Genomic DNA, 72,089 nt, shown 5'->3' with positions numbered 1-72,089 from the left:
TGAAGAGCAGTTGGCCCCAGATGACTCAAACAATTGAGCCAAGTTGGGCACTGCAGAGGGGAGTTACAAAAACTAAAGCAAAAGAAAAAGGGTGGGAAAGAAACTAAAACAGGAATACGCAGGATGTCTTTCCTTCAGATCAGACTGACCAATAAAAATAAATATACACACACACCCAGGATCACTGGTCACTTTGATCTTGAGGAACTTCCTGATTCCAATCAGTCTGATTCTGCTGGTGTCCAGAACTAGACACAGCACTCAAGATAAGGCCTAACCAGTGCCGAATAGAGAGGAACTAGTACTTCACGCAATTTGGAAACTATACTTCAGGGAATGCAGCCTAAAATAGCATTTGCCTTTTTTTGCAGCCACGTTGCACTTTTGGCTCATATTCCACTTGTGTAGTAATCACTGCATTGTTTTCAAGATTCTTACAGATTGATTGCTTCATAATGTGCTCCAGAATTTTCCCAGGAATTGATGTTAAATTGACTGGTCTGTCGTTCCCAGGTTCCTTCTTTTTGCCTTTTTGAAGATAGAGACTACATTAGCCCTTCTCCAGTCATCTGGTGCTTCACCCATCCTCCACGATTTCACAAAGATAACAGACAGTGGTTTTGAGAGTTCTTCAGCCAGTTCCTTCAATACTCTAGAATGCACTTCATTGGGCCGTGGAGATTTGAACTCATTCAATGTTATTAGGTGTTCCTTGACTATTTGTCTATCAATCTCAGGCTGCAGTCCTGCCCCTTCAACTTCACCTTTCTCAGGAGGGTCATAGACCCTCTTTTGGGAGAAGACTGAGCCGAATTAGGAATGGAGCACTTCTGCCTTTTCTTTGTCATCTGTTATCATTTTGCCATCCTCACATTCTCTTTTCTCTATCTTTCACTATGGAGAAAGACCTATACAGGTCTTTCACCTGAAGAAATATTTTTTGTTGTTTTTGGCATCTCTCGCTAACCTCAGCTCATTCTCAGCTTTAGCCTTCCTAACACCATCCTTGCAATTCTGTGCTACCTGTCTGTACTCTTCTTTTGTGATCTGGCCTTTCTTCCACTTCCTGAATGTGCCCTTCTTTGTTTTCAGGTCATCTCTTAAGCTTTTTGTGAAGCCACATTGGCTTCTTCTGCTGTCTTCCCCCTTTTTTCATTTGATGGAATTGTTTGCCACTGTGCCTTTAGAATTTCCTTTTTTACAAACTCCCACTCATCTTGGACTCCTTTTCTCATTAGGGTTGCTTCCAATGGGCAACTTACCATTGTTCTGAGTTTATTAACATCAGCTTTCCTGAAGTCCAGGGTACACATGGAGCTACTCTCAGCTTTTCTTTAGTTAAAATCAAGAACTCAGGTATATAACATGGCACAGGTTTCCCCTCCCTCTTTTAAATCCAAACCTGTCCAAATCCAACAATCTGTCCTCTATTCCCCACCAACTGTAAATAGGGAATCCAGATGCTTATTCCAGATGTCCAGAATCTACCAAACGTGATGCAAAACACATGTTGCAAACCTTAGTAACCAAATGCATGTAGAGTTTTAACACTGAAAAGCAAACTTTTTTCCATTCATGAACTGGCAAAAAAAGCGTTTGAAGTCCCACCACTCTCTCTCCCTCCTCTATGTTCCAGTGTCCTACTTTTCTCCAAGCACTAATTTAAAATGCATTCTACTGTTGCAGAGGACCTGGTTAACTGCTAAGGAGTGGTTTTTACTGCTCTAAAACTGTAATGTATTTGCATTTATTACAATGGATCCTAAAATCTATTGCAGATATAAAACGGAGGATAACAGCATGATGGGTTTGAAGGGCAGTAGAAAAGCGAGCAAGGAGATCTCAGCCATGCCTGAAGTATCCTGTATAAGAATGGAAGATGCTCATCATTTGCTAGTGATGGTTAAGCTGGAGGGAAATCTATATATTACTTTTTGTTTTAACATGGAAGATGCTAGGGGACCTTCAGGTATCAAGTGACTAAAAAAATCTAATAAATAATACTTTTTTTAAAAAATTCATTGTATAAAAACATTTTCCAATTGCAGGCTGGATACAGATTGATGTGGTTTGCTTTTATACCAAATGTGAGCTGGAATCCTGCAAATCTGATTGACTTCAGTGGGATTTTAGCGGCTTAACTGTGTGCAACACTGCAGCAATTAGGATCTAATGAACTTTATAGGACCTTGCTAAGATGCATTCACCTGAGAGCTTAATGCAGTCTTTGCCAACCTGGTGCCCTCCAGATGTTTTGCACTACAACTCCCATCAGCCTGATGGGCAGTCTGGTCCAATACAACCGGACAGCACCAGGTTGAGGAAGGCTGGCTTAATGGAACACAGGCTTCTGAGGGCAGAACTAGGCAAGAGAGTTGATATGGGATACATCCTTGGCCACCACTGGCAGGGGTAGGGGTGGCCAGCATGGCAGCCTCCAGCTGTCTTGGCCTCCAGCTCACATCGCCCCCACCCAGCATGGCCAATAGTCAGGGATTATGGAAGTTGTAGCCCACCACATCTGAAGGGCACCATGTTAGCCTCGACATGAGGCAAGTCATCATTTCTTCTTTTCCTCCTGTAACTGCAGGAGGGTGTTTTTGGTCACGTGGTACCCATGCCATTGGATCAAAGCCTTTTCCTGTGGTATACCAATCTCCCCACATAAAACAAATTCACACACAGGCGTCTTCCATAACAAAAGTCCCATGGCGATCGGCAAAGGGCGACGGGGGCAGGACTGTGAAATCCAGAAGCCCCTAGTCATGGACTGGTACATCAGTGGTGGATACAGATTCAGACGGATCCATTGTTAAAGACTTTATTTTGGAAGACAATCTTACTTGGTCACGAATTATCACCAAGAAAAGAAGAACCCCACCCTATTTTCCCATTATTTACAATTGATTCAGTAGCAAGTCTCTCCCCCCCCCCACAATTTCATTCTTCCATATATGCAGTGGGGCCTAGTACTGATTAGCAGTCCTGGTGCCAGCGGATGGCCAGGTGGGGCATGGGCCGAAGGCCGTGGCTGCTCCCAAGGGGTCCTTGCCTAGATCTACAGGCTGAGGCTAGGAAAGTGGAGCTCCCTATCTGCAATGTCATCAGGTTTCAGAGTGTAATTTGGGCCACAAATCACACACCACAATCTGACACTGATTGCAGAGCGGGTGCTCCACTACCCTCCCAACACCTCCTCCCCCAGTGTGGACTTCCGCATCGTCACATCAGTGTGCTCGCACCCAGTACAAGAAGCGGTGTGGCCACGGACAGGTGTGTTGGTGCCGGAGGGTCCACCACAACCCTGACGATTAGGGTTGGTAGGGTGGAAGAGAGGGAGACCAATAGGAGGTGGAGCCAAAGCCAATGATAGGCAGAGTCAGAACCAATGAGAGATTGAGCCAACTAGTTCTAGTTCTGTCTTCATTTATCTTCCATGCTGAGTTGTACAAGAGGCGATACTGAAACTGAGGAGGAGGAAGCAGGCAGCTCCACCCCCTGCACTGGTTGTAAGTAAGAAGACAGGCAGGTGGGGGCTGGCTGAGGGCAGACTGAAACTTGTGGGGCAGTGCCCCAGTTGCCCTAATAGACCAGCCTCCATTGCTCAAGTGGCCTCAGCTAGCCAGGTATCATACACTGAACATGGTGACATCACAACAGTATTAACAAATCAGATTTAGCTACATGTTGATGTCACGAAGGGCAAGCAAAGCCCATGAGAGTGAGGGCAATGCTTCCTGCACTGGTCACATGGACTAGACGAGCCAATCAAGTATCAACTCTTTTGCAACAATGCCTGAGAAAATTGCCCACAGGGACTGCTGAATGTGTGTGTGTGTATGTGTGTGTGTGACAGAGAAAATGCCTTCCACCTTTTCAGCTCAGCACTGAATTACTCTTGACAATCTCTATCACCCAGCCTTGTTTGGCATGCCTGGCATATGTTCAGCAATTTAGTTTTCAAAGTTCCCCCATCCTCGCAAATAGAGAGCAATTAGCACTGCCAAGAATCTACAAAAATAACCTTTTTATTTCCTGGAGACATTCATCCTTTTAAATGGCATCCTCCTCTCTGAGAGACACTAAAGCCTTGAATATAAACAATATCCCCAAAATGAAGGGAAGATAGGGAGGGGTAGGGAGGAGAATTGGGGGGGGGGAACACCACGCTCTCCATAGCTCGAAAACTGCTATCAGTTCCATTCACAGTGGCAGAATGACTCTAATAGCAGAGCTGCTTATGAGTCATAAATTACCCTTTTATAAATGTGGTGCTTAGCTCTGGCTTTCAATGGGCAGCATATGGCAGCAACATTTCTAAATAGTGCGAACTGATAAATAGGCCAGTTGAAGTGTCTCAGTTTGTTAAAATGCTAACGCGTTTAACTACTGCATGTGGAGGCTCCTGGGTTTGCATCGCAAATGCGGCCTGGCTGCCTCCAGAGCTGACGCTACCCTTGGATTTATGAACTGGGGCGTTTAGTCCATTTCTCATCGTGATTTATGAGAAACCGCCATTAATGGACCAGATCATCCATCAGTGGGCACTCATTGTTTCCTACCTTCCAGTTCCAGGCTATGGTTGTGGCCTGGAGTTTCCTGATAGACCTTTGAAAGCGAGAGGCATGCAGCCATTGGCCCTCAGGAAGACAGAGCTGCAGACAAGAAAGTATTTTTCCCATAGTGATGTGGAGGTAGAGTAGAGTAGAGGGTTGTGTTGAAAAATGGGAGCTTGCAAAGCAACTTAGCCTCTTTTTTGTTTCATTGTTTTCTATTTATAGCCTGCTTACTATCTGAAAGATCTCAAAGTGCTTTACAATAGAGTGCATACATATAAATACAATTAGTACAATAAAAACCACATCAAATTTACATAACAAAATGTACTAACAATACCCATATACTATAAATGAAATCAGAGAGCATTACGAGGCAGTATATAAATGGCAACCCACATAAGATATTGGTGTGCGCCACCCCAATCTCCGAGCGGTGAGATTTCCAGGGGTCCCTGCGCTCACCCTGGGTTTGGTTTCCTTGGGAAGAAGGTCAGCAGAGACTGTGGTGTCTTTATAAAATATGATTTATTTATTTACACACATTCTAACCTGAGCTTAGAATGGAGGGGTTCAAAGCATCAGCAGTCGAATATCCAGCTTTTCCATCCGGGTTACAGGAGGCATCCTAAAGCCATGGTGCAGGGAGCCAGTCTCTCTGCCTGCCTCCACTTCCCAGCCATTCTCCAACACAACTGAAAACACAAGCCTCTCCTAGGCCCCAGGAAGGGGGGGAGGCTCTCCTGAAGAGTTTCAATGTCAAAAGGATCTCTCCATTCACCAGTTGATGGGCACCTGATAAGACACCTGGCCACTCTATTAGCTTAGCAAAGAAACTCATCTGACCACCCCAAGGCACAGGATTCCAAATCAGAGGCTGGAAGGGGACTCATAGGAATTATCCATCACAACCCCCCAAACTCACAACAATATTCATACAACCACTCACCCAATTTCACTCACCATCCATTCCATTCAACCACCACTATAATTCACTACCTCAAACATCTCTGTCAACCACTCACTCATACATAAGCCATTTGCACTCAATAAAGTTACAAATCACTGCTGTGTATAAACATGTTAAACTCTCTCCCCATTTCTGAAGTGCTAATAGGCTCATGCTCCACACCCACAGAACTAATACCCCCCTCCCATCTCTCACCTGAGAGGGGCCCAGTTCTACACCAGAGCAGGCTCTCCTCCAGGGGTGTGTGTGTATGAAACTACTTCCATCCACTCCCAGCTAAATAATCATAACATGAATGAGACTGCACAACCTTAGCACCTGAAAAATAACCAATCAGCCCTGGAAGTAGGCAAGGTTCCTGGGCAAGGTTCTGGAACGGGTGGTTGCCGGCCAGTGTGATGTTCCTATATTACTGTATATATGGTAAGTGTTGGTTGTTTAGAAAATACATGGTAAGTAGTGAAAGAGGAGGGGGAGTGAATGGGCAGTAGAATGCTAGATGATTGGCTGAATGTTTAAAATGGCTGACAGTATAAAAGGAAGTATGACAGGTAAATCTGGGTGGATGGGTGGTGAACGTTGGAGTGGATGTGTGCACTACTACACTGTTTGTTCATGGTAAGCCATAGGTTATGACTTATTATTAAGGTACTGGAACGGGTGGTTGCCGGCCAGCTCCAGGGGCTCTTGGATGACACTGATTATTTTGATCCGTTTCAATCCTGTTTTAGGCCCGGTTTTGGCACCGAAACAGCCTTGGTCGCCCTGTATGATGACCTTTGTCGGGAGTGAGACAGGGGGAGTGTGACTCTGTTGATTCTCCTTGATCTCTCAGCTGCTTTTGATACCATCGACCATGGTATCCTTCTGGGGAGACTCACGGAGTTGGGAGTCGGGGGTACTGCTTGGCAGTGGCTCCGCTCCTACTTGGTGGGTCGTCACCAGAAGGTAGTGCTTGGGGAACACTGCTCGACACCCTGGACTCTCCGTTGTGGAGTCCCGCAGGGATCGGTACTGTCCCCCAAGCTTTTCAACATCTACATGCAGCCGCTGGGTGCGGTCATCAGGAGTTTTGGGGTGCGTTGTCATCAGTATGCTGATGACACGCAACTCTATTTCTCCTTTTCATCCTCTTCAGGTGAGGCTGTTAACGTGCTAAACCGTTGCCTGACCATGATCATGGACTGGATGGGGGCTAACAAACTGAAGCTCAATCCAGACAAGACCGAGACCCTGTTGGTGAGTGCCTTCACTGCCCAGATGGAGGATGTTCATCCTGTTCTTGATGGGGTTACACTCCCCTTGAAGGAACAGGTTCGTAGCTTGGGAGTCCTTTTCGATTCTTCCTTGTCTCTCGAGGCCCAGGTGGCGTCGGTGGCACGGAACGCTTTTTACCATCTTCGACTGGTAGCCCAGCTACGTCCCTATCTGGACAGTGATGACCTTGCCTCAGTTGTTCACGGGCTGGTAACTTCTAGGTTGGACTACTGCAATGCGCTCTACGTTGGGCTGCCCTTGAAGATAGTTTGGAAACTACAGCTAGTCCAGAATGCAGCGGCCAGACTACTGATGCGGACCAGAAGGTCCGCTCATATAACACCCATTCTGGCCCGTCTGCACTGGCTTCCTATTTGTTTCCGGGCTAAATTCAAAGTTCTGGTTTTGACCTATAAAGCCCTACACGGCATGGGACCGCAATACCTGGTGGAACGCCTCTCCCAATACGAACCTACCCGTACACTGCGCTCGCCATCTAAGGCCCTCCTCCGAGTGCCATCCCATCGAGAAGCTCGGAGGGTGGTGACCAGAACTAGGGCCTTCTCGGTGGTGGCCCCCGAATTGTGGAATAGTCTCCCCGATGAGGTACGCCTGGCGCCGACGCTGCTATCTTTTCGACGCCAGGTGAATACCTTTTTATACTCCCAGGCATTTTAAAATGTATCTTAATAATTGTTTTTATCGTGTATTTTAAACAGTATCTTATTATTGTTATATTTTGATGTTGCTTGGTTGTTGTTGTTTGTTGTTTTGACTTTTGATTCTGTTATATTTACTGTATTTATATATTTTGCTTGTTTTATCTTTTATGTACACCGCCCAGAGAGCCTTTTTGGCTTAGGGCGGTATATAAATTAAATTAAATTAATAAATAAATTAAATAAATAAGTGAACACCAACATCCACCTTACACTCAAGGTGGCCATGAAGGTCACCATAAACTCAACATGTTGCAGCCGATCAGTGGCTACGCTCTACTTCTGCACCCATCTTTATTTATCTCTCTCATGCTTTTCCCCCAAAGAATCCTGGGAAGTGTCATTTGCAGAGCTTGGAAAAGTTACTTTTCTGAACTACAACTCCCTTCAGCCCCAGCCAGCATGGCCACTGGATTGGGCTGATGGGAGTTGTAGTTCAAAAAAGTAAGTTTTCCAAGCTCTGGTCATTTGTGAATGGGGCTGAGAGTTGTTAGGAGTCCCCTGTTCCCCTCAAAGAGCTACAATTACCAGAGTGGTTTAACAATCAACCTCTCTTCCCAGCCTTTCTAGACAGAAGTTTTTTTAGGACAACCCAGCAGAAGGCCATTAAAGCGGGGGCAAAGTGACCCTCCCTTAAGAAGGAGTTCTAGAGCCTGGATACAGCCACTAAGAAGGTCTTCACTTCGTCCCAACTAAATGTGTTTCTGGGATGCAGGGACAAAGGAAAGTTGCCATCAAAGATCTCACTAGGCAGGAAGGCTTGCACAGAATCAGAATGGGAGAGAAATCGAGTTTGGTTCCTATTTAAATGCAAACTTCTCCAGTTCACACTGCTTGAAACAATACGCGAACTGAAATGCAGCTCTCTAAATTTCTTGATGCAATTCTCAAATCACAATAAAGGTGCATGGAAATGCATGTATTATGGGGAAGTCTGCAGACAGATCCATACATTAATGAGAATAATATACAAAAATTCATTAAACTAGGGGAAATTGCTGCACAAAAGTGTACATAAGGAAGAATTGCATACAAAATGTGTATCTTAGGAGAAATGTGCACTCAAATGCTGACAGATTTTTATTTTTTTTTAAATCCACAAACTGATGTGGAAATGTGGCAAATGGAATTTAAGACTGAAAAAAAACACCCTGAGAACATAAAATGGACAGATTTGTTTGAGACTCCTACTGATTAAAAGACAGAGCTTGGAAGATTACTTTTAAAAAGGAATAAATTACAATTACTGTTACTTGGCCCCAAAAAGGAATAAATTACCATTACAATTACAATTGTTCTGACAGGAATTGATTACTTTACCATTCCTCAAAAGTAATCACTACAGTTACACTTAAGCTACTTAAGAAAACCCTAGAGTGCCTACAAGGCGCTGGGCTTGGCTGCTGCACAATAAGTCGCCTACAACAACATTAAAAATAAACACACACACACAAACAGAGGCAGTAGAATAATCCTTTTTATCCATAAGATAGCAGTGGTGGTCTCTCCGCTGGTAACGAAGGTGGGGAGGGAGGCAGATCATTGCACATCAAACCAAGTTCACCCCCCCCATACACACACACTCAGCCAGCAAGCATCATCTCTCTCACTCAACCACCTCCTGGACCCTGCCCTGCCAACAACTAAGGGACACCCACCCAAGCAAACATTTTCCCCTGCGATGCAAAAAAGTTAAAATACTGCAAATGCAGCAAAGTAACCAGGGAGGGTGGCAGAGGCTGCTTTGTGTGCCAAGTGCAAACACAGTATTCACACACACATATGTTGTCATCTTTCACCTCCACCGTTCATTATTTCCATTCTGCTGCTGCCTCCTTCTCATCCTTAATCCATGTTCTTGCCCTCCGGCTCCTTTCTCCCTCCACTCCATTCTTCACCACTGTCCATTTTTTATTTTTTTTCAATTAATTTTTATTCAGATTTTCAAAACCAAAACAATACAAAAAGAAAAAAACACAAATCAATAACTGATACAATAAAAAAATAAAAATAAAAATAAAAATATTGACTTCCGATTTGTCGTAGTTCAGCTATAAATCTATAATATATAACAAGCCTGTCTCTTAATAGATTATCAAATCACCTTCCTCCAGCGGTTATCTTAATTGGTTTCAAATCTCATTAACATCATATCATTTTATTCTTCCACAAAAAGTCAAAGAGAAGTTTCCAATCTTTGAGATATATGTCCATCAATTTTTTTTTCTAGATAAACATGTCAATTAATCCAACTCATCAACTCTACTAAGTCCAGTAATTTCAAATCGCTCTTCTTCCATTATCCATATTGGTTCCATCTTCCATCTTCCATCTTTACGCACCCAATAATCTTGCTGTCATAGTCATATAATAAGAGTCTGAGAGGAATTTCCTTTATCACAGATATTTTCTTGCCGTCAATTCTGAACGTATCACTGAAGTATTGTTGCAAAGCCGCATCTCTGTTCCTCTTTTTTACATGATACACTAATACATCTCTTGAAGATTTTTCCATTAACACAAAACAGGGATTAATTCTGTTAACTTTCTCCATTTCAAGTTCCATCAAATCCTTCCAATCCAGGAATTTTTTTGAACCGATAATATCTTTATCTCCAATCTCTTCAATTCCTTCAGGGACAGCGCTGATTTCCAAACCATAATATTTGTCTCCAGGATCCATCACAGCCAGGAAATCCAAATCTTTTTCCATGTCCATATTTAATCCAATCTCCATAGTTTGAACCTTGCCTTTAATTTCTCTTTCATCCTTTTTTGGTTTTCCAGATCTATCTTTATTCTCCTTTCTCATAGAATCCTGAATTTCTTTCAGCTCCTGTCTCATTTCGTCAAATTCAATTCTCCACGCTTGTCTATTATTTCTCAATTCTTGTTTTATTGACTTAATCCCATTCATTATTTTCTGAAACATGTCTAAAGATAAAGTCCCTTCTTGTACATCCATGATCTTCTTAATTGTCATTCTTAAAGCCAAAGGAACTAAACTCCTTCAATTTTCAATGTCCCAAGCAAAAAGCAGTTTATTTCTTTATCCAGTTATAAAGGAGTTAATCTTTCAAACCAACTGGCGTCACACTCTAGACAGCCCTTATCTCTTATATGCCCAGAAGTGCAAAAACAACTTTAGTTCACAACGTCCTAATGACTAGTAGCAAAGAGAATGAGCAGATTCGTCAAAAAAAAAGAAAAAGAAAAAGTAGATCAGAAAAAATAGTCCCAGACATATATTACACAAAAGTCTTATAAATCAAAAAGATTTTTCTTTTCTCTTCCAATCAGAAACCCCTCATCCGTTGTAATCTTTGCAATGCCATTTTCCATGTAAGCTTTTTGCAATAGGAAAAAGATAGGCTATTTTTATTTTCCTCCCCCTTAGTTCCGTGAGTAAAAAAGAAGGAAAGTTTTGGCTCACCCAGGTTTTCTTAATTGCTGATCCTTTGACAAATCTCTTTAGCTGTATAGATAAGAAAGTGATAAGCATAGACAGGAGGATGCTTGCCTGTTAGTCCGTTCTTTTTAAAAAGGAAAAATAAAATGGGTCACTTAATCAGCTGAGCTAGCTAAACATCCTCGCTCCGTCCGAGCTGCTGGAAGACCTTCTTTCACAGATGATTCTGACGAATTCCAGTCTCCCACAACCACAACAAAGCTGTGTGGGAAATCTAACGTTTCTTCCATATCCGGAAGAAATTATCCCCAGTCAAAAAAGACCCTTCTGACTGGATTTAAGGCTGAAAAAGTTTCATCCAAGACGGGAGCCCGTCTCAGAGCCGTCACATACCCCTGTTTTCAAAAGAGAGAGCCGTATGTGACGGCTAGTCAAACCCCACCCCCTTTTACTGTAAAACCTGGTAGGAGCAGCTTGAGTGAGGTTTTTTTTTTTAAAAAAAATTAAGCTTCAAAGAGATTTCACAACTGATCGGCAGATCAATCTGTTCTCCCTCCAGTGTGGCTAATGGAAACGCTTTGCTATGGCGACTAGTGTGTTTTCAGCCTACGTCTTGTCCTTCAAATCAACTGTTTTCATGTGTATCTACAAACAATCAGAATTACATGATTTGTAATGCAAAAGGTCCCAGGTTCAATCCTAGGCGAGGGACATTTCCACCAAGTAGGGCTGGGAATGTCCCCTGCCTTAAACCCTGGAGAGTCGCTAATAGGCCATGCAGATAACATTGAGCTAAATGGGCCAATGGTTTGACCACTGGCAGCTTCCTGTGCACCTGTAGATGGAGGGTACAGGTTGTTATAAGAAGCAGAACATATCACTGCTCCATCCTATCTCCTTTCTAGACAGTGTTTTTTTCATGCTGCTATTGCTCATTGTTATGCTACATTTTGTTGAAAGCAGAATTAAAATGGTGCTTCCACCCAATATCCTTAATATTAGGAACATAGCCCATGGGTTGACATCATCTGAGGCGCTCCTGCTCATAGGCCTGCCACAGGGGGTGGTTTGTGAAACAATTACAAAAAGGCAGGGCCCTCTCAGTTGTGGACCCCAGACTCTGGGAAAGGTCATAGCTCAGTGGTAATGCACATGATTTGCACGCAGAAGGTCCACGTTCTGTCTCCAGCATCTCCAGGTAGGGCCGGTAGAGACTCCTGCCAGTTGCCAGTCAGTGTGGACAGGACTGAGCTAGATGGGACAATGGCCTGACTCAGTATATTTAGGAGAAAGGCCATAGCTGAGTGGTAGAGGATCTGCTTTGCGTGCAGAAGGTCCCAGGTTCAAACCCAAACCTCTTCAGGAAGGGCTGGGAGAGACCCTTGTCTGGAACCCCCAAGAACCACTTCCAGTCATTACAGATCAAGGTTGGGGAACTGGATCTTGTTGGCAAGCTGGAACCAGAACTGGCCCACCCTTTACAGACTACTCTTACAGGGGGGAGGTGGCTCAAGTGATTCAAATGTAAAGCCACAGCTGCAAAGGAAGAAGGCACACTCTAGGCATGCTCCCCATTCTTTGCAGCCTCAGCTTTAATTCAAGCCAGGATGGCTGCTTCAGGTGAAGAATCCAGCCCACACTCTAATCACATGCCTGATTTTTTCTTTCTAGCTTGAATTTTTGCCCCTTCTGTCACCATGCAGGGCAATAGAAAAAGGTGCCAAATTCAAGCAGTGATTGGAAAGGAAGAATTAGGAGCATCTGATCCTTCGTTTGGAAGATTTTTTTTAGGTCTCCGTGAAAATTCACTGGCATTTTAGTGCAAATTCCTCCTAATACAACCCATTTTGCAAAGCAATTTCCCTCTATATAAGGCATTTTTGCATGTTATTTTCATGAATATATGGACTTCTACGCACACTTTGTCCTAGCGTGTGCATTGTTGTACACATACCTTGGCTGGAAAACTGCATTGCACAATTTGGAGAAGTGTGAATTTCAAAGGATGGTTGTGTTTCAGTATGTCTATTGTTGTGCAAAGTGCGAGTTAGGTGGTTTGCCTGTAAATGCAAACTGGATTGAATATCTCCCCAATCTCCTAATTTTCTCCAGGGAAAGCTGGAGGGGATGTACAGGCAGCTAAAGAGATACTTCAAGACTTGTTCTGTATTTCCACTCTGGCATGCTCCGAAACCAACCACCAGCAGTGCTTGATTTAAGCCCAGTTCCCTGATCTGCCTCCAGCCTGGCTTTCCATGTTCTCTACTTGTGACATGGGTATAAATTTGTCAGCACAAGGGAAGGATGCAGACACGCGGCTTCCATTAATGTCAACAGGAGTTGTGAGTCTAAAGCAAATCTGCCCTCCCTGTAGAGGCCTCACTTCGCCAGTTTTTTGCAGTAGCCTACATATAGCCATCTATCAGCAAGCCACTGATAAACTGCAACAGCAAACTTGGCTTGATGGCATTTCCTGGCATTGACACAGGATCAGAAGTATGAAATAAGCTACCTTACCACATCCCTCACCGCCCTCCCTTCATGTACACAACACAGATGAAACAAGCAGAGCTAAACATATAGGGCTGGATGTCATATTTCATTCATGCTCATTCACACATGTGATGGAGTCTTTGCACATTGTGTCAATGGAGCGTTTGGGGTAAAAAGGTATTTAATTCAAAGATGTGACATGAAGTACGTATCCCTGGAGTTGTCATTGCTCAGTATGTTGTTAATGAAAACTTTATGATGCTGAGGGATGGGTGAATCTGTCAGTTTTGGGTTTTTTTCTCAGTTTCTTATCTTCCCAATCTTAAATTCAGTTCTCCAAATTTTCCACATCAGCTTGCATATTTTATAAAATTGTTATGAAAATTCATCAGCATTTTAGTGTCAAGTTCTACTAATATGCAAGTTTGAATGCGATGTTGTACTTATGTATATATCTTTGCAAAGGAATTTCCTGTAATATAATGCATTTTCCTACATATTTTCATAAATATGTTTTATTTATTTATATCCCGCCCTTCCTCCCCAGCAGGAGCCCAGGGCGGCAATATGTGCACTTTTATGAACACTTAACTGTAGTATATGCATTTGTGGACACATTACTTGGCTGACGTGGCTGGAGAACTGCATTGCAAAATTCTGAGAAGTGCAGATTTCAGTTTGCATATTGTTGTGGAGAGTGTGGGTTCACCTTTAAATGAGAACTGAATCAAATTTCTCCCCCACACCTACCGAGAGGTCAAATAAATGATGTGATCCACATATCCGGCTCATGGGTGGATATAACCTCTCTATTAATGCAAAGTGAATCCCACCAGTAGCCATGATACAACAACAGTTGTTGGGTGGGGGAGTGGAAATTGCTTCATATGATTCATTTCAATGAACAACAAGCTAGTTAAGAACCATCTGTTCAACAAAGCAATGAAATGGTGGGATTTCCTCTTCACATAATCCTCTCCCCCCCCCCAATTATTCCCCTCCCTCCAGTGCGACCATCATGTTGCTATATCAACACTTTGGTTGGCTTTGAACTTTGCTTGGAACACAGCCCCCACCCCCCACCGTTTCCTTCTGATACAATTTGGGTTATGCTTCATTTTCCCCTCCTGTGGATTTGACTCAGGTCATTGTTATTGTTGTCAGGAATGCTTTGACATGTGATTTAAAAAATCATTCCAATCCAATCAGGAAGGGAAATTCAAATGAAACAAAATAGCTTCTGGAATGCAGCAGCTGCTCTCGCTTGACCTGGAAACACAGGTTCAGTCCATTGTGTTTGTCATGGACGGAACTCAAAGACAGGCACAAAGCTCCTTAATTAGGTCCACAGACCATCAGAGGCTGTGTGTGGAAACTTTCTGGGCTTTGCTGGGGTTTGAGGGGTGGTGTTGGTGTTGTGAGGCCAAGATGGAGGCAGTGTCTGCAGGAATAATTCTGTAGATTGGACAAGAAGCCCGTCACATTTGGATATCTTAACAGAAAGACAAGCAGTAGCTGATGATCTGGTCAATGGATTGTAGAATTAGCAGGTCACAAGACAAATCACAGTGGTCAGAGCAAGAGCCTGTACAGGGCAGGGTAAACACATGAAGAGTTATCCAGGAATTTCAGAAAGTCATGGTCAGAGGTTCTGAAGCTCTACAGCAGGGGTAACCAACATGATGCCTTTAAGATGTCGCAGACTACAACTCCCATCATTTCTAACGCTGGCCATGCTGGCTAGGGCTGTTGGGAGTTGGAGTCCATACCACCTGGAGAGCAATGCACGGACTGCCCTTTCTCTACAGAATGGCTCAAGTTCAAGTTACATCTTCTCCTTTTGCAACTTGTTCACATTGAGGGCTGGTTCACACTTTATTTCTGGTCATCTCTTGATGACTGTAATATATAATGAAAGCTGTATTCAAGCATTCAAGCAATACATGGTGCCGACATAAGCTTGTGGAGGAGGTAGGGCCGGACATCTCACCTGCTACCCATAATGGGTTGCATTCAACATAGAGCTAAGGCAATAGTTCTCTCAGTGCAAGTATTTCTCCTTGTGCAATGGAACAATCTCCCCCTCTAGTGCCCCCATGCCCCTGCTAAATCTGTTCTGGGAGTGCCCCCAACCCTCCAGAGCAGATTTGGGGGTGGTGCAGAGGGGAGGGGAGGATGGGGAATATTCTTGTGCTAGTGCTAACTAGTGCTAATGCAAAAAGTTAGTTGAATACCACCCAAAGCCTCCGTAGTTCATGCACCACTCTGACCTTTCCACATTGAGCAGGGAGATCTGAAGGGGGCTTTTAAGGTGTGTTTGGAATCTTCGGTGTAACTGGAAACCCTGATAATGTAACGTTCCTGACCATGTAGAGGCTTTTAACGCCATTCAGCTGAACACAGGTAGAAGCCCCCTTCAGAGCTCTGAGCTCCAAGGTCTTCTGTGGGGACACGGGCAATGGGAGTGGGTTTTACACATGTAGCCCAGGACCTTTCTTCAGTCATTCACTCTGAAAGTGATGGGTTTGCCTACGGATACTGCTAAGGGTGGGGTGGAGGGATTAGGTCCAGTTTGCATCATAAGGTGAACTTACCTAATTCACACTTTCCGAAACACCATGCAAGCTGAAAAATAGCTATCCATCTAAATTTGCAGTTCTCCCAGTTTAAAAAGTAGAAAAATTCATATACTAGGGGAAAGTAATATAAAATGCATATATCAGTGAAAATGACATACAAATATGCATTATAACTAGGGGCTCTGCCGTGCTTGCTTCGCTCGCCAACTTCACCTACTGTCGCCAAATCCCCCTCCTCCCAGATCACCAAAAAACCCTCCTGCCATGGGTTATTATTATTATTATTATTTATTTATTAAACTTATATACGGCCCGACTAGTAATAGCTCTCTGGGCAGTGAACAACAAAAAATACAATAAAATTAAACAGTAATACAACAGAGCATATAAAAAGTACAAAATCTAAAATCAGATTACAACACATTTAAATTTAAAATTAAATTAACTTAAATTAAAATGCCTCGGAGAAGAGGAAGGTTTTAACTTGGCGCCGGAAAGATAATAATGTCGGCGCCAAACGCACCTCCTCGGGGAGACTATTCCACAGTTCGGGGGCCACCACTGAGAAGGCCCTAGATCTTGTCGCCACCCTCCGGGCCTCCCTATGAGTCGGAACCCGGAGGAGGGCCTTCGTAGTAGACCGTAGTGTACGGGCGGGTTCATATCGGGAGAGGCGATCCAACAGGTATCGTGGTCCTGTGCCGTATAAGGCTTTATAGGTTAATACCAACACTTTGAATCTGGCCCGGAAGCATATTGGAAGCCAGTGCAGGCGAGCCAGAACAGGTGTTATATGCTCGTACCACTTGGTCCTTGTTAGCAATCTGGCCGCCGCATTTTGCACTAGCTGAAGCTTCCGAATTGTCTTCAAAGGTAGCCCTACATAGAGCGCATTGCAGTAGTCCAAACGTGAGGTTACCAGAGCATGTACCACTGATGTGAGGTGCTCCTTACTCAAATAGGGACGTAGTTGGGCTACCAACCGAAGTTGGTAGAATGCATTCCGTGCCACCGAGGTTGCTGAAGCTCTCCCTTGCCCAAGCTGCCCCCACCCCCTCGAAGGGTCACCTATGCTCCTTCACCCCCTCCACATGTCACCATACCTCCCCCCACACCCCAGGAATCTCCCTAAACAGCCCCAGCACTCACCACAGCCCTGCCTCCACCGCTTATCTTCGCGTTGCTGCTGCTGCTTCCACGCTTGCCTGTCCACCCGTGCACCCACCCCTCTTGCTGCCAGCACCGCTCTCATAACTGTGGTTTGCCTCGCCTGCCTCGCCTGTAAGCATGATGCTTACAAAAATATAACACAGGAATATAGGGGAAATCTTTTTGATAAAGGTGTAATCACAGAAAAGTGTATGAACAAATGTGTATCTTACGAGAAATGTAATGGTGATGAATTTTTGTGAGGTCTCTTTTAAAAAGGCAAACTGTGCTAAAATGAACTTAAGATGGGGGGGGGAATGAGAACCTGAGAGAAACCGGAATGGACAGATCCATCCATTCTGTAGGTGCCGCTTACTGCAGCGCAAGTAGAAACATAGAATCCTAGAGTTGGAAGGGGCCTTGTAGGCCATCGTGTCCAACCCCCTGCTCACAGCAGGAAATCCACAGCTAGAGCATCTCCCGCAGATAGCTGTCCAGCCTCTGCTTGAAGACATCCAGCGAAAGGGATCCCACCACCTCCCTAGGCAGTCGGTTCCATTGACGACCGCAAGTGGTGGTGTATGTGAATTCTGAGGTTTCTGGGGAAGCTGGGGAGGTGCTTCATGCGATCAGATCTCCCCATCGGAGGCCAGTCCCCCCCTCCCCTCAGAGGGGGAGATATGAAACCTCTTTCCTCCCAGAGACCATAGGATCGCAGCATAGGTGTGACTAATTGCGTGTGGCTCCAACCCAAAGCCTGATGTTTCAAATTCATAAGAATTTAATTCAAATTTATTTTATTTTAATTTTGAATTTAATTCAAATTTAAAAGAATATCCCAGTCTGAGTCTGTGATGGAATTGCTGTTTAATATGTTATTAAACCACTTTAAAATTAACCTTTTTTAAAAAAATGTTTTGAAAGCTTTTTTTTTAAAGAAAATGTTTTTAACGAAGTTTTGTTTTAATGTGTTTTAAAGTCTGTTTTTATGATGCTTTAAAGTGTTTTTAGTGCTTTTGTTTGCCACCCTGGGCTCCTGCTGGGAGGAAGTGCGGGATAAAATTAAACACACAAACGAACAAACAATAAGAACCTCAAAACGGCCCTTTAGCTGGATCAGGACAAAGGCTCATCCAGTCCATCATCCTGTTCTCACAGTGGCCAACCAGATGCCTTAAAGTGACCCACAAGCAATTCAAGCATCAGATTAATTTGAGATTAGGTAAGCGCAGAACCCACCATGTATAGCAGGGGTGGGAAACCTTTGACCCACCAGATGTTGCTGTACTCCAACTCTCATCAGTGCTAGCAAGCGCAGCTGGTGGCTCAGGATGATGGAAGTTGTACTTCAGCAGCATCGAGAGGGTGGCAGTTTCCCCACACCTAAACCAAAGGACCCCGCTACCAAAAGATGCCATTTGAAAATAGACTGTGTATCTGTGACCAAGCTCAGGTGGAGGACATTGTTCATTACGTGCTAATGTGCCCACTTTATGGACACCCGAGAGAGATTCCTGAAACCTCTGTTGTCTCAGGGGCATAGGAACACCTTAGTAGAATTAGTGCAATATCTCCTGAGTGATACTAACAGCCATGTGAGTCACAAAGTGGCTCTTTTTGCTCTTGCTGCAAAAAAGATTAGAAAGAAAGAACTAGATAAAATAGCAATAAACTGCTGGGGAGATTCTGATCTTTAAATTGTGCTAGCCAACCCTAAGTCTGAAATGTTTATAATATAGGTCACAACAATTTGTTCTTTGTATATTTTATATATCTCTGTATGTTTTATATTTCACGTTTTTACATTTTAATGTATTTTAAGGTATTTGTCATGGCCTTTGGCTAGTACAATAAATATTTTTGGACTTTGGACAAAGGATCTGATGTGAAATGTCATCAGTGGAAGAATCTTGGAATTCATTGGTCATTTTGCTCTAGCGGAACATGGTGAACACAGGAACATAGGCAGTGGCCTCATATCGGGTCAAGCCATTGATCCCTCTAGCCCTGTGTTGGCTGCATGGACTGGCAGCCACTCTCCAGGCCTAGTGCAGGTGCCAGGAATTTAGTCTGGGATCTTCTGCATGCCAAGCATGGAGCCAAGTTGAAACTGTCTTAATTTTCTTTTATTTTTGCCATATTGCCAAGAGGTGTAATGTGACCTGCTAAAGAATGTAATGTTAAATGTATAGTATTGAAATGGTTTTTGTGTTGCTGTGACATTTGTTATTGTTTTATTACTGTTGTTGTATTATTTTATTATGAAATTGTTTTTGTAATTGTTGTTTGCTTTTGTTGTGGGCTACTTCAAACACAGTTTTGTTTTGTTTTGTAAGTCGCTTTGAGTTCCATTTTGGAAAAAAAGCAACTAATAAATATCATTAATAAATAAATAAAATAAATAAGCAAGTACTCTGCCACTCGGCTATGACTCTTCCCCAAATTTCAGCGGCAGCTGCAATTTGAAATATCTGAAATTGAAATATCCTTGTGATATTTGTTTCCACACTGTTGACATAATAATTTTTTTCCGCTCAGTTTAGTCTGGGTAATCACATTTCTTCAATTTCTCCCATTTCCTGAAAGTGCAATTTATCTAATAAAATAGATGTTATTAATGCTATGATTATTATTATTTTATATCACTGCTCATTTTCTTGCTGCTGGGTAATATTCTTAGTCGCATTAATTTTCATTACAAATGCTAATTAGTGAGCAGTTATAAGGTTTTAATAATTTTGTAATGGCATGCATCCTTTATTGGGGTACTTCATTAATTCTTATCAGCATATAATCAGCTAAGTAACTAAATTCTTCTGCTGGAAATTTCCCATTTCCATGACAAGTGTGTTAAATAGCTGTTTATATGTGCATGAAAAAGAGACTTGAAATAAACCCATATACTCAGATCCATAGACAATCCCTTTGCAGATACTTCAGTGAAAGGCAGTGTGTCTCTGAACACCAGTTGCTGGAAACCCTGGGAGGAATGTTGTGCCCAGGTCCTGCTTGTGGGCTTCCCATGGGCACCTGGTTGGCCACTGTGAGAACACGATGGCAGACTAGATGGGCCACTGACCTGATCGAGCAGGGCTCTTGTTATGTTCTTATGTTCAGGAAACAATGCCTAGGCTATACTCCTCCCCACACACACCCCTAGAGGAAGAAGAAGAAATGGGTCAAAGTGTAATCCTTTAATTTGTTAAATTATGGGCAGTCCAGCCATCTGACAGTGGGGCAAATGAGCAGAACATCACGACTTTAATAGTAAATTAGGGATTGGTGCCAATGGGGGAATTTCCTTGCCATGTAAATCGCACATTTGAAGGACGGATTGTCCTCAGGACCACTGCGGAATCAGGGAAGAGGTTAAATTCCCCCCTCCACACCTGCTGCAATCCCAATAATTATCACCCTCCAGTTGATACAATCGGCACTTTTGCAAGGTTCTCCACTGATCCATAACTGGCTTTCATTGAGGGCAAAATCATAGGCGAACTGGCTGTGGTTTATGGAGGGAAATCTGCCCCCCTCCCCATCATCAGCTGGCTGCTGTAAGAACATTTTTTTCTGCTGTTGGCTCCTCACATGAGAATTTATTTTTGTGAGTCTTCAAAGCAAGGTTGGGCAAGCTATTTGCGAAGGTTTAGGCAGCCCCATGACAGCACTGGGCCTCATCTGCACACTATATCATGCTATTTTAAATACTCATGCCTTCCCCCAAAGAATTCTGGGAACCGTAGCTTGTTATGGATACAGAGAGTCATTAGGAAACCCCCCCACTCCCCTCACAGAGCTACAATTCCCAGAGTGGTTTGACAATCAATTCCTCTTCTCGGGGAACTCTGGGAATTGTAACTCTATGAAGGGAGTAGGTCTCCTAATAACTCTCTGCACCCTTAACAAACTACAATTTCCAGGATTCTTTGGGGGAAGCCATGATTCTGTAAAGTGGTATGACAGTGCTTTAAATGTATACCGGGGATGTGTCCATAGTGTGTATGTCTCCAGACCAGTTCATATACATGTGCGCATCAGAGTTTTTTCTGATCACTTCAGGAGTCATAGAAACATAGGAAATTTGTCCATCTAGTCCAGCATTATCTATTCCAGCTTTCCCCAACCATCTGGTGTCCTCCGGATGCTGCTAGACTACAGCTCCCATCATCTCTGATCATTGGGCCATTCTGGCTGGGGCTGATGGGAGCTGGAGTTCAAAACCATCTCAGGAGGGCACCAGGCCTGTTCTGATGAGCAGTGGTTGTCCATATGCCAGACTGAGAAAGGTCCTTCACATCACATAGAACTTGACCTTTTTTTTAAGACTTCCATGTCATTAAGGGGAAAAACAAGGAAGAGGAAAAATAAAGAAAAAACACCCCATCAGCTCACATTAACAGAGCATTTAAACATGTATGCATTAATTTAGTTTACCCCTATAGATCAATACATGCCATCCAAATGTCCAAATATGTCTCCAGACGTAGTTGGTGTTTATTGAGGATATGCTCAAAAGTAACAAGGGCATTTAACTATTGCATAACAGTTGGAGGGTATTTGTCCTTCCAGGCTCAAAGTATGAGTCTCTTAGTGACCATTAAGGCACATAAAGTTCATCCTTGTTGCCCTGTTCTTAATCCCCATTGCCCGGTCCTTTTTAACTGGAGTTGCCAGTGACAGATCCTGAGACCTGGTGCATGCAATGCAAACAGCTCTGCCACTAAACTGTAATTCCTCCTCACTTGACTCAACCCTTGATGTTTTGAAGTGGAATGGGTGAACTTATTCCACTGAAAAGCATCAAGTCTGAGGTGACCTGGATAGTCTATCGGTGGTTTTGGAACTGCAATAATGAATTCACCCATCCACGTAATGCTGGAGTGATTAAATAATAATAATAATGATAATGATAATGATAATGATAATAATAATAATAATAAACAACGTTATTTCTACCCCGCCCTTTTTCCAATAGGACTCAGAGCGGCTTACAGCTAAAAACAACACCATTAAAACATACAGAAATATACAATTAAAATAGAATTAAACTATGAGAAAAATTAAAAACCATAAAACATACATTAAAAACAGCGGACAATTTAAAATAATAAAATCATATACTGTAATCACCAATCCTATGACATTTAATCTTGGTCGTTCTCTATCCCAAATGCCCGTTGAAATAAAACAGTCTTTACTTGTTGCTGGAAAGACGGCAAGGAGGGAGCTAATCGCACCTCACTCAGAAGGGAGTTCCATAGCTTAGGGGCGGCCACCGAAAAGACCCTATTAAATGAACATATGTGTGTAAATCAACATGTATGTGTGGCCATGCTGCAATATAATCTGCTGCTGCTGCTAATAAAACTGGAACAGGTTCAGAGGAGGACAACAAAGATGATCAGGGGACTGGAAACAAAGCCCTATGAGGAGAGACTGAAAGAACTGGGCATGTTTAGCCTGGAGAAGAGAAGACTGAGGGGATATATGATAGCACTCTTCAAGTACATAAAAGGTTGTCACACAGAGGAGGGCTGGGATCTCTTCTCGATCATCCCAGAGTGCAGGACACGGAATAATGGGCTCAAGTTGCAGGATGCCAGATTTCGACTGAACATCAGGAAAAACTTCCTAACTGTTAGGAGCCATATGACAATGGAATCAATTACCTAGAGAGGTAGTGGGCTCTCCGACACTGGATGCATTCAAGAGGCAGCTGGACAGCCATCTGTCAGGAATGCTTTGATTTGGATTCGTGCATTGATCAGGGGGTTGGACTTGATGACCTTATAGGCCCCTTCCAACTCTACTATTCTATGATTCTACCCATTGCAACCTCTTTCTAGGCATCCACACAGATGTTTCTTGACTCCATCCCATCTCTCTACTATCACTAGCTCTCGCTTTCCAGATGTCAGGGACATTAGAATGAAGAGAGAAGTATAATCATCAGGGTCTTGTACCTAATCTCTTGTCAACCCCACAAATGTCTCCTGTCATATCTAGCTGAAAGACTGGGAACAGACTACAGCTCAAAGCTATAGTGGTCTTCTCCTACCATCGCCAAGGAAAAACCTAATATTTTGTCAGAAGGAAAAAAAACCCTCTCCCACGCCTGCCACAGCAGTGTCAGTGTGATGCTCCAGTGGTGTCCCCCCCGCCTGCTAACACGGGGGGGGGAATACTGTGTGCATTTAAAATGCAAATTGAGATAATTAAATTTGACGTTCCACATTATCAGATGTGATGGGAAGTCCCTTTCCTGATCTTATAATTCCCCCCTTTCTTTAAATGGAAAAGGAAACGGATCAGACAAGAGAAGCATGTCAAAGTCAAAACCAATAAAATCCCCAATGATACCCTCTCCAACTGCGGAGATCTGGAGGTGATGAGGGCTGATATACAGATTTTAACTGCAAGCTGTCCAAGGTCCTTAAAAATGTACATGCTCAACTGGTGAAGGTTGTTCGTCTTTGTTTTTTCTGTTAAGAGGGAAAAAGAAATCAAAGTCATTCATGTGTGATTCTCCCCTTCCTTCATTTAATAATGGTTACTTTCCGTTGCCTCCTAAGGTCCTCATTCCCCTGTCATGTTTAAAGAGGTTTATTGTTTCCCGAATAGCTTTTGCCTGTCCCTCTGGAGACAGAGAGGATCCAAGGTAATATTAATTCTGTGCTTCCCTCTTGTCGAAACTCAACTTCAAACAGAATAAATGAGATGAGAGCCGAAAGAGAGGTTATGCAAGCTGTCAGCCTCCATTGTGTCAGAGGCATCGACGATGTTTGGAACAAATTATATGTCACTCTCCCAAATCACAGTCAGAAAGGCAAATCAGTTTATGGAAGTCTTATTTGGACTCCCAAAAGGTCTCTCTCCCAGAGCTCTGTTAATCTTTCTTTTCTTTCTATATATTTTTTTTCAAAATCCTTGGCTGCTTTCTTCTTCTGCCTCTCATCCTTAAACACACACACACACACACACGCAGGCAGGCATGGCCAAATTTACAACAGATGAGTCATACCCCTTCTCCGTTCAATTCATGCTGATTAGTTCAGTCTAGATTCACTGAAGAAAAAAAACTGTCAGAGGCCTGGCTCCTTCCTCAAACGCGAAAAACAACAACAAAAGGGGGGTACATCTGTGTTATTTGAGTTCTTAATTTGCAATCATGGATCAGAGAAATGGAGGCTGATGAAGAAAAGGGAGGAGGAAAACACCCGCATACACACAAATTGAAAAGACTGCTGCATGAGAAGAGAGTGGGTCCCTGTGATCTCCTAAATCCTTATTGATTTTGTTATTTCCTCACACAACAAATTTCAAAGAAAAGGCCGGGAGCCACCATGCATTCAGTCAACCCTTTCAGCCATCATCTTTGATTTTCAACCGTTCTTAAAACAAAAACAAAAAAAAGAGAGATGTGGATGGGCTTTAGTTACTGGAGAACTGGTATAACTAAGGCCCCATCTGCACTCTACATATTATTATTATTATTATTATTATTGATTTATATCCTGCCCTTCCTCCCAGCAGGAGCCCAGGGCAGCAAACAAAAGCACTAAAAACACTTTAAAACAACTTTAAAAACATTTTTTAAAAAGCTTTGAAGACATCTTAAAAAAAGGTTAAAAAACATTGTTTTAAAAAAAGGTTTAAAAACATATTAAAAAGCAATTCCAACACAGACGCAGACTGGGATAAGATTTCAACTTAAAAGGCTTGCTGAAAGAGGAAAGTCTATACTAATGCAGTATACTGTGCCCCTTTAATCTGTCATGGCTTTTCCCCCAAGGAGTCTTGGGAACTATAGTTTGCTAAGGGTCCTAAGAGGTGATAAGAGACACCTATTCCCCTCCCAGAGCTCCAATTCCTATAGTGGCTTAACAGTTAATCCCTCTTCTCAGGGGACTCTCGGAATCGTAGCTGTGAGGGGAGTAGGGATCTCCTAACAACTCTCAGTACACCCCTCTCTGTCCTCCATCCAGGCAACCCGGAGGCATGAGGAGAGTTCAAGGACACAAGAGGTACAGGTAAACCATCTCCTGTCAAACTGCTAAGCCCTGCCCCTTTTGAGTTTGACTGATGACATCACCGGATATCCCGCCCTGGAAATCCCGCCCCGGAAAAACATATTCCAGCCAGGCAGTAACACTCAAAGAAACTAGGAAGCATGGCTGGTGAGCGGGATGGTCTGGGCAGAGAGGCTTTGGCCTGGGGAGAGTCCACATTTGGAACTGAGGTTCCCTGCCTCCGCTCTTGGCAACACTGCTGTCAGCCTCCGTCACAACTCCCTTGGCTACTGTTTCCCCACACAAAATATCTGCCAGGTGGTTAGAATGAGCAGGGGAGGGGGGATTCACTCTTCAGTCCGCACCTTCCAGATGCCCCTCTCTCCCCCTCCCTCTCCTTCACTATACACACACACACACACACACCTCGCTGAGAGAGAGAAACACGTTTCCAGTCCTATCGTTGTGAAGAACGAATACTTGAGCCATCGATAATGGTCTGCTCTTTAGCCTTGCTGGATGAAAACCTTCTTTGTGTGTGGAAAAACAAAATGATAACACAGTTAAGGTGAATGGAAGGCACTTGAATCTATTTATTACAGCAAACGCTCTCCATTATGACGGCCTGTTTCCAGTAGATCAAAGACACACTGTACTTAAGTGTTGAGATCCCCCTCTCCCATTGTGAGCGGCACAAACATCCTTTAAATGGCACCGTCCTCAATGTGAGAGCACATTCCAAAAATTATATAGAGAGACTGAAGCTTCGATGATGGTTGAAGATTGGCTATGAGCCAACGTTGTTATGTTCCGGCCATATCGTGACTGCATGAACCAGCGAAGATAATGCAGAAAGCAAAGGGGGACTGGCAAGCTTGCAGGGGGGTGGAGGGGGGCAATTGCTTGAACCTTATTATTAATAGATGTTGCTGAAGACAGTTCCTGTCTGCAGAGGGATTCACTGTTAAATTTCACCACATGAAATCTCTCAAGGGGCTGGTGTTTGGGATGATTTGGGATCCATGCCACTTTTGCAGGTGCTCTGTCCTAAGTTGGTTCTGTCTTGCATCCATTTGTGATTTGGTTTTTTTGGGGAAAAGAAAATCTGCACTAAAATTTGCTTTTGCATACATAATACACTGTGCTACAAGATAGTCTGAAGCCTGCCTTGAAAGTTTTTCATTCTCTCTTTTTGTGCGTGCATAATTTTTATGTAGAATTTTATGCAAACAACAACAATAAATTAAATAAACAGGACAATGGTACAAAAAGTCTGTGGGTTCGTCTACTGTGATTTCCACTGGGTAGAACCAGATAGACAAGACCAGACCTGCCCCTGTTCCTCCAGGATATCCTTAAGAAATGAAATCCTTCCAAAATACTCTCTCTGAATCGGGGTGTGTGTGTGTGTCTTTGACAGTCCTGGTGCATTTAAACTATCCAAGTGGGGACTATCAGAGCAGGCCAGTCCCCCACCCTCCAAACAGAACTCAATCCATCTTATAGTGGAGTCTGGCCCATGCAAGCTTTTGCCAGAATAAGTTGATTGAACTTTCAAGTTCAAAAGGGCTAATTATTTTCACATATATTATCTCAATAATCTACTGAGTCAGACAGACCATTGGCCCATCTGGCTCAGTGTTGTCTGCGCTGGCTAGCAGGATCTATCCAGAATTTTAGACAAGGGTCTCTTCCAAACTTTCTCAACCTAATCACCAACACAGGATGGTAATTGAACCTGGAACTGTCTGCATTCAAATAAATGCTTTAACACTGCTTTAACCTTCCTAAAATTATATGAGTTTTATTGTTAAGCCACATTGGTGTGTGTGTGTTATGGGGCTGTTGGAACAGGGGATTTCTGAACTCACAGGCCAGCTTCTTAACTATGGTTAGGGACATGCAAGAAATTTGATCAGTTTGCATTTAAAGTCCAATCTTTCAAATTCGCACTTATCCAAATTTTGCAATGCAGTTATCCAACCAAATGGTGTTTACAAAAATGCAGATTTTAAGGGAAGGTGTGCATAAAAATGAATATATTAGTGAAAATAACTTACAAAAATGCATGACATTAGGAGAAAATTATTGCAAGAATAGGTACATTATTCAAACCTACATACACAATTGTGTTTATTAGGAGAAATTTGCATTAAATGCTGATGAATTTTCATGAGCATTTTTTTGAAAAAAATTTGTAAATTGCTGCAGAAAAGTGGAGAACTGAACTTAAGACTGGAAAAATGAGAAACTAAGAGAACGCTGACATATCCTTGAAAATTGACATATACTTCCATCCTTAGCTATAGTATTACACCAGCTATCCTTGCCTAGCAGAAGGGGCCCACTGGATCAGACTATTGGTCATCTTATCTTATCCAGTGCCTGTTCCCCACAGTGGTGAAATATAGATGCCTCTGGCAAACTACACAAGCCACTTCTCAAAGCAATATCCCATTGCTGTCCCCCTGCAACTGGTTTTCAGAGGCATGATGCTGCCTCTGCTGCTGTAGATAGTGCACAGCTATCTTGACTAGTAGCCATAGATAAACCCACCCTCTTTTCATCAGTTTGTCTGGTCCCCCTGTTAAAGCCATCAAAGGTACTGGCCATCATCGTATCTTGCAGCTGCAGATTCCAAAAATTAAATAGGCGACACATGAAGAAGCACTTTCTTTTGTCCATCCTGAATCTCCTGCCAATCAACTTTATTGCAAGATCCTGCACTCTAGTTTTATTAAAGAGGGAGAAGAACTGTGGGAGGGGATCTTACCTGTTCTCTCCAAACCACACATGCCTTTGTGGAGGTTGCAATGTCTCCCCCCCTCCTCTCCCATGGGGCAGTCCACATGTGCAGGAGCTCCATGCATGCCTAAAAAGACACTCGGGGCTCCAAATTGCCTGGAGCATACCCATTACAGAATACTGCCCAGGATTCAGCAGCCACCTCCTCTCCCAGTATTCAGACTTGGCTGCCAACAATTAAAGGCAGGTGATCAGATACTGCTGTTGCTATTAGATCTGCCTGAAGGGAGGCCCTGCTTGACTGATCACTAGCTATCAGACGTTAGGATTTAAATTGGATTTGCAACCACAAATTTGGGTGCTTCCTATGGCTTTGGCATAGAGATGGAAGCCCTTGGCACCAGCTTTTTCTCCCTCTTTGGTTCGTCATCACTGGCATCTGCATTCTGATCGCCCACAGCTGCCACATGGGTGGGGGAATAAAAAAACCAAGATGAGAGTAATTATATTGGCATGTCTCCAGTGCTCGAAGGAACAGTTTCTTGCCATTCTCCCCCCCCCCCCAGGTTGCTTGCCAAGCAGACTGATATGATGTAGAGCTTGATTGCTCTGCTAGAAAGAAAATAGAGTTGAGTTTGAGCCAAAATCTTCTTGTTTCTGCTTCTCTGGTGAAGCAATTTTTGTTCGCGGAGCAGGACAGAGAGACATCCCATGAATAGCAACAGCAGCAACAAGGCAGAGGAGGAGGAAGAGGAGGAGGAAGAGGAGGAGTCAAGTTAGGTGAATGGGGGAGTCCAAAGTCCTCTTTTTCGCTCAGCTCATAATGGGTGCACTGCCAACCACCCCTCCCTGCAAACTGCCTGCCTGCCCCAGCACACTTTCCCCTGGGAAGCGGCATGACTGACAGTAAGGAGAGCTGGCTGGCAACAGGAGAGGTCCTGTAGGCTTTGCCTGTAAAGCCTGGATGTTCTTGAATGGACTCAGATGCTTCCTTTCCTACGGCAGGACATTGGAATTGTAGTTTCTTATGTGGTTTCATTGAAATAAACTGGGAACTATTGGAACATCCAACGGCTTAGCGCGCTCGAGTACGAAGGCCTAAAGGGTGAGGCCTACAAGATGGCTTTTGTGCCAGCTGGTCCTCTCCACCATTTAGCTTCCCTGCTACTTAGCGTTTACAATAAGAAACACAACAACAAATGTAGTCAGGTGTTATGCCTGAATAGGGAATACAAACGTGTTTTGATGTAATTGACTTATTGTGTATTTTAATTATGTGTGTTTATATTTTTTTATTATTGGCTTTATACTTCTAAGCAGCTTAGAAGCCACTTCGGCAACTAAGTAGCATATTAAATAATAATAATAGGCAGAGGGAAACACACAATGGTCTCCCCCACACATGTACCAGATCCCACAAACTCCATCCTCAACTTTCCCATGTTGAAGTGCACTGCTACTTGACATATCGTCTCCCCTGATACTGGCCAGCCTATTCGTTGAGACCAGCTGTGGAGGATCTGTGCGTAGTACCACCACTGGGGATGGCTTGTGAAACAATTAAACAAGGCAGGGCCTTCTCTCTGGTGGGCCCCAGACTCTGAGAAAGACCTCAGTTCACTAGTAAAGCATCTCTTTTGCATGCAGAAGGTAGAGTTGAGAATGTCCTGAGAATGAACCCTGGAAAGCCACTGCCAGACAGTGTAGACAATAGGGATGGGCTCCGCGTTTCGGTGCCAGTTCAATTTTTGCTCTGTCAAGCTTCCTTCTAGTACTGCTTTGTCAGAGTTCACTGTTCGCTATTTGCTATAAATACCTATTCATTTCCCCCCACAAAAATATCAATATTAATATCGATATTTTTGAGGCAAATGTCTTTTTTAAAAAAAATCTGCTTCAGCCTTGGAAAACTGCTAGAAAAAGGCTGATCTGTGAGGACAAAAGGAAAAAAAGGTAAATAGGAAATCCAGTGTCAAATTCAAATTTTGCTTCAAACACATCCCTAATAGACAATACTGAGATAGATGGACCAATTGCCTGACTTAGTATAATGTCACTTCCTATATAAATTTGAAGTTGACAACGAGGACATTGAACTTGTCAAAGATTATCAACATCTTGGCATAGTCATTAACCAAAATGGAGACAATAGTCAAGAAATTAGAAGAAGGCTAGGACTGGGGAGGGCAGCTATGAGAGAACTAGAAAAGGTCCTCAAACGCAAATATGTATCACTGAACACTAAGGTCAGGATCATTCAGACCAAATTCCTGATCTCTATGTATGGATGTAAAAGTTGGACAGTGAAAAAAGCGGATAAGAGAAAAATCAACTCATTTGAAATGTGGTGTTGGAGGAGAGCTTTGCGCATACCATGGACTGTGAAAAAGACAAATAATTGGGTGTCAGAACAAATTAAACCAGAACTGTCACTAGAAGCTAAAATGATGAAACTGAGGTTATGATACTTGGGACACATAATGAGAAGACGTGATTCACTAGAAAAGACAATAATGCTGGGAAAAACAGAAGGGAGTAGAAAAAGAGGAAGGCCAAACAAGAGATGGATTGATTCCATCAAGTAAGCCACAGACCTGAACTTACAAGATCTGTACAGGGTGGTTCATGACAGATGCTCTTGGAGGTCACTGATTCATAGAGTCACCATAAGTCGTAATCGACTTGAAGGCACATAACAACAACAAGAAGTTCCTATTAAACTGTTTCCTTCTTTGTTGCCCTTAAATATCTTTTGTTTTCACCTGAGGATTTGTTTTTAATTTGGCTTTAGGGGAAACCTGGTGACAACAACCCAAGAATATGTGTGGAACTCTTCAGTCATTCCATTTGAGGAAGAAGCTTTAAAATTGCTTCGTATTTAGTGGTGGACACATTCTCAATAAGCATTCTACATGTTTTCTAGGTTATTTACTGTAGGGAAAAGGCAAGCTAAAATCACAGAGAATGAATAGTATCAGAAGTTGGACACATTAATTTTGGGTGGATTTCCCCCTCTTCTTAGTATCTGAGGGGTTGATGGAAGGAGAGCTTTGGTACAAAACAAAAAAGAAAAAGTAAGTGGAACACAAAAGGGACAGGAAAGGCACCGTCAAAGTCTCCTTGCAGTTAACAGCTGTCAGCCTGAAGCACACTGGGAAAAAAAAGCAGATGGCCAAGCACAGTCACTCTCTCTAAACATCCAAGAAGACCTGAGAATGTAACAAAGGAAACCGAATATGGCAGTGCGACATTTCATGCACCCCTAGCCACATGCCACAGCTGAAATAAATAGTACTCTACAAACTCAGAAATCCAATCTGAGCACTCATTTTCTTCAGAGGAATGCAGATTTTGGTCAGCCTCTTTCTGAGAGAGGGAGACAGCTTTGAAGAATCCCCACAGGCAAAGCAGACTATTGTTACTCTCTTCCCACTTCCCTGAAGGGCGAGAGGTTCCGGGGGGGGGGTGATCACTAGAGACTTCCAGTATGCATGTGAGAATTGGTTTTTACAAGTTGCACATAGGTGGGGGCAGAGAGGATAACACTCCTACAGAGCAGCAAATCCATTGCCCAGTATCAGATCTCCAGAGGGGCACCCCATATACCTTCAGCTTACAGGTCACAGCTCAACTCTCTCCCTGTCTCTCAAAAATGACCATCTCACTTTTTGTTTCTGATTTTACTCTCTCTCTCTCTCTCTCTCTCTCTCTCTCCTAAGTCAGGGAGGTCTGGAAAGATTTGGATGGAATCTAACCTACTGTGCACAAGCCTGATGATGTGGACAAAGTGCTTGTGACAATTTGGCCAGCAATGTGTCCTCTTGCCCTCCTTGGCTTATTAAAGCTTGCCGAGGAGGTATGACAGAGTGGATCCAGGGTGTGGTCAATGTGTCTTTGAGGGAGGACAGCTCCGAGCTGCCTCGAAAGAGGCGGTGATCTGACTGCTCCTGAAAAAGCCTAGCCTGGACCCACTGGTTTGTGACAACTATTGCCTGGCCGCAAATACACCCGTTTCAAAATGAGGGAGGAGATCCCAGAAGACTTTAGGGACGCCATAATTATCACTCTTTTTAAGAAGGGTGATAGAACAGATTGTGGGAACTATTGAGGTAGTTTTCTTCTTGCTACCGCAGGTAAAATCCTTGCAAGGATCCTCACAAATCGCCTCCTACCAATCTCAGAGGATGTCCTCCCCAAATCTCAAAATGGTTTCCGTCCTTCCAGGGGGTCAGTGGACATGATCTTCACTGCACAACAGCTTCAAGAAAAATGCCAGGAGCAGAATCGACCTTTATATATGGCATTTAGTGATCTGACTAAGGCCTTTGATACTGTGAACTGAACCGCTCTCTGGACCATCCTTCTGAAAACTGGATGCTCTGTAAATTTGTGATTATTTTGTGACTCCTTCATGACAATGTGAGAGCAACAATTTTGGATAACAATGGCTTTCAGAGCAATCCATTCAGAGTTGGATCAGGCGTAAAACAGGGATGTGTCATTGATCCTACCTTATCTGTTATCTTTATTGCTATGATTCTACACCTTACTGAGGGGAAACTTCCTACTGGTGTGGAAATCATATGTCGAACAGATGGAAAGCTTTTTAATCTCAGTAGGCTGAAAGCAAAAAGTAAGGTAATGTCAACCTCTGTAGTAGAACTTCAATATGCCAATGATAATGTAGTCTCCGCACATTCAGAGAACGATCTTTAAATGATCCTAAATGTCTTTGCAGAAGCATATGGAAAGCTTGGGCTCTCACTTAATATTAAAAAAAACCAAAGTGCTTCATCAACAGGTGTGAACTAGTCCCTCTGTTGCTACATCAATTCAGGTTAATGGTGTGATGCTGGAGAACGTTGATCACTTCCCCTGTCTTGGCAGCCATCTCTCTGTAAAAGCTGACATAGATGCTGAAATTCAACATTGTCTTAGCTCTGCAAGTGCCGTATTCTCCCAAATGAAGCGTAGAGTGTTCAAGGATCGGGATATTTGCAGGGAGACCAAAAATATTTATTTAATTATTTATTTATAATTTATTTCTTTATAGTTTGATTTATATCCTGCCCTTCTCCCCAGGAGGAGCTCAGGGCAACAAACAAAAGCACTAAAAACACTTTAAAACATCATAAAAACAGACCTTAAAATACATTAAAACAAAACAACTTTAAAAACATTTTTTCAAAAAAGCTTTAAAAACATCTTAAATAAACATATCGTTTAGGGGGGAAAAGGATTTTTTAAAAAACATTACAAAGCAATTCCAACACAGACGCAGACTGGGATAGGTCTCAACTTAAAAGGCTTGTTGAAAGAGGAAAGTCTTCAATAGGTGCTGAAAAGATAACAGAGATGGCGCCTGCCTAATATTTAAGGGGAGGGAATTCCACAGGGTAGGTGCTACCACACTAAAGGTCCGTTTCCAATGTTGTGCAGAACAGACCTCCTGATAAGATGGTATCTGCAGGAGGACCTCACCTGCAGAGCACAGTGATCAACTCGGTATATAAGGGATAAGATGGTCTTTCAGGTATCCTGGTCCCAAGCTGTATAGTGCTTTCTACATCAAAACTAGAACCATGAACTTAGCCCAGTAGCAAATAGGCAGCCACTGCAATTCTTTCAGCAGCAGGGTGAAATGTTGGCGATACACTGCCCCAGTGTGTAGCCACATTTTGCACCAGCTGCAACTTTTGGACCAACCTCAAGGGCAGCCCCACATAGAGAGCATTACAGTAATCCAGCCTGGTGGTTACCAGTGCATGGAAACAGCGGTTAGGCTATCCTGGTCCAGAAACGGCTGCAGCTGTCTTATCAGCCGAAGCTGGTAAAAGGCACTTCTAGCCACGGAGGTCACCTAGGCCCCTAGCGGCAAAGATGGATTCAGGAGCACCCCCAGACTACGAACCTGCTCTTTCAGAGGGAGTATGACCCCATCCAAAGCAGGCAACTGACCATTATCCGAACTCAGGAACCACCAACCCACAGTGCCTCCATCTTGCTAGGATTCAGACTCAGTTTATTGGCCGTCATTCAGCCCACCACCGAGTCCAGGCACCAGTCCTGGGCTTGCATGGCCTCTCCCGATTCAGATGTTATAGAGAAATAGAGCTGGGTATCGTCAGCATGCTGCTGACACCTTGCCCTAAATCTCCTGATGACCATTCCCAAGGGCTTCATATAGATGTTAAACAGCATGGGGAACAAGATGTACCCTGCGGCACTCCCAGCACAACTACCACGGGGCCGAAAAACAGTCACCCAATGCTATTCTCTGAGAGCGACCTTGGAGATAGGATCGGAACCACTGTAAAACAGTGCCTCCAATACCCATCTCACCAAATCGGCCCAGAAGGATACCAAGGTCAATGGTATCAAAAGCCACTGAGAGATCAAGTAAGAGTAACAGGGTCACACTCCCCCGTCCTTCTCCCAGTAAAGGTCATCCATCAGGGCAACCAAGGCTGACTCAGTCCCATAACCAGGCCTGAACCCAGATTGGGATGGGTCAAGATAATCTGTTTCATCCAAGAGTACTTGCAATTGCTGCGCCACATCCCTCTCAATCATCTTCCCTAAAAAGGGGGTATTTGCAACCGGTCAGTAGTTGTCAGAAACCAATGGGTCCAGGGTGGGCTTTTTCAGGAGTGGTTGGATCACCACCTCTTTCAAGGCAGCTGGAACCACTCCCTCCCACAATTTTGCATTGACTACACCTTGGATCCACTCGGTCAAACCCCCTTGGCAAGCTTTAATAAGCCAAGAAGGGCAAGGGTCCAGAGGACACATTGCTGGCCGCATCATCACAAGCACCTTGTCTATGTCATCATGCCGCATCAACTGAAACCGTTCCCAAGAAGTTTCAGCAGAGGTTGCACTGGACACCTCATTGTGGACTACAGTAGATGTGGATGGGACATCAAGAATGCTATGAAGGCGAACAACTTTACCTTCAAAGTACCTTGCAAACAATTCACAGTGGGCCTCCAAAGGGTCTAAAACTCAATTTCCTGGAGTTGATGCCAACAGACTTCTGACAATACGGAAAAGCTCCACTGGACGGCTACTTGAGGATGTGATGGAGGCAGAGAAATGGGCCTTCTTCGCCACCTTCACTGCCACACAGTAGGCACGGTTATGTTTTACTTGTGCCTGATAACCGTCACAGCACATCTTTTGCCACTTGCGCTCTAGCCGTCATCCAGCCTGTTTCATTGCCCTTAGCTCACTGGTGTACCAAGGGGCAAACCAGGCTCCAGAATGCTGGAGAGGGCACTCAGGGGAAACCGTGTCAAGAACCCGATGCACCTCACTGTTCCACAGCGTGACAAGGGCTTCAATAGGGTCTCCTGCTGTATCTACTGGGAACTCCCCCAGGGCATTCAGGAATCCTGTGGATTCCATTAGTCTCCAGGGGCGGACCATCTTAATCTGTCCACCACCCCCATAGGGAAGGATCGGAGCCATAAGTCTATACTTCACCAGGAAGTGATCTCACCATGACAATGGGGTGACATCCACCTCCCCAACTCCAGACCACCCCTTTCTCCATCTGGAGCAAAAACCAAGTCGAGGGTGTGCCCTGACCTATGCGTTGGGACAGTGACAACTTGAGACAGCCCATGGACGTCATGGAGGCCATGAAGTCCCAAGCCAGAACACTAGAGGCAGCCTCAGTTTGCACATTGAAATCACCCAGGACTATCATTCTGAGCTCCTCCAACACCTCAGCCAAGACGGCCTCCGCTAGCTCAGTCAGAGAAGCTGCCGGGCAGCAGGCTGGGTGGTACACCAGCAGCAGGCCTAGTTTACTGTCTCCTTGGCCCAACACCAGGTGCAGGCCCTCACAGCCAGCTCCAAGACAGAGTGGTTTCCTGGTGACAGAGATGGAAGTTATGTAGACCACAGCAACTCCTTCCCCCTATCCCTGCAGCCTGTGCTGGTTTTTCACCGAGTATCCAGGTGGGCAAATCTGGATCAGGTCAACTCCTCTCAGCTCACCCACCCAGGTCTTGGTAATGCACACCAAATCGGCACCTTCATCCACAATCAAATCATGGATGTGAGTGGTCTTATTGTGTACTGATCTGGTTTATTTACAAAGCCATTGTACTACCGACCTTACTGTATGCCTGTGAAACATGGACCATCTATAAACGCCACTCCCAACTTCTTGAAAGATTCCACCAGTGCTGCCTCCGGAAAATTCTGCAAATTACTTGGGAAGACAGACAGACTAATGTTAGCGTTTTGAAAGAAGCAAAGACTACCAGTGTTGAAACAATGATTCTCCAACATCAACTTTGCTGGACTGACCATGTTGTTCAAATGCCTGATCACCGTCTTCCAAAGCAGCTACTTTACTCCCAACTTAAAGATGGAAAACTGAATATTGGTGGACAGCAAAAGAGGTTTAAAGATGTTTTTAAAGCAAATCTAAAAAATGTAACATGAGCATTGAGAACTGGTAAGTCTTGGCCCATGAACATCCCAAATGGAGGTCGGCTAGTATCAAAGGTGCTATGGACTTTGAAGAAGCATGAATACAGGACAAACGAGTTAAGGGGAAGGTTCGTCCAACAAGTCCTCATCACGACCATCTTCCATCTGGAAACCTATGTCCTCACTGTGGGAGGCTGTGTGGATCCAGAATTGGCTTCCAGAGTCACTTACGGACCCACTGTTAAAGACCTTATCTTGGAAGACAATCTTACTCGGCCACAAATGATCGCCAATGAATGAATGCACCATTTTCAAGGAAGGTGATTGAGAGGGTTGTGGCACAGCACCTTCAAGTTGGATGAAACAGACTATCTTGACCCATTCCAATCTGGGTTCAGGTCAGGGTATGGTACTGAATCTGCCTTGGTTGCCCTAATGGAAGACCTTTATCAGTAGGTCAGGGGGAGGGCGACCCTGTTATCCTTACTTGATCTCTTAAGGGCTTTTGATACTGCTGGCCACGGTATCTTTCTGAGCTGACTTGGTGAAATGGGTAGTAGAGGTACTGTTTTACAGATATTCCAATCCTACCTCCAAGGTCATTTTCAGAGAATAGCATTGGGTGATTGTCTTTCGGGCCCCTGGCAGTTGTGCTGTGGGGTGCAGCAGGGTACCATCTTGTCCCCCACGCTGTTTAACATCTATATGAAGCCCTTGGGAGCAATCATCAGGAGCTTTGGGGCGAGGTGTCAGCAGTACTGTACGCTGATGATACCCAGCTCTATTTGTAACATCTGAATTGGGAGAGGCCATGCAAGCCCTGATCTGGTCCCTGGACTTGGTGGTGTGATGGATGAGGGACAATAAACTGAGTGTGAATCCTAGCAAGATGGAAACTCTGTGGGTTGGTAGTTCCCAAGTTCAGATAATTGGTCAGTTGCCTGCTTTGGATGGGGTCGTACTCCTTCTGAAAGAGCAGGTTTGTAGTCTGGGGGTGCTCCTGGATCTGTCTGTCACTTTGAGACGCAGGTAACTTCAATGTCTAGGAGTGCATTTTACTAACTTTGGATGGTAAGACAACTGCATCCATTTCTGGACCAGGATAGCCTGACCACTGTTGACCATGTACTGGTAACCTTCAGGTTGGATTACTGTAATGTGCTCTATGTGGAGCTGCCCTTGAGGTTGGTCCAGAAGCTGCAGCTGGTGCAAAACATGGTGGTGCAACTGCTCACTGGGGCAGAGCATCCCCAACATGTTACCCCACTGCTGAAATATTTGCAGTGGCCGCCTATTAGTTACCGTGCCAAGTTCAAGGTTCTGGTTTTGGTGTACAAAGCCCTATGCAGCTTGGGATCACAATACCTGAAAGATTGTCTTACCCTTTATTTACCCTGTCATCACTATGCTCTGCAGACACCATCTTATCAGGAGGTCCATTCCACACAACATAGGAAGTGGACCTTTAGTGTGGCAGCTACCCTTTGGAATTCCCTCCCCTTAAATATTAGACAGGATCCATCTCTGTTATCTTTTCAGCACCTTCTGAAGACCTTCCTCTTTCAACAAGTCTGAGTCTGTGCTGGAATTGCTTTCTAAGATGCTCTTAAAATTGTTTTTTAAGAGATTTTTTTAGATATTTTATTTTAATATGTTTTAAAATATGTTTTATTTTAATATGTTCTAAAATCTTTTGTTTTTAAGATGTTTTAGAGTGCTTTGAGTGTTTTTGTTTCCTGACCTAGGCTCCTTCTGGGAAGAAGGGCGGGATATAAATAAATAAATACATAAATACATAAATAAATAAATAAATAAATAAAGGGTCACATCCATTGCTCCACCCACATTTGCCTGTGGCTTCATCCACCACAGGAATCTATGGCCCTTGGGCTGACAAAGTTTTCCCTCCACTGTCCTAGAGCAAACATGCTGCTCTATCCTGCTCCCCCCAGCATTTAAACCTGGTTTCACAGGTGTGTCTTGGGGCTGCCACACCCAACATCCCCATGTAACTTGCAGGCACACCTCGTTCAGTTGTGGGTGCAATTGTGTGGCAAACACTGGTGGCTGGTGACCTCTGGAGTTAGTGGGGCTGCTAGAAGGTCACAGGGAGTGGCCAAGTTTTCCTGGTTTTTGCCCCATCTTATTAATATTATTATTAGTAGGGCCCAGCCCACAACAAGTATTGGCAGCATTTATTGCCCGCCCTTCACCATGAGGTCCCAGGAAGGGTTGCAAAAGACTCAAATACAATGTCCAAGATAATTAAAAACAACAAGAATCACAAAACAGGGTGGTTCCTAAAAATATACATCTCAGATATCAAAGGCCAGGGTACAGAGGTGCATCTCCAGCACTCCCCTTTCATGCTGATTGGCTTGTAGAAAACAGGAGACATAGGGACCCCGCTGAGATCCTGCTGCAAAAAAAGTAAAGGGTCTAAGACCCCCTGAGACCCTGGATGACTACATCCCTGCATGGCTAGTTGGTACCTGCCTCCCGAATGTGGAATTTCTGTTTGTATTCAATAAAATGATTCCACAACAGTAACTTCAGCCTGAAAAACAAACTCTTCATTGCCAGTCAACCACATGATCACAGCTTGGAAAAGTTACTTTTTTGAACTACAACTCCCATCAACCCCAGCCAGCATGGCCACTGGATTGGAGTGATGGGAGTTGTAGTTCAAAAAAGCAACTTTTCTAAGCTCTGCACATGATACATGGAATCACAGCTATTCTTTTACCAAAATGCCAAGAAAAAAAACGGAAGCAACTAGCTGTAGCACCAACAGATAGGAATCACTGTAATGAGCCTAAAACAGCTCCAAATCTGATTTTACAAAAAAATCAGGAGCCGATGTTACGCTCCAGGCCAAAAACAGGACTCAACAGTGTGTCCCGAAGTCCACACTTCTGTCTCTTTCCGCAGAGTTCTACTTAGTTAAAAGGCAGGCTCAGATTATTCACGGTCAGGTGCTGAGGCAGTTGAAGCGATAGTTTGCTGGTGGGTTTGCCTCATGCCTAGTGTGTGTTCCAGTTTGTTCTAAATAAAATGGTTCAACCACCATCCTTTGTGTAAAGCATTTTTGTTCTATACAACAGTAATCAGTACATTTTCACAATAAATAATACCAGTTTGAATCAAGTTGCAAGCACCATATGCATTATCATTAAGCTGCAAGACTCACAAAATAAAAACACACACATACATTTCTCATCATGGCTTTGAATAAAACCACTCCCCCTTCTCTCTTAACATAATTCCATCAGATTTTAGCGAGGGTGAACTGCTGCAGGATTAGAAAACACATTTTTAAAAATAGTATTTTTAAGCCCCCACATTCCAAACAAAAATAGTGTAAGTAAAAAAAAATCATTGTACAAGGTATATTTATTGTACTTACAGTGTGTCCGATGGTGCTCCTTCACACAAAGAGGCAGTTCGGTGAAATAAATATTTAGCAAATAAAGTAAAAATAAGCAAATGGATTATCAAGGAAGACAAATACAGTCCTAGGCCTAACTAAGGCTGTGTGGGTGTGGCCTTCAAGGAAACATCTCTGAGCATGCTCAAACTGGACTTCATGGCAGCCCTACTAAGTTCATTACCGAGGCTGCTGTATAGCTCTCATAACAACAGATGGAGAGGAAGCTTTCTGAACATGGGCTGGAACGTAGGCAGTGCCCCCAAGTCACATGGCTTTTGTGTTTACAGACACACGGGAGGGATCTCTTTGCCATAGCTATACTTTTGTATTTGGATTGGCTGAGTGGTGCAGAGACCAGAGAACAGGACTGGCCAGAGAGCAAGAGACTGACAGAAATGGCTCTCAAAGGAGGTTCATAGAAGTATAAAATGTTTGTGGGACAGGAAAGAGTGTGTGGCTTTGAGGGGTTTTTTGGTTTTTCTTTTTTGCAGGGATGGGAATCCAACAAATGCTTGACATTCTCCTTGAGAGGAGTGTGCCCAGTCATCCTAGCAGACCAGCCTCTACTGATGCCAAAGGTGCACCACCTACAACTGTGCAGCGTTTCTCTTCCTGACAACAATGCTGTGATGTAGAAACTGAAATGCTTCATAGACTTGTCAACACTAGGGTTTTTTCTATATACGTGTAAAAAGCCATTTGTTTCCAAAGGGATGAGATGCAGCATAAACACGTTTCAGTTTCTACACTGCTCTAGACACAAGATGTCGGGTTGTGCTGTGTACTAATCTCATTGAGAAGATCCCAAGAGATAAGCAGTGTTGTGTGACTACTAATTCAATGGGGCAGGGGTCCACCATTGGAGGCTTCTGGACCAGATGCCCCCCCATGGCCAGATATTTGCCAGCCTAGATTCTATTTCATTGTAAGACTTGATTCACTAGAAAAGACAATAATGCTGGGAAAAACAGAAGGGAGTAGAAAAAGAGGAAGGCCAAACAAGAGATGGATTGATTCCATAAAGGAAGCCACAGACCTGAACTTACAAGATCTGAAGAGGGTGGTTCACAACAGATGCTCTTGGAGGTTGCTGATTCATAGGGTTGCCATAAGTCGTAGTCGACTTGACAACAACAACAACAACAATTTCAACAGGCTTCTGGATCACCACTGTTAAGCTTTTAAGTACAAGTGAGCGTTGAAAATCCATTTTAATCCATATGAAGTGTTATTGTTGCTTTATCTATTGTTTGTAGGCCACATGCACATAAGATATTTATTCCACTTTAACCAGTCATGGCTTCCCCCAAAGAATCCTGGGAAGTGTAGTTTGTGAAGGGTGCTAGAAACTGTTCCTATCAAAAACTATGGTGCTTGACCTTCAGCTGAACGCTCTATCTGTGATGGTTGATAGGTGGCAGCTTATTCACACATGCTGAAACATCCACTTGATGAAACACAGCCAAAGGGACAAAAATGCATATGCTAACCAGCCCTACGCTTTAATCTAGTATGGATAAACGGAAGAAACTTGTACTTTAGCAAACACAAAGAGGCCTATGGCACCTTGTGTGTCTTTACTCCAAGGGTGGTGAACTTATTTTTAGCTTGAGGGCTGCATTCAGGAAACCTTCTGAGGGCCACGTGCTAGTGGTGGGCTGGGCCAGAGGCAAAGTGGGCAAAGCAACATATGCAGGTCTTATCTTTGCGCAGGAGGATAGTTTTTACACATATATAAACCTCTCTCCGTTAGGGTTGCCAGGTTCAGGGCCTGAGACTGGTCCTGTATCTTTAGGAGAAGAGAAAGTCAGCCAAGTGCAGGTGTTCTTGCAACACTGTAATGGGAAAAACCACAAGGTGAAATTCTCCCTTCCCCCTCCACAACTTTCAAAGATACAGAAGACCTCGTGCAGGGGGAAGGGAGAATTCCACCTTGTGGTTTTTCCCATTACAGTGTTGCAAGCACACCTGTACTTGGCTGACTTTCTCTTCTCCTAAAGATACAGGATTAGTCTCAGGCCCAGAACCTGGCAACCCTACTCTCAGTCCTCCATCCAGGCTTTATCAGCACACATTCCAGCCTGGTGAAAACACTCAAAGATGTTGCAAAACAGGGCCAGAGAGGGATGTGGCCTGGACAGGATGTTAAGGGCCAGACAGAGAGACCCTGAGGTTGCTTATCTTTCTTTCAATCTGTTGGTCAAATCACACAATAATAATTAAAACCAAGCAACCGTTTTATGATTATTAAATTCTAAACATTTCCATCATGGCTTATACTTTTGTTTGTTAAAGGATATCTTCAGTTTTCTGTTCATACAGCAATGTCATCATTCTTTCTCTTTTGAGATGTCATTTTTGCAGGCATAAAATAGATTGGAACGCAAGAAATAAAAAGGAAGGGAGTTTGGATGGAGTTTCATCATACGCAGGCCAGAAAGAACTAGGTCAGTCAGCATGGGGAAATAAATTGCACAAGCTCGTCATTGTACATAAAGTGCAAAGCTGAAAACAGGAGATCACATTGGCCCAATGAAAACGCATGAAAGCACCATGAGAGTCACCCTTTCCTCAGACACCTTGCAGAAGCAGCAGGTGTTAGAGCAAATCTGACAAAATTCATCTGTGATACAGACAGGTACCTTTCCAAACTCATGCATGGGTGCAAAACAGATTGGATGTTAGGTTTTGATCTAGGACACCTGGGTTCAAAAACTCCTGCTCAGCCACGAATTTTATGAGAAGATATTTTTTGTGCTTAAGAGCATGCACTGGCTGTCCGTGGTTCAAGGCTCTTGTATTAATTGGCAAAGTCTTTAACAAATTTGGCTCTGGGATACCTTAAGGACCACTTGATTCCTAATATCCCTGCTTCTGGTCCCCCATGGCTCAAATGCATGACTCATAGTCACCAGGAGCTAGGCATTCAGTACTGTGGGACCAGTTCTGGGGAACTCCTTCCTGGCTGAGATCAGACATTGTTGAACTTCCGCATTTGGGAAGACTTTTAAAATTTCAGCAGGGGTTCCCCCCCCCCTGATTTTATGGTTAATTTTAACTGACATTATGCTTTATCTCCATTGTACACCACTTAGAGACTATGGTGTTAAGTAGGGTTGCCAGGCTGAGGGCCTGAAACTGATTCTGTATCTTTAAGAGAAGAGACATTTCAGCCAAGTGCAGGTGTTCTTGCAACATTGTAATGGGAAAAACCACAAGGCGGAATTCTCCCTCCCGCTGCACAACTTTTAAAGATACAGAAGACCTCTCGGAGGCCAGGCCTGGCAACCAAGAGGTCTTCTGTATCTTTAAAAGTTGTGCAGGGGGAAGGGAGAATTCCACCTTGTGGTTTTTCCCATTACAGTGTTGCAAGAACACCTGCACTTCACTGATTTTATCTTCTCCTAAAGATCCAGGGTCAGTCTCAGGCCCTTAGCCTGGCAACCCTAGTGTTAAGTGGCATATGCATTATTAAAATAGACCAATAAATGAGGTGGGCTTGGGTAAGATGTTCTGTCCCAGCTTAAGCCACCTCTCAAGATTGTTGTGAGGATGACACGAGGTAACATGGGGGAGCATATGAAGCCTCTCTCTTTTATTTCATTTCCTGTTTTATGCAGAATGCTCTTGCATACTCCACAGAAACTCTTCAGGGTGTCTCTGATCACCTTGTTTTTACGAACTGAAGGCATAAATGGCCATTGCTTTTGAAGTGAAGTAAATGCACATCTAAATGTGCATGCTGTCATTTAGTGGTGTGCACCTTCACCAAAGCATTCAGAGGGCACAAAAATCAGGGTTCTCAAATGGTCTGGGAACCTCCCTGCATTCAGGAGGCTTCCTGAATCAGACAATCCAACACATAGAGGATGATGGGACTGAGATGACGGAGGAGGTATAGCTAGAGTCTCCAAGAAGGAAACAGTGGCAGAAGAATCATAGAATAGTAGAGTTGGAAGGGGGCTATAAGGCCATCAAGTCCAACCCCCTGCTTAGAGTAGGAATCCAACTTAAAGCAGACCTGTTAGGTGACAGTCCAGCTGCCTCTTGAATGCCTCCAGGGTTGTACAGCCCACCACCTCCCTAGGTCATTGGTTCCATTGTCGTACCACTCTAACAGTTAGGAAGTATTTCCTGATGCTCAGTCAAAATCTGGCTTCCTGTAAGTTGAGTCCATTATTCCACGTCCTGCACTCTGGGATAATCGCGAAGAGATCCTGGCCCTCCTCTGTGTGACAACCTTTCAGGTACTTGAAGAGTGCTATCATCTCTTCCCTCAGTCTTCTCTTCTCAAGGCTAAACATGCCCCATTCTTTCCATCTCTCCTAATAGGACTTTGTTTCCAGTCCCCTGAACATTCTTCTAGCCCTCCTCTGAACCTGTTCCAGTTTGTCTGCATCCTTCTTAAAGTGTGGTGTCTTAAAGAAGCATATTAGTTAGAATGCAGAACTGATACTCCAGCTACGTAAACTTGGAATGCTGATTTGTAGAGTTCTCCAACTAGGTAAATGTTTCCACTCACACACCTGACCCACAATGTCAACCAGAACAAGAAGTGCTACTTTCTTAGTATCCATCCCTCATACCTTCCTTTCATCCTCTTCAATAAAGGACGAGGAACATTTTTCAGCCTGAGAGCCACTTTCCTTTCTGTGCAACCTTCTGGGGGCCACATGTCAGCGGTAGGCAGAGCCAGAGGCAAAGGTGGGCAGACCAATGAATGTAATTTTTGCTTTTGTACACACCCCTCTCTAGTCTCCATCTAAGCAAGCAAGACACATTATCCAGAGTTCAAGGACACTTTCCAGATGGGGAAAACAGAGGGTGCAAAGCAGAGCCAGAGAGTGTAGCTGGGGAGGAACTATGGACTGGGAAAGAGCTGCAAGGGCCAGTAGAGAAGGTTGGAGGGCCACATTTGATCCCCAAGTTTGTTGTTGTTGCTGCTGTTGTGTGCCTTCAAGTCAATTTCAACTTATGGCGACCTTATGAATCAGTTACCTCCAAGAGCATCTGTCATGAACCACCCTGTTCAGGTCTGTGTCTTCCTTTATGGAATCAATCCATCTCTCATTTGGCTTTCCTGTTTTTCTACTCCCTTCTGTTTTTCCCAGCATTACTGTCTTTTCTAGTGAATCATGTCTTCTCATGATGTGTCCAAAGTATGATAACCTCAGTTTCATCATTTTAGCTTCTAGTGACAATTCTGGTTTAATTTTTTCTGATACCCAATTATTTGTCTTTTTCATGGTCCATGGTATGCGCAAAGCTCTCCTCCAACACCACATTTCAAATGAATTGATTTTTCTCTTATCAGTTTTTTTCACTGTCCAACTTTCACATCCATACATAGAGATCGGGAATGCCATGGTCTGAATGATCCTGACTTTAGTGTTCAGTGATACATCTTTGCATTTGAGGACCTTTTCTAGTTCTCTCACAGCTGCCCTCCCCAGTCCCAGCCTTCTGATTTCTTGACTATTGTCTCCATTTTGGTTAATGACTGTGCCGAGGTATTGATAATCCTTGACAAATTCAATGTCCTCGTTGTCAACTTTAAAGTGATCCCCAAGTTACTGTCTTAAATACAGTAACTATCAGACACTCCTGTCTTAAAATACAGTAACAATAGTGAAACAGGACATTGCATGTCCAAGACAATCAAATTCAGATTGAACCCCTTCCCATAAGCCTACAAGGACCCCCTAAGCTTCTTTTCCTCACCCACTGTTTCTCCAGCTGCCCTTCCCCTACCCAGCTCACCTCCTCCACTTACATGGCTGCAGCGTCAGCTTTGGTGGTGGCAGGAAGGGAGGGAAGTTTCTTCTTCCCCTCCTTCCTCCTAAGGCTGACATGCTGCTGCACGTGCCCTTGCTGCTGAACATTTCTCCTTGATGAATCCTTTTTGGCTCTGTTTCCCCCCCAGAAGTTTTGTTCATGCAGAAAAGTCCACATTTCAATCTATGTGAAGTTTGCTTCTTTACTTCTGCCACACAGGTCTGCTTGAACAACCACAGAGCAAAAGGGGAAACTTCTGGTCCACAGGCCTAATTAGGCCTGCAAGGGCATTTTGGCTAAGTCATGCCCACGTGGCCTATACCTGGTGTCATATATGATGTAAGGTGCGGTTGGGCCAAAAGGGGGTTTGTAGGTACCACTGATCACCTGATTGGTGGCACCTGCAGACCTTGATTAGGAGTGGATGATCAGGGGTTGCAAAGCACAATGCCTTTGCTCACATGGGTTGATTTCAAAACGCATGGGCAATAAAATAAAATAAAAATGGGTCACTTGATGCCATTGTGGTGGTCTGGTCCACTTGTCAGTAGCGGCTGGTGGCAGTTGAGCAGTAGATACCACCCCGGGTTTTAGTCTGAGGCAGAGCCTGAACTTCAGCACCTTGGACAGTTCCTTGAAAGTTCAGACTAGAATCCAGAACAGACTCCACCACTCCACTGACATGGAGCAACCAGCTACTGCTGCCATCTGTCAAACTTGGCCATTTTCTCACTCATGCTGGAGACCCTGAAACAAGAAAGAAAAGTCCATCAGTGGAGAAGAACTGAAGAGGATGAAAGATACATAAGAGCTGAATGCTCTATGCTCAGCCATGGGAAGTCTCATTAAAAGATTTTCTATTTTTCCCATGGAATCCCCCCCACACACAAATTTGCTCAGATGAAGGGGTAAAAAAAAAAATCCTGAAGTTTCATTATCAGATGAATGTCTCTGGCATTCCCCTTCCCAAATAAAATATTAAATTCATAAAATGTTGAAACTTTAATGACTTCTGATCTGTCCTATCCAACGGTGATTTGTTATCCCAAATACTTCTGCCATCACATTAATGAACGCTGGATCCAACAGGGCTTTCACACAAATCCCCATTCTTTCGCCATGTCAGCTCTTCAGTGTTCGCCATGTAATTAATCAGATGCTGGTGCTTGGACTGAGGACAGCCTAATATAGTGCCTAATGAAATTTATTAATGGTGTCCTGCATAATTTATAGGATCTAATCATCCAAGGCTTGGTATAACAACAACATGTAAACAGTTTTCCTTCATTAGCTGACATGTCAAGATAAATTTAAGGTCCAAGGTTTTTAATTTTGTTTTCCATTACTGAGTCCAGTTTCTTGCTCATAGAAGGAGGAATGGACTGGGTTCTTCACAGGAAGCTTAGTGCAGATCCACATCATACATGTAAAGCACATCGAATGCACACTGAAAGCACATGACTTTCCCAAAGAATCCTGAGAACTGTGGTTTACCCCTCACAGAGCTACATTTCCTTTATCAAACTATAGTTCCCATGATTCTTTGGGAGATTTTGCTTCATGCACAGACCAAGTATCAGCGACTGGCCTACACACACACTAGAATAAGGTGGAGGGAGACTTCACAGTGTAACCCTTCATAGTCAGTTAACTTATATACTACATCTCCCACAAATGCATGTGGTCAAAGTGGCTCATAGGGAACAGTTTAAATACATTAATAGCATAATAGCCACAACACATAATAAAAATTATAATGCCACTAGATAGAATGTAACACTACGCAATTAACAGTTCATTTAAAGTTTAAATGAGCATAAAGCATACCAACAGGTTAATCAAACGATATGCGATGCCAATAACATCAACATTATATCCAGCAGTGGTGGCTGATGGCACCATATCAGTAGGGCAGTGGCATTCGCTCCGGGTTTTAGTCTGAACTTTCAAGGAGCTGTCCAAGGTGCTTTAGCAGATTCCACTGCCGGGCTGACATGGAACTACCAGCTGCCAGTGATATCCACATTAAGTCAACCATTCAGCAGTTCACACTACGGGACCTAAAAGCATGATATCAAGTCCAAATCAAACCAGCAGCACACTTCAGACTAGAGATAACAGAGGGATCAATTTTTGAATGCTCCCCTACATTAGGTGCGAGGAACTGTTGGCCCTCCAGAAGTCGCTGAACTACAACTCCCATCATCCCTGGCCATTGGCCATGCTTGCTGGGACTCATGGGAGTTGTGGTGCAGCAACATTTGGAGGGCCAAAGATTCCCCAGCCTTCCCCTGGAAAACAGGGAGGGGGGGAGGAACTCAGCACAACATCCCAAAGGCTAGCTGTAACCTTTATTCCTTATGTGCTCATTGTCCATATGCAGGGAATTTTGGCATGGATGGGAAGACAGTCAAAGGTGCTATTCACTACCTGCACTAGTCTGAAGTGCTGCAGTCCATTCTACATCCTGAAAACTTCAGTATAACTAACCTGATCTTTGGTTCCTCTAGCTTAGCATTATCTACACTGACTGTCAGCTATCTCCAGGGTTTCAGGCAGAAGTCTTTCCCACACCTACCTGGAGATACTAGGGATTAAGCCTGGAACCTTAGGAAATTACTGTATTAATAAGTGTCAGAACTTTAGGCCACCTAGCCCAATAGTATCTACACTGACTGGCAGCATCTCACCAGGGCCTAAGGCAGGCGGCTTTCACAGACCTATCAGGGGACACCAGGGACTGATTCTGGAACCTTAAAGCATGTGCTCTGCTGCTGAGGTACAGCCCCATGCCAACTACATTGCGTCAACGATCTCGCGCTCCAGAGCTGGATTCGTGAGCATGTTACCTCCACCGAGGGCCACAGAAATACAGCTGGAAAAGCGGGATAAAAATCATGCAGGAGACGAAGCTGTGACAACTCAAGCCAGAATTTCCAACAAGATCAGAAGGATTCCTTCAGTATGATACCTGCTATTGCAAGCTTGTAATTGCTGTTTTCTTTTTTCCCCTTTTTAATAATGTTATTTGTTATTTAATTTTGAGAATTGTATTTTTTTTTTGATGTATTGATGTATTATGTCCTATTGATGTATTGCTATATTCGTGTTTTTTGTAAGCCGCCTTGAGGGCCTTTTGGCCATAAGGCGGGGTATAAATTTAAAAGCAATGGCTCAAGCCGTGGGTAACCAATTTAAAACATGGTTTGGCAATGACTGTAAGCTTTGACTACTCAGCAGTTCAGTCTTTGGAATGTCCAGTTACAAAGATCTCAGATAACAAAGCTGGGAAAGACCATTGCCTAAGGTTATGGCTATCTGCTGCCAGAATAAGTATTGAACTAGATCAGCCTTCCCCAACTTGGTGTGCTGCAGATATTTTGGCGTACAACTCCTATCTTACCCAGTCAGCCTGGCCGATGGGCAGGGAGGATGGGAGTGGAAATCCAACGCATCTGGAGGGCACCAGGTTGGAGAAGGCTAGTATGACTAATGGTCTGATTGACAGTACATCCTTATTGATACAGAATGTTTTGTAGCCTAGCAAGAAAGGCACGTTGGAGGGGTAGAGAAAGAGCTTGTTGTGAGACATTGTCATCAGCTAGTCCTGGGGGGGAAATATTGGAGTCTCCAGACTCCTGGGAGGTTGGGGAACTCAATGAAGCTAATTGGGGCAGCCCAATTCATTCTGGCTGAATCTCATTCCAGGTACAGGAGGGAAGAGGAGAGGGCAAAATGCTCGCCCAGTGCATTGTGTGCCTCGTGCTGGCATTGTGTTGCTTAGGCTGTCCAACAACAAAGGAGCTCCATGTTACAGGCTTGGGTTATATGCTGGCTTGTGTCCAGGCAATTCATCTAAACTGGGTCGGTGCAGATGGTACTGAGGGATGCATTTAACACTAGCTAATTACAAGGTAAATCTAGTGATAAAAATGCTGGCCAAAGTGTTGAAATAACCCCTTTTCTTCACTCCCAGTTTGTATGGAGCTGCTTCCGACCTCGAGCCACTGTCCCCTCCCACCTCCCTTTTAACTTTCTTGCACTTATTAGACGCTCCAGTCGAACTGTTAACACTGCCTTCGAAAATAAAGATATTAATTCTGAACACCCCATTTAATGTGAGAAGGGGACGGTGGTCGCTGTTTCTTTCAAAGCATCACCAAAGTAATTTCGCAACTGCCAATTGAACATTTATAGAGAACACATCTCAAAATGTTCAGCCAATGAATCCCTTGAGTGTCTCTGCTTCATTAACTGTTTACACTGTGACCTCAGTAGAAAGTTCTAGCCTGGTGGTGCAATCTCTGTTTCTCACACCGCCTCAGGCAACGGTGTAATGGGTCTCCGGGATATATCTATCTATCTATCTGTATATGTATCTCCCACATTTTAACAATACACTCCAAATGGAGAAATATGGCATTAGCATTCTTAATCCTGCTGAATTAGCCATCCCTGCACCCCTTGTCAAGTTTATCTCTCTGCAGTTGCGGTAATGCTTTATAATTTGCTAACAAAGGCTTCTCTCATCTCCTCTGTCCTCCATTTGCACTCAGCCAGAGTGAAGGGGATACATTTGCATCGGAGTCTGGCGGTCATATTTCAAGGAACTCTAATTCTCGGCTTTGCGAGCGACTGGGCTAACTGCTTCCACTCTCCTTTAATGGTGCCATTATTTGCATCATGAATCACAATGTCAAGGAAGCTCATGATATTTAAATTTTACGAGGCTGCCTTCCAAAGTAACAACTTTCTAACTCAGCAGAAAGTGGAGAGAAACGTTTTTTACCTTCCAGGGTAGTTGACTTGGCTTTGCAAAAAATCATTCCCGGGAGGCCATTGACTGTCCAGATTATTGCCCTGGATGTCCCAGTGTAGACATTCTGCCAAGATAATAACTCTTCCCTCCTCCCCACCTCATTTCTACTTGTAAACAACAATATAGATAAATAGATGATATTAGTTAAAATCCCTCGATAGGTGATATCATTTGATAAATGAGCTTTTGCTCATCGGGATTTTTTACTGGAGAAAAGTAAGGTAAAGCCCCTCACCGTATTTTTGCCTTCATTATCATCTAACAAAAGACGAGATATCAGTCCTCCGTTAATGGGTGAGGGTTTCATGGTCAGATATATAATAATGAGGAAATAAATTCTGGTATTCAGCTCTGAGTGTTCATTTTCTATTCAGGATCCATTCAAAAAGAAAAAGAAAAAAAGGAGACTTTATTTAAAAGGGTAGTAAAGAGGATATATTACTGCTGTAGGAACCAGCAGCCTGATTCATAGAACAGGGCTATGATGGCCCAATAGATATATTTGTATGCATCTGTAGGTTCAGATTAAAAGGCTTCAGAGGACTGAATCAATCCCTGGCATCTCCTGGTTGGTCTGGGAAAGACTGCCTGAGACCGGGACAGCCACTGCCAGTCAGTGTCCATCAGAGGAAGCTAACACAATGCCTTCCAGAAGATGCTGCTGGACTAAAACTCCCATCAACCCTGATCACTGGCCATGTTGGCTATGGATGATGGTAGGGAACATCTGGAGGACATCTACCATTTACTGAGCTATAAGGACCAATGATTTGACAGCACAAGGCAGCTTCCTATGTTCCTATGAATAATTGGAAGGTAGATGATACAGTTATAATGTTGATGTTTTGGCCCTTTAAGCTGCCTTACTGAGATACCATCTGGGAGCCATATGCAAGCAACAGTCTTCACCCAAAGGCAGCCAGAAGTGGAGGGTCTAGTGGCTCTTTTGCAGAAGTGGGTAGCAATACTAGCTTCCCAACAGCAGGGTTGCTGGCCCTTACCAGAAAAGAGGGGCAAGACAGGGGGGAGGTCAGCATGGTGTGCTCACACTGACCTCCCTGCCACCATGCCCTGCTCCCTCCCCATAAGTGGCTGCGATGCCGCTGCCTTGAAGGTAGCGCTGCTGCTCCCTGACACCAGGCGAGCTGCTTCTGCTCTATTTAGATGCATATTTCTTCAATATCTGTTAAGCCAGCCCTGTTGTATTTCAAGGCCTACCTGCTCATTCTGCCTGGGCTTCCTCGCTCTGATGGCACTACTGTCCTGGGCTGAGAATTCCTTAATTCCAGGGGTAAGGCTTTTGCTCCAGGCTCCAGCTGGTGGATCTTGGGATTCATTGACTGAGGGCAGGCTGAGCTTGGTGGGGCACTGCCCCATTCAACTAATGAACTGCCCTCCACTGTCTGTCTGTCCACCTCTGTTGTTATTATTATTACTGTTATTATTTTATTTTATTTATATACCACTTTTTGGCCAAAAGGCACGCAAAGTGGTGAACAGCACATTATAAAACATATTGCAAAAAAAAAAAAAAATAATTACATAAGAAACAGAGTAAAAATACAAGGCATAAAGTAGATAGATCAATCTCCTACCTAGCTGTGGTCGAACCGTAGTGCAGCGTGTAGGTCTCATTAGCTAAATATTTAGGATGTGGGTAATTAAATGACAGAAGCCATCTGGAGATCGAATGGAAGCCCATCTGAACATGGGAGGTGGGGAGATGAAGTCTCTGCATCCTGGATCAGTGAGTACTGGAGTCATCTAGGAACATGCCTTCTCAGAGAGAAGGAGGAAAGCTGGCTGCAGGGAAAGGAAAGGTTTCTTGGCATTCTCTGAGGGGCTAGATTATAATGCACCATAAACCTAACGGAGACCTGGGGAAAGCTTGTGAAGGCAAGCGATGCTGAGAATAGGATTTACTACCCATGGAATTAACTGAGGCACTAGCCTTGGTTTATGCACCAATTAATACTTTGTAATAAATATAAACTGTTTTTTAAAAGAAAAGCACTGTGCTTATTTCAAAGAGGTCAGGATTTTCTCACTGAAGTCCTATGAGAAGCTATTAATAACGTCCAGAACTAGCATTGATCTGACTTGAAGGGGCTTACAGAGGTTTCCCAGAAGGCAGGGTGAGGCAGCAGTCAAGCATGGGGAGAAAAAAAAAACCGTAATGATGAGCAGAGGAGGTAGGGGAACGTTCCTTACTTCTCAGATCCATTTGCTAGTTCTGGTGGAGCAGATCAGGCTGCACCACTGTGACTCTAGTCCACATCTGCCACGTTACCTAGGCCTGAGAAAGTTCCCCTCTGCTGCTGGAGCATTGCTGTGGTTGCTGCTGCTGCAGCTTGTCAAAAACGTTCAGGTTCTTCCCAGCACGAGCGGCCAGCCCAGTGGAAGTCAGAGAGAGAGAAGGGGTGGCTGGTGAGTACTGGACCCAGAGCTTGGAAAAGTTACTTTTTTGAACTACAACTCCCATCAGCCCAATCCAGTGGCCATGCTGGCTGGGGCTGATGGGAGTTGTAGTTCAAAAAAGTAACTTTTCCAAGCTCTGACTGGACCTAATTCATTTCTCTAATTTCTAATTCCATCTCTGCTATCTTTTCGGCGCCTTTTGAAGACTTTTCTTTTTCAACAGGTTGAGAGCTATCCCAGTCGATTTGCTTAATATGTTTTTAATAATGTTTTTAACCTTTTAAAAAAGGTTTTAAAATGTTTTTAAAGCTGTTTTGTCTTTATGCATTTTAAGATTTGTTTTTATGATGTTTTAAAGTGCTTTTAGTGCCTTGCTTGCCGCCCTGGGCTCCTGCTGGGAGGAAGGGTGGGATACAAATTAATTAATTAATTAATTAAATAAATAAATAATTTGTGCTGTCATCAGGAGAGAAAGTGGAGGGGAAAACCTGCAAAACTGCTAGGGGTAAAGTGCCCAACGCCCTAGAAAAATGCTAGTGTGTCTGTGTGTTCTCCTTGGAGACAGATGGGAGTTCCCTCCTGGCTGTAACAATAGTTTTGGATTGATATTGGCTCAATGGTGCAGGGAGCTGATTGACCAGAGAGCAGGAGGTTGACAGAAATATCTCCAGGAGTCTAAGTTCAAATGGAAGTATATGAGGAGGCGGGGGCAGGGGAAGAAACATTTTTTTTAAAAAAAAAACTTGATGTTTCACTTGGTAGGGCAATGCCCCAGTTGCCCTAATGGGCCAGCCTCCGCTGAGAGCTAGGGAGGTATCAGGCCACCAGTGGCATGGAATGATGCTTCTCCATTGTAACACTGGTCCAGCCATTCTCTCCCCAGGCAGGAGGAGTGGAAGAAGCAACTGATCAAGCAGAGACAACCTTCCCTGACTTCCAGGCACAATGGCTCAGGGTGGTGAGGGCTCAGCATTTCCCAATGTTTCTTTGTCCCTGGCATGTAGCTGTTTGCCACACACTAGAACAAGAGAAAGGAATAGAGAGAGAGAGGTCTCTTTCGTCACTGCTGGAGCAGAACACACACACAAAGGCAAGTGAGACAGGGAGTAGTGCTGTGCCAAAAATGTTTCCCACACCTTCCCCACCCCAACCGTTCTTCATCAATTATCTTTCTCAATATCAACCATCTTGGGGCCTGCAATTGGCAGGGGAGGCCCTACTGGTGGTGCAGCTGCTGGGTGTTGCCAGGCTGGCACTCACCTATGACAGGGCCTGCATGGTAGCGGCTCCATGTTTATGATATGTCCTGCCAGGTAAGGTACATCCATCTCCCTCGTTATTGCCATTCAGGAGGAAGTTGAAAACATTCCTCTTCACCCAGGCTTTTGATGGCTGAAAGATATGGTTCCTGGCAACCTTGAAATTGTCAGTGGTGAGGGTATTATTTATTTATTTAATTATCTATTATTTCAATTTATAGACCGCTTACACTCTAAAAGATCTCAAAGCGGTTTACAATAGAATACACAAGGTACAATAAAAGAATCAAATTAATTTACAAAGCAAACATAAACAATATCCATATACATAAACACAGTATACAGAGCTTGGAAGTAACTCGTTACAAGTAACGAATTACTTGTAATTTATTACTTTTTTGAGTAACGAGTGGGTAACTTCATTACATGTTACGAATTCATTACGACACTAAATTGTTCAGGGTTGTTAAAACAAAAAGGGATTGCGAAGAGCTCCAAAAAGACCTCTCCAAACTGAGTGAATGGGCGGAAAAATGGCAAATGCAATTCAATATAAACAAGTGTAAAATTATGCATATTGGAGCAAAAAATCTGAATTTCACATATACGCTCATGGGGTCTGAACTGGCGGTGACCGACCAGGAGAGAGACCTCGGGGTTGTAGTGGACAGCACGATGAAAATGTCGACCCAGTGCGCGGCAGCTGTGAAAAAGGCAAATTCCATGCTAGCGATAATTAGGAAAGGTATTGAAAATAAAACAGCCGATATCATAATGCCGTTGTATAAATCTATGGTGCGGCCGCATTTGGAATACTGTGTACAGTTCTGGTCGCCTCATCTCAAAAAGGATATTCTAGAGTTGGAAAAGGTTCAGAAGAGGGCAACCAGAATGATCAAGGGGATGGAGCGACTCCCTTACGAGGAAAGGTTGCAGCATTTGGGGCTTTTTAGTTTAGAGAAAAGGCGGGTCAGAGGAGACATGATAGAAGTGTATAAAATTATGCATGGCATTGAGAAAGTGGATAGAGAAAAGTTCTTCTCCCTCTCTCATAATACTAGAACTTGTGGACATTCAAAGAAGCTGAATGTTGGAAGATTCAGGACAGACAAAAGGAAGTACTTCTTTACTCAGTGCATAGTTAAACTATGGAATTTGCTCCCACAAGATGCAGTAATGGCCACCAGCTTGGATGGCTTTAAAAGAAGATTAGACAAATTCATGGAGGACAGGGCTATCAATGGCTACTAGCCATGATGGCTGTGCTCTGCCACCCTAGTCAGAGGCAGCATGCTTCTGAAAACCAGTTGCCGGAAGCCTCAGGAGGGGAGAGTGTTCTTGCACTCGGGTCCTGCTTGCGGGCTTCCACAAGGCACCTGGTTGGCCACTGTGAGAACAGGATGCTGGACTAGATGGGCCACTGGCCTGATCCAGCAGGCTCTTCTTATGTTCTTATGTTCTTACATTTTGCTGGTAATAGAACGAGTAGTAACTTCATTACTTTTGAGGAGTAACTGTAATGTTTCCAGCATTACTTTTGCGCATTACTTGGGGGGGAGCAGGGGAAGTCTTCTGCTCCTCTGATTTGTGAATGAAAATCATGTGCTTCAAATTGGGCTTCTGTGCAGCGTTGTTTTCCTTCATGCTCTGTGGGTGCTTAGGAGGGGACGAGGGAGGAGGTGGAGAGCGAGATGGGGTGGAGAAAACAATTGTTTAAAAATTGACAGGAGTGGAAGGAGAAAAGAGCTGGAGGCAATATATATATACAAAAATATGTGTGTTGGGGTATCATCATTGTTGGGGGTGAGGTGTTATGCCATTCTGTTAATCTTATGGATATACTGAAAGAGTGTCTCCTTCCCTACAGACCCGCTCAGGTGTTAAGATCGGCAGAGAATGCTTCTACCCTTAGAAGTTTGGGAGTGGGGATGATCGCCCAGGAGAGAGCACTCTATGTGGCCGCTCCTAGGTTGTGGAATTTCCTCACCACAGAGGTTCATCTGGCACCTTCACTGCATAGTTTGCATTGCATTCTGAAGACGCACCTCTTTACGCTGGCCTTTAACACCTGAGATATATGTTTTCAGGACCCACCTTGTTCCTGTGACTATAATTTATTTAGAACTGTTTTTAACATTGAATTTTAAATTGTTGTAACCTGCCCTGAGACCTTATGGTGAATGGTAGGTATGAAATTGTTGTTGTTGTTTTGTAGCTGATGCATCAGCTGTGACCACTTTTGGACAGACAGAGCCTGGCAACAGTATCTGTGCATTGGTAAACTCCCAACTGTACGACTGTACATTGAGCTCCCTTTGTGGATGCCTTACCAAGTTAGAAGGAAAGACAGCTGGTACATTGCCAGCTGGGACTGGCTATAGAGAACAAGAGATGCCAGTGATTTTCTCCTGAGCCAGACTTGGATGAAAAGTGAGCTTCAGGGGATCATAAAACCCTGCCTCAGATGCAAAGCAAGTGTTGAAAACCCAGTCTGGAGAAGAATGGCTGACTTCCCACCTCTCATTGACAGCTTGCACCACCCCCAAAAGATGCTCTCTTTCCCTTCACTTACCTGTCAAATATGTATATATCCCGCCCTTCCTCCCAGCAGGAGCACAGGGCAGCAAACAAAAGCACTGAAAAAACCCTTTAAAGCATGACAAAAATGGACTTTAAAATATATTAAATCGAAACAACTTTAAAAATATATTTTTAAAAAGCCTTAAAACCATGGTTAAAAAGAAAAGGTTTAAAAACATATTAAAAAGCAATTCCAACACAGATGCAGACTGGGATAAGGTCTCTACTTAAAAGGCTTGTTGAAAGAGGAAGATCTTCAGTAGGCACCAAAAAGATAACAGAGATGGTGCCTGTCTAATGTTTAAAGGGGGGGGGAATTCCAAAGGAAAGGTGCCATTACACTAAATGCCCGTTTCCTATGTTTTGCGGAATGGACCACCTGATAAGACAGTATCTGCAGGAGGCCCTCACCTGCAGAGTGCAGTGATTGACTGTGTATATAAGGGATAAGATGTTCTTTCAGGTATCCTGGTTCCAAGCTTTATAGGGCTTTGTACATCAAGATTAGAACCTTGAACTTACCCCGGCACCTAATAGATAACCAGTGCAATTCTTTCAGCAGTGGGGTGACATGTTGGCAATACCCTGCCTCAGTGAGCAGTCTCACCACCGTATTTTGCACAAGCAGCAGCTTCTGGACCAACCACAAGGGCAGCCACACATACAGTGCATTACAGTAATCCAGCCTGGAGGTTACCAGTGCATGGACAACAGTGGTCAGGCTATCCTAATCCAGAAACGGTCGCCACTGTCTTATCAGCTGAAGCTGGTAAAAGGCACTCCTAGCCATTGAGGTCACCTGGGACACTAGCGACTGGATCCAGGAGCACCCCAGACTACGGACCTACACTTTCAGAGGGAGTACAACACCATCCAAAGTAGGCAATTGACCAATTATCTGAACTCAGGAGCCACCAACCCACAGTGCCTCCATCTTGCTAGGATTCAGGCTCAATTTATTGGCCCTCATCCAGCCCACCACTGAGTCCAGGCAGCAGTCCAGGGCTTGCACGGCCTCTCCCAATTCAGATGTTACAGAGAAATAGAGCTGGGTATCATCAGCGTACTGCTGACACACCAAATCTCCTGATGACTGCTCCCAAGGGCTCCAAATAGATGTTAAACAGCATGGGGGGCAAGATGGTACCCTGCGGGACTCCACAGCACAATTACCAGGGGAGCAAAAGACAATCATCTCTCTGAAAATGATCCTGGAGATAGGATTGGAACTACTGTAAAACAATGCCTCCAATACCCATCTCACCAAGTCAGCCCGGAAGGATACCATGGTCAAGGGTATCAAAAGCCACCAAGAGAACAAGAAAGAATAATAGGGTCACACTCCCCCTGTCCTTCTCCCAATAAAGGTCATCCATCAGGGTGACAAAGGCCAATTCAGTCCCATAACCAGACCTGAACCCAGATTGGAATGGGTCAAGATAATCTGTTTCATCCAAGAGTATTTGCAATTGCTGCACCACAACCCTATCAATCACCTTCCCTAAGAAGGGGGTATTTACGACTGGTTGCAAACCAATGGGTCCAGGGTGGGCTTTTTCAGGAGCAGTCAGATCACCGCCTTTCAGGGTGGCTGGAACGACTCCCTGCCGCAACGATGGATTGACCACACCCTGGATCACTCTTTCAAACCCCCTCAGCAAGCTTTAATAAGCCAAGAAGGGCAAGGGTTGAGAGAACACGTTTCTGGCCGCATCATCACAAGCACTTGTCTATGTCATCTGGCCACATCAACTGAAACCATTCCCAAGAGGTTACAGCAGACATTGCACTGGACACCTCAATGGGAACTACAGTAGATGTCTATGAGGCATCAGGATTGCCACAGAGCAACTTTACTCTCAAAGTGCCTTGCAAACAATTCACAGTGGGCCTCCAAAAGGTGCAAAACTCCATTTCCTGGAGCTGATGTCAACAGACCCCTCACAATATGGAGAAGGTCCACTGGATGGCTACTTGAAGATGCAACAGTGGCAGAGGAGTGGGGCTGCTTCGCCACCCTCACCGCCACACAGTAGGCACAGTTATGATGTATTACTCATGCCCGATCAGCCTCGCAGCATGTCTTTTGTCATTTTCATTCTAGCTGTCATACAGCCTGTTTCATTGCCCTTAGCTCACTGGTGTGCCAAGGTGCAAACTGGGCTCCACAATGCCAGAGAGGGCACTTAGGGGCTACTGTGTCAAGAGCCTGATGTACCTCACTATGGACTGGGAACTCCCCCAGGGCATTGAGGAATCCTGTCGATTCCATTAGTCTCCATGGGCAGACTATCTTAATCTGTCCACCATCTCTGCAGGGGAGGATCAGAGCCATAAATCTAAACTTCACCAGGAAGTGGTCTGACCATGACAATGGAGTGACATCTACCCCCCCATCTCCAGATGACCCCTACTTCCATCTGGAGCAAAAACCAAGTCGAAGGTGTGCCCTGCCCTATGTGTTGGGCCAGTAACAACTTGAGATAGCCACATGGTCATCATGGAGGCCATGAAGTCCTGAGTTGGAACACTAGAGGCAGCCTCAGCATGGATATTGAAATCACTCAGGACTATCATTCTGGGCTCGTCCAATACCACAGCTGAGATGGCCTCCATCAGCTCAGTCAGAGAAGCTGCCAGGCAGCAGGGTGGACGGTACACCCACAGCAACCCTAGTTTTCTGTCTCCTTGGCCCAACACCAGATGCAGGTCCTCACAGCCAGCTCCAAGACAGAGATCCTTGCACTCTGTGCTGGTGTTGCTGGTGGGCAAAGATGAGTCAGATCAACTCCTCCCAACTCACCCACCCAGGTCTCAGTAATGCACACCAAATCGGCACCTTCATACATGATCAAATCATGGATGAGTGCAGTCTTATTGTTTACCGATCTGGTGTTAAACAACAGCACACACAGGCCAGTGGGCACAGCAGATAAGCAACAAGGAACACATCCATTAGAGTAGTGAGAGTGAGGAACAAGGCCTAGATAGCCTTGTCCTTATCTTCTATGGTAGTTCACCATCTCCCCATGGCTATACCTCCTTCTACCCATGATCACTGAAACTGGGGTGGCATCACACATATTCTTCCTTACTAAGACTCCTCCTAAATACCTGATATGGACCCAACAAGAGCCCACCAACAAAACCTACCTGAATTAGTTATCCCAGTAGGCCACTGAGAGAATTGGGAATAGTCAGACCCACTCAATATCTTTAACACAGGGCACATCTACTCCCCCCTGTCTCACACCCAGGGAGGGCCAGCCTTCTGCCAGTTACAGACTCTCTGAAGGCATCTGGTGACTTTCTCCTATTATTCAGTTTACTGCACAGGCTCTCCCTCTGTGCAGGAACCATGCATGTGCCATACGCCCTCCCCACTACCAATCTCTTCTGGATTGGCTAAAAAAAAAGCAGAGGGTCGCACCCACGCCCTTGGGCTCCCGAAGGGCAACCCCCTTTGGTGGCAACCCCAGTAGCAGCAGACCTGCTACCCAAGGGCAGCTGGGCTTTTATGCCCCCTGGCCCAGCCAGGAGCTGATGCAAGAGGTTGCATGATTAACTGCAGCCTCTCTCTGGAGTCAGGGTCAGGCAGGGGGTCCCAGTCTTTGCAGCACTCACCGACTTTAGCTGTCTCAAGAGACAGCAACCCAGAGCAGCGAGCAAGCAAGCATCCAGATGCTCAGATACTCACTCCCAGGGCAGGTCTCCTCCAGTCCCCCAGTGCTGCAGCTGTTCCCCATTGAACATGTTATGTCGGTAGTACTAGTGTACTAGTGCTAGCGTACACAATAGCTGAGCTGTCCAAATCAACAAGTGTCTACTCTTTCATACAAACATTTGTCCATCTGTAGAGGCGGCTTGTACCTGTGTTCAGTGGAATGTGTGAATACGGCTTCGGACATCCTGGAGAGCAGGGTACTGGACACAAGACCTGGATGACCATGGGCGGGGGGAGAGAGTGCTCTCCTGAGGGCTGCTGCATTTACTACTACTACTACTACTACTACTACTACTACTACTACTACTACTACTACTACTACTACTACTACTACTAAATGTTATTAACAAAGAAGCTGCATTGTTTTATGCTTCTGTAAGATGCTTTGGAAATGTAGTTTTAAAAGTAGGGTAATCCAAGAAACCTCAGGGGGAGCAAAAATAAGTTTTGGTAAATATTACTAATGCACCTTGGACAACCCTTTGAAAGGAGTTTGGACAACTCATTGAAAGTTCAGGTTAAAACCCAGAGTGGATTCCACTACGCAACTGACATGGAGCCACTAGGCTCCACTGCTCTCCAGTGAGGTCAAAATGGTTTTATCTTCTCTTATATCTGCCAGGACCTAGACTCTCAAGTTATAGCAGTAGATCCTAGTGAGATGTCCGGAGCACAGTCTTGTCCTGTTTTGTTGGATGAGCTTCAGTTGGTTCAACTCGAGGACGTGGACAAGGTGCTTGGACAGGTACATGCAACCACTTCGGTACTGGATCCTTGCCCCTCCTGGCTGATAAAAACTAGTAGGAATGGAACAGGTAGCTGGGCCAAGGAAGTGATAAATGCCTCTTTACGAGAGGGAGTGGTCCCGGGCTGTCTGAAAGAGGCAGTGGTGAGACCACTCCTGAAAAAGCCTTCCTTGGACCCAGACAATTTTAACAGCTACAGGCCAGTGGCGAATGTTCCATTCCTGGGCAAGGTCTTGGAACGGGTGGTTGCTGGCCAGCTCCAGGCGCTATTGGATGAAACTGATTATCTAGATCCATTTCAATCGGGTTTTAGGCCCGGTTTTGGCACTGAGACAGCCTTGGTCGCCCTGTACGATGACCTATGTCGGGAAAAAGACAGAGGGAGTGTAACTCTGTTGATTCTCCTTGATCTCTCAGCGGCTTTTGATACCATCGACCATGGTATCCTTCTGGAGAGGCTCGCGGAGTTGGGAGTTGGAGGTACTGCTTGGCAGTGGTTCCGCTCCTACTTGGCGGGTCGTCTCCAGAAGGTAGTGCTTGGGGAACATTGCTCGACACCGCGGGCTCTCCAATATGGGGTCCCGCAGGGGTCAGTTTTGTCCCCCCTGCTTTTTAATATCTACATGAAGCCGTTGGGAGAGGTCATCAGGAGTTTTGGAGTGCGTTGTCATCAGTATGCTGATGACACGCAGCTCTACTTCTCCTTTTCATCTTCTTCAGGTGAGGCTGTCGATTTGCTGAACCGTTGCCTGGCCTCGACAATGGACTGGATGAGAGTTAACAAACTGAAGCTCAATCCAGACAAGACTGAGATGCTGTTGGTGGACGGGTTCTCTGATCGGATGGTGGATATATACCCTGTCCTGGACGGGGTTACACTCCCCCTAAAGGACCGGGTTCGTAGTCTGGGAGTCTTTTTAGACTCTTCCCTCTCACTTGAGGCTCAAGTAGCCTCGGTGGTTAGGAATGCATTTTACCAACTTCGGTTGGTAGCCCAGCTACGTCCCTATTTGAGTAAAGAGGACCTTACATCAGTGGTACATGCTCTGGTAACCTCACGTTTGGATTACTGTAATGCGCTTTACGTAGGGCTACCTTTGAAGACAGTTCGGAAGCTACAACTAGTGCAAAATGCGGCGGCCAGATTGCTGACAAGGACCAAGCGGTCCGAGCATATAACACCTGTTCTGGCCAGCTTGCACTGGTTGCCAATATGTTTCCGGGCTAGATTCAAAGTGTTGGTATTAACCTATAAAGCCTTATACGGTGCGGGACCACAATACCTTGCGGAACGCCTCTTCCGATATGAACCGGCCCGTGCACTACGTTCTGCTACGAAGGCCCTCCTCCGGGTTCCAACTCACAGGGAGGCCCGGAGGGTGATGACAAGATCTAGGGCCTTCTCAGTGGTGGCCCTCGAACTATGGAACAGTCTCCCGGAGGAAGTACGCCTGGCGCCGACTCTGCTCTCCTTCCGGCGCCAGGTCAAAACCTTCCTATTCTCTGAAGCATTTTAAGTTACACTGATTTAATTTTAAAAATGTTTATTGTGTTGGATTGTTGCTTGTATTTTAGTATTGTTTTGTTATTTATTGTATTTTTATGCTGTTTTATGTTCACCGTCCAGAGAGCTATTGCTAGTCGGGCGGTATATAAATTTAATAAATAAATAAATAAATAAATATATAAAACACTTTCTGTGTGATGGCGACTGATTGCTGTGGGAGGGGAGACTATAGCATACTATGAAAATCAACGTATGCTGTTTATTTTTAGGAGACTGCAGATGTATTACGCTACTACTACCGCTTTCTTAAAAGGGGGGGAGACAGTGGTTTATTTTTGGATATATAATACATCTACTCACTACTATATCTCTGCATTTTCAAGCAGATTCTTCCACAAAAATGCTTGTGTTGGCCGTAACACTTCAGATAGTAGATTTCTCACAGGTTCTCTTTCCCTCTCCTAAAAAAAAATACACGACACATCCACGCCACAGCTAGTGGCACCACCCCTCTCCTTGTGTTAAATGAAATGTTGGTGTACAACTCTGTTTAATGATATTAACATACTGCAGCCTGGGTATCATTTTTCTTTTGATGTGTTAATTAGTCTGGGCTATGCAAACTTGCATGTAAATAGAGGTCTCCAGGGCCTGAGTGGAAGGGGAAATTTTTAAATATAAAACATTAATGAGAAGATGAATCCTAAAAATAAGCTACAGCAACTGTGCAGGGGAGGGCACCCAGCTCTGAATGTGGATTGATACATGCTTTGAATGTAGAAGGTCCAGGATAAATATCCTGAGCTTTCAATTAAAAGGGTCTCAGATACCATGGTAGAAAAAGGGCCCTTTCCTAGTCCTCCACCAACCTGGTGCCACCTGCACTTGTCGCTGGACTCCAGCTCCCATCAACCTCTGCTAGCATGGCCAATGGTCAGGGATGACCATTTGTTGAGAACATAAGAAGAGTCTTGCTGGATTCGGCCATCAGTCCATCTAGACCAGTATCCAGTTCTCACAGTGGCCGACCAGCTCACAAACAGGACCTGACCACAAGAGAACTCTCCCCTCCTGCAGTTTCCAGCAACTAGTATTCTGAAGCATACTGCATCCAACCATGGAGTCAGAGCATAGCCATGGCTAGTAGCCACTGATAGCCTTCTCCTCCATAAATTTGTCTGATCCTCTTAGCCATCTAAGTTGGTGGCCATCACTGCCTCTTGTGGGAGCAAATTCCATAGTTTAACCATGTGCTGCATGAAGAAGTATTTTCTTTTGTCTGCCCTGAATCTTCCAACATTCGGTTTCATTGGGTGCCCACAAGCTCTACGGTTATGAGGGAGAAAAACTTCCCCCCTCCATACCATTCATTATTTTATGCACTTCTGTCATGTCACTTCTTACTCACCTTTTCTTTACACTAAGAAGGCCCTCAGAACCTTTCCTCAGAGGGCAGTCACTCCATCCCCTTGATCATTTTGGTTGGTGATCGCCTTGATCATCTGGAGAGTCGCAGGTTTTCCATCCCTGTACTAGAGCAGGGGTAGCCATTGTGTTGCCCTTCAGATGTCATGGATGTCACACACACACACCCGAAGCCCCAGCCAGCATTGCCAATGGTCAGGGACGATGGGATGTGTAGTCCAACAACATATGAAAGGTGCCAGGTTGGAAAAGCCTGCCTTGGAGCAGACAGCACTCTAGGACAGGGCCAAGCTTTTAATAGTTAGAAAGTTCAGCTAAAATTGGGAATGGGTGTCAGGAGCAAAAGAGAGGACAAAACCACTGTTCCAGTGAGGAAGGGGCTCACTAGAACTCCTGATCGGCTGGCAGTTGCCATTTTGTTTTCTCCCAGAACTGGCATTGTGAGGAGGGCAGGAAAAGCTGCAGTTTTGTAGGGGCTACAATTCCTCCCCCCACTGTCCCAGAATGACAATGCACCCAGCCATTTGTGGGGAAGAAAATGGTGGTTCCACCCCAAGAGTGTTGCTATGCTGTTCCCACCATCACTTGCAACAGTATTGCACGTGGGGACCTTTGGGTATCAAGTGACTATAATAATAATAATAATAATAATAATAATAATAGACATAAAGTTGATTTTAAAAAATAAAGTAGATTTAAAAAACAAAAAACAAAGAAGTAGCTAAGACTCCTAAAGGCAAGTCTCCATGATGGAGGGAAATTTTGGTGCACCTCTGTTCCAGAAAATGGAGAAATGTTGCCACCCATTAAAGGGACATGAAATTCAGGGCAAATCTGGGCACAAACCTAGTTAGTAGCAGTGGCTGTTCATGTTGGCAGTGAAACAGTGTATGCCCTGTGGACAGGCAAAATAAACTTGTCTTTTACAGAATTAACATTTGAAATTTGCTGCCATAAGATGCCTCTGGCTGAGGTGGCTATGGAAGCCGCTTTATACTGAGTCAGACCATTGGGCCATTGAGCTCAACACTGTCTACACTGACTGGCAGTGAATCTCCCGGGTTTCAGGTCGTTCCCAGCTGTGCCTGGAGATGGCGGGGTTTGAACCTGGGACCTTCTGCATGCAAGGCAGATGCTCTGTCACTTTAGAAGGAGATGCGGCACATTTGTGAGGTCCATTGCAGGTTATTATCTGTGATGGCTAAATATAATCTCCATTTTCAGAGGCAGATTATCCTTGACTGCCCATTGCCGGGGGGCAAACAGCAGCAGAAAATCTGCTGCTCTCCTTCAGAGCTTTGGAAAGACGATATAGGACCAGTTGGAGTTTTGCAGTCTCTGTCATCAACTAAATATGGAAGCCAGGTATGCAGAACCTTTCAGTCTCCAGATGTTGCTGAACTACAACTGCCATAATATCTGCCCATTGACCATGCTTGCTGGGGCTGATGGGAGTTGTGGTTTAGCAGCATCTGGAGGGACAAAGATTTGCCACTCCTGCTGTAGGCAGACCTCATGTCTATAACATCCACCTTAATATTTCTACTTTAAAAAAAATATTTTTCCTTGCCCATCCATTCCCTACTTTGTGTAACATCTTGCCCAATGAAGAGTTCTGGAGCACTTGAAAACTTGTCCTATTTGTGTGTGTGTGTGGTCCTAATAAAGGTATACCTAACTTTGGGTGTTGGGGGTTATTTTCTTCCTTTGTGTTATTTCCAGAGACTTTCTTAATGAGACATTTAATTTCTAAATTTCTTACCCATCTACTGGATCATTATGCTTCATTGTCAAAGAATCAATGTATTGGTAAGCCTTCTGTTCATAGATCAACATTAAGCACTACTCAATTCTGACATGACTTTGGGCCTGCAATGTGTAAAAAACATCTGCTACAACCAGTTACTTGACCTGGATCAACGAGTAGATGCAAGAGTCAAACAAAACTCTGGCAGACTCTGGCATCTAGAAGCAAAGGATTCTGGGAGTTATATCAATAATTTTAGAGCAAATTCAGAGATTACTTTGAGGCAGGTATCGCACATGTGAGAACCACTGGAGTGCCTTCAAAAAATGTAGGGATGTTCAAAAGCTTGTTTCTGCAAATATTTCCACCTTTCCCCAAAGTGACATCGCAAATTGAGGATATTTATCTGTAAAAACAGAGATGTGATTGTGGCAGGGCAAGTATTTCATGATTTTTCCTTGTGCATGAGTTTGTTGTTCCTGTCAAAGAGCTAACAGGTTTGCTACAGTGCATGGCATTAAGCTCTTTCAACAATGACTGGACTAAGGCTGGGCTGAGAAGTTTGATTTTTTTAAGAAAAGCTTTTGGTCAGAAGTAGGATTGGTTTGAGAGATGAAAGAGGATCAGTTAATCCCCCCATCCATTATTCCCTCATTTTCACCATCGCTGCGTGCATTTCATGGTGGCAAGGATAGCAAAAATCTTCCTTTATATCAAAATGCCCTGGCTGAAGCAACATGTTTCTGAATGGTTTTTGAGGATGAACAGAAGAAGAAAGGGACAAAACAAGTATTGACTTATTGATTGATATCACAGTGGTGAACACAATAAAATCAACAATAAAACTGCCTGATATTCATTGGGAGGACATTCCAAAGGGCAGGTTCACCACACTAAAGACCCTGGTCTCATACCCCATCTGTGCTATACATTTAAAGCAGTATTATATCACTGTAAACAGTCATGGTTTCCCCCAAAGAATCCTGGCAACTGTAGTTTGTTAAGGGTTCTGTGAGTTAACCCCTATCCCCCTCACTGAGCTAAAGTTTCAGAGTTCCCTGGCAAGAGGGATTGATGATTAAACCACCCTGGGAGCTCTAGCTCTCTGAGGGGAATAGGGCATCTCCTAACACCTTTCAGCAATAAACTACAGTTCCTGGATTCTTGGAGGGAAGCCATGACTGTTAAAGCAACCAAAACTAACAAAAAATAATTAGTCACTTTATGGAACAAGCTTTACATGCAACTGTGTTTGGTGTTTGGCCTACAAGGGACGGTCGCTTTGCAATCTGTTATGAATGTTTTGTGTTGTCTGTACATAAAGCTTGCTTCATAATGTCCGAGCAAAGTTTTGTTACAGGTAGAAGAAAAAAAGCAGAAAGGAAAATTTCTTCTAGAAAGCTATATTCGGATGCTTAGGGAGAGAAATTAAATGGTGGAATTCCATGTTCCTATGTTGCAGGATGAAAGTAAAGATGGAGCTAAGGTATGGAATGGTTGAAGACTAACAGTGATTTTAAACAAGGATTGTGCGTGTGTGCACATGTGTACAGCTGCACGCACGCACGCACTTGCGCGCGCACACACACTCCAAGACAGAGACACAATCATAGAATCTGCATGCCCAGTCTGTCTATCCTGTGTGTTTGTGTTACACAGCTGAGGCAAAGCTTGTTTACTTCTTAGAAATGGTCTCCTTCTGAGACAGAAATCCCGGCAGAAATGCCTTGAAGGCAGCATTTAAGCCAGCTGTCAGATACACTTGACACTTCAGTAGTATGTCACCTACAGTAAGACCCCAAACTGTTGTCTGAAAGTACATTTTACAAAACGAGACCTGAATGGATGCTTAGCATTTCCGTTGCTGTTGCAATCTGACTGCACAACTGTCCGTTAGTGGAGCACCCTTAGCTTTTGTAGACCTTCGGCTTTGGCTGATTGAGCTGATGCTTAACTGAACAATTTCTGTTCACATCCTTTAGGATAGTAAGAATGTTGTTACTTATTCAATGGAAATATCTGGCAACTTAATTCTGACCAGATATTGTCAAGCATTCTTTTTTTAAAAAGAGAGAATAAAAGACTCTCATTATTCACTCACTAATGAATCTCAGGCTGGTGGGGAAGAACAGGGCAGAAAGGGTTTTAAGAGGCCACGTTGTGACAACCCTTGTATGTCACATAAAGAATACTGAAGGAAATGAGAGAAAAATTGTCTCAAGTGTTAAATTGTTTTTTTGTGGACGTGAAGCCAATGCAGGGCCTTGCCATAAGATATTCTAACTTTCAGTAAAACACAAATGAAGATTTTTGATAACTTCTGAAAGTATAGTCACATTCCTAGCTACATAAGAAAAAAAATAAAATAATGGTATGTTTAGGGGATGCTGCACTCATGTGTGGCTTATTCCATTTTCAGAACTTATTCATGGCTACCACTGGAAAAGGCATCTCTACAGCCGGTTGGCCAGGAACATTCACAGCCCATCATTCCTTTATTATTTATATTTATTATTTGATGTATATCCCACCCTACCTGCCAGCAGGAGCCCAGGGCAGCACTTTGTACTGAAGTATGAACTATTATAGCAGAGACATATAGAGGATGAAAATGAAGACATCCAACAACCGATATCAATAGTTTGCTGCCTATGGGTTTGTTTGGGATTGGACCTCAGACTACACAAATGTGGGGCCTTGTCCAAAATTCCATCCCCAGAAGGTGTATAAATGGTAATGTGCAACAGTTATGTTTTTGTATTTTAAGACCTATGGGTCCAAGCTGGACCTGCTCTTGACTCTGAATTGGTTGAGGATTGGTCTAGGAAATTTTCTGGTGATGATGGATTTCCCCCTCCATTATTTGATGGCAGGAGGCACCCCATAGTTATAAGGCTGGATTCAGCTTCCAAATTTTGAGAGAAAGAGTTTCTCCTCCCATTTTTAAAGTATTGTTTTAAGACTTTTTTTAAAAAAAATAATCGGGATGTTTTCGAAGTCCAGCTTTCTCATTGTTGTTGATACTTTGGTACTGACGCCAGTGGGGGAAGCCCAACCATCTTTATGCATTTATGGATTTCTTAATTCTCCCGCCCCTTGCAAATGGCAATTGTCTGATGAAGGCCTAGACTACAAGCTAATTAAATGGAGAAATATTTGAGATAAAAAGTTAATATACTAATTAAATGACAAATATGCTTTGCAAATTGTACCTTTGGCTTCTTGCACATTTAGAGAATTAATTAGCAGCACAATCAGGCTGCTGCAGTTGTAAAATGCCAATGTGGATGTGATTTGAGGACCTTGTCACTTTTGCCTGTCTCATCTTTCCCTTTTAAAGAATGACACCTGCGCCCTAATGAAGGTGCTTAACTCTAGAGTTCGTATCTGCAAAATTAAAATGAGTTTGTGGTGTCTGGGTAGGCTGGAGAATAATGAAATGGGATTTAAGACTACATTGTCCCTGGCTTGACACAATCATTAACCGGTTGTTATGGTTTTCAGGAAAATGTCTGCCTATAAAACTGGCTCGTCTCAGCAAATATACCATTATGTTGGTATACTTTATATTGGGTTAGGCTCTTCGGGGCAAAATGAGGAGGTAAAGTGTGATTAACATTGCAAGGGGATCCCAGCGGGTGGGGTCAGCCTCTGGATGGCTCCTTGTCTGGTTCAGGGCAATGTGGAAGTGTTGAGACTGGAAGAGGAGCTGTGTGGGGATACTTTGTGTCAGGAGGATTTTTATTTATTATTTATTTAATTTAATTTATATACCGCCCTAAGCCCGAAGGCTCTCTGGGCGGTGTACATAAAATAAAAACAAGTACAATATATAAATACAATAAGTACAATGAATCAAAAACCAAAAACAGACAAACAATACAAGAACCAAACAACATCAAAATACAAAATAATGCTAAAATACTGTAATACACTTTAAAATGCCTGGGAGTATAAAAACATCCATCAGCTGCTAAAAGGGTGGTGTAGGGGAGTGCCTGACCCAGGTCCAGGCTGGAAGAAGGAGGAAGATGGACAGTGGAGTGACAGAGGAGAGGCACAGAAGAGACAAACCAGGAGGGTTGGGAGAGCAAGAAGAGAGAGACGATGGGGAGAAGAGGGAGACGAGGGAGGCCAACGAGGCAGAGGAGTAAAAAAGAAGAGTAATAGAATGGAAGGGCCTGAGACTGCTAACGCAAGTGGCAAGCCAAAGAGAGAGAGTGGGGAAGGAAAGGCAGAATCAAGAGGGCAAATGGGGCAAGGGAAGAGATGGGAGGAATGAGAGACTGGAGAAGAGACTGTGGAAGAGGAAGATGGGAGGAAGGAGAGACAGGAGAGAAAATGGTGTATGTAAAATAAAACAGAATGGTGTCCTGTGGTGAAAGAGGAGGTAACAGAGCTCTTTGAATAATGTCCCCACCGGGTTGTTCTCTGAGAAGAAGAGACCAACTGGGGTTCTGAGGATTCCTGGGACTGGAGGCAGGAATGGGATTGACAAACCTGATCAATTGAGGGACATCTTTTTAAGGTGGTGGGGAACAATTCTCTAGGAAAAGGCTGAACACTCAGCAGTAGAACATCTGTTTTGCATACAGAAGGTCCCAGGTTCAATCCCCAGCATCTCAAGGTAGGACTGGGAATATTCCCCGTTTGTAACCCTGGACAGCCGCTACCAGTCAATGTAGACATTACTGAACTAGGTGGACCAATGGTCTAACTCAGAAAAAGGCAGCTTCCTGTGTTCCTAACATTCATGTATGAGTGGTAAGTGCAGAGGCTTCTACTTGCTTCTCTTCATGCCATGCTCACAGGAACCTTGAAGCCATCCTCCCCTCACTGGAGAACGCAGCCTCTCAGGTCCAGCTCATGCACTGTACACCTCTCGGAAACCGCAACAAATAGCTACGCATGGTGGAGCCTACACTCACTATCTTGAGTGGTGCAGATGCACAGATCAGGAAGCTGGATGAGGCTGGAGTCCATTGAACTTGCACACTCCCCCCACCTTGTGGAGGGATGTGTGAAAAGGTCTTGTGTCAGGCCCCAGATATATTGAAAGGAGACAGGGCTCTTGAATGTAGCTGTTGCAGCAACCCGGAAGGGTTGAGTCTCTTTTCTTCCTGCCAAGGGCAATGACTCTCTCTTCCTCCCTCCCTCCCTCCCTCCCTCCCTCTCTCTCTCTCTCTCTCTCTGTGTGTGTGTGTGTGAGAGAGAGAGAGAGAGAGAGAGGGCCCCAGTTCTGTGCCTCCTCCCTGCCTTTGTAATTAACTGGCTATATTCCGCACCATTGTGACCACCTGCTCACCTGCCAGACTGAGATCTGGTAAGCAAGTAGGTGGAAGCAGCAGCTGGTTCCATCCCTGGCATCCTAAAACCCTGGAGATCCACTGCTAGGCACTGTGAACAATGTTAAGCTTAGAGGGCTTTCAACAAGAATTAGACAAATGCATGGAGGAGGAGAAGGCTATCAATTTGTACTAGCCATGATGGCTATGCTCTGCCTCTACTGTTGGGAGGCGGTCTGCTTTTGAAAGTTGCTGGGAGCCACAGGAGGGGGGATTCTGTTGTGCTCTGGTCCTATTTGCGGGCTTCCTATTGTGGCATCTAGCTGGTCACTGTGAGAACAGGATGCTAGACTAGATGGGCCACTGGCCTGATCCAGCAGGCTCTTCTTACGTTAAGCTAGATGGACAAATGGTCTGACTCAGTATTTGGCAGCTTCCAGTGTTCCTATATTCCTTCCATGCAGGTAGCAGTGGTAAGAAGGAACAGATCCAAGGCTTCTTGACAGCTAAGCCCCTGCTGGGATAGGGGCCTCTGCAGGTGCCTGATCATGCCATCTGCAAGTGCTGGCTCTGCTTCTATGGATGCAGCTACAAAGCAGCTGACTATGGGTGCACCCAGCCAGAAGATCACTGAATGCCCATGTGTGGGAGACTCTCCTTCCACATTGCATGCATTAATAAATTGAGGACTTTGGTGGTGTTGCTACATTGTAGGAATAGGAGAGAAATTTGATTCAGTTTGCATTTAAAAGCAAACTTACCTTATTTGCACTTTCCAAAACAATATGTGAGCAATATATTGGTGACAATAACATGCAAAAATGCATTATTTTATTTATTTATTTATTTATTAAACTTGTATACCGCCCCATAGCCGAAGCTCTCTGGGCGGTTTACAACAACTAAAAACAAATACAATTTAAAATACATATTTTAAAAAAACAATTTAAAATACAATTTAAAAATTTAAAACAATATAGAACACATGCTAAAATGCCTGGGAGAAGAGGAAAGTCTTGACCTGGCGCCGAAGGTCGGTTTGG

The sequence above is a fragment of the Rhineura floridana genome, chromosome 1 (genome assembly GCF_030035675.1).
Source record: "Rhineura floridana isolate rRhiFlo1 chromosome 1, rRhiFlo1.hap2, whole genome shotgun sequence".
NCBI classification, from domain to species: domain Eukaryota; kingdom Metazoa; phylum Chordata; class Lepidosauria; order Squamata; family Rhineuridae; genus Rhineura; species Rhineura floridana.
The sequence above is the reverse complement of the archived record's forward strand: the minus strand, read 5'-3'. Positions refer to the sequence as shown.